The 72,089-nt window shown below is 45.9% G+C and overlaps 2 protein-coding genes across 2 annotated transcripts; both read left to right on the top strand.

Annotated features, from left to right (window-relative positions):
- Positions 1-23,083: 23,083 nt before the first annotated feature.
- Positions 23,084-24,385, top strand: LOC123153925 (SPX domain-containing protein 3). The gene is made up of 3 exons (XM_044572799.1): positions 23,084-23,389; positions 23,466-23,613; positions 23,973-24,385. The coding sequence occupies exons 1-3, from the start codon at positions 23,162-23,164 to the stop codon at positions 24,383-24,385; spliced, it is 789 nt and encodes a 262-aa protein (XP_044428734.1). The 5' UTR covers positions 23,084-23,161.
- A 17,900-nt stretch (positions 24,386-42,285) lies between these two features.
- On the top strand, positions 42,286-44,083 carry LOC123153923 (uncharacterized). Its single transcript, XM_044572798.1, has 5 exons — positions 42,286-42,532; positions 42,856-42,901; positions 43,149-43,329; positions 43,429-43,623; positions 43,832-44,083. Exons 1-5 carry the CDS (start codon positions 42,286-42,288, stop codon positions 44,081-44,083), a joined length of 921 nt encoding a protein of 306 aa, XP_044428733.1.
- Positions 44,084-72,089: the final 28,006 nt, after the last annotated feature.

Below are 72,089 nucleotides of genomic sequence, written 5' to 3'. Positions count from 1 at the left end.
CGTATGATGTATTCGCTTCCTTATCTTTTCTTTTTCTCAGTTTGGTAGACATGTCCTTCACATAGATAACCTGTGCCACATCATTGGCTAGGACGAACGGTTCGTCAGTGTACCCAAGATTTTTCAGATCCACTGTTGTCATTCCGTACTGTGGGTCTACCTGTACCCCGCCGCCTATCAGATTGACCCATTTGCACTTAAACAAAGGGACCTTAAAATTAGGTCCATAGTCAAGTTCCCATATGTCCACTATATAACCATAATATGTATCCTTTCCGCTCTCGGTTGCTGCATCAAAGCGGATACCGCTGTTTTGGTTGGTGCTCTTTTGATCTTGGGCGATCGTGTAAAATGTATTCCCATTTATCTCGTATCCTTTGTAAGTCAATACAGTCAAAGATGGTCCCCTGGACAACAAGTACAACTCATCACAAACAGTGTTGTCACCTCTGAGACGTGTTTCCAACCAACTGCTGAAAGTCCTGATGTGTTCACATGTAATCCAGTCGTCGCACTGCTCCGGGTGTTTGGAGCGCAGACTGTTCTTGTGTTCATCGACATACGGGGTCACCAAGGTAGAGTTCTGTAGAACTGTGTAGTGTGCTTGAGACCAAGAATATTCGTCCCTGCATATTATTGAGTCTCTTACAAGAGTGCCTTTTCCAGTCAGTCTCCCCTCATACCGCGATTTAGGGAGACCTATCTTGTTAAGGCCAGGAATGAAGTCAACACAAAACCCGATAACATCCTCTATTTGATGGCCCATGGAGATGCTTCCTTCTGGCCTAGCGTGATTACGGACATATTTCTTTAGGACTCCCATGAACCTCTCAAAAGGGAACATATTGTGTAGAAATACGGGCCCCAGGATGACAATCTCGTCGACTAGATGAACTATGACGTGCGTCATGATATTGAAGAAGGATGGTGGGAACACCAGCTCGAAACTGACAAGACATTGCACCACATCACACCTTAGCCTTGGTACGATTTCTGGATCGATCACCTTCTGAGAGATTGCATTGAGGAATGCACATAGCTTCACAATGGCTAATCGGACGTTTTCCGATAGAAGCCCCCTCAATGCAATCGGAAGCAGTTGCGTCATAATCACATGGCAGTCATGAGACTTTAGGTTCTGAAACTTTTTCTCTGGCATATTTATTATTCCCTTTATATTCGATGAGAAGCCAGTTGTGACCTTCATACTGAGCAGGCATTCAAAGAAGATTTCTTTCTCTTCTTTCGTAAGAGCGTAGCTGGCAGGACCTTTATACTGCTTCAGAGGCATGCCGTCTTTTTCGTGCAAACGTTGCAGGTCCTCCCGTGCCTCAGGTGTATCTTTTGTCTTCCCATACACGCCCAAGAAGCCTAGCAGGTTCACGCAAAGGTTCTTCGTCACGTGCATCACGTCGATTGAGGAGCGGACCTCTAGGTCTTTCCAGTAGGGTAGGTAACAAAATATAGATTTCTTCTTCCACATGGGTGCGTGTCCCTCAGCGTCATTCGGAATAGCTAGTCCACCGGGACCCTTTCCAAAGATTACGTAGTGTAAATCATTGACCACGTGATCACCGGTGCGCATGGCGGGCTTCTTCCGGTGATCTGCCTCGCCTTTGAAATGCTTGCCTTTCTTTCGACATTGATGGTTGGTCAGAAGAAATCGACGATGGCCCAGGTACACATTCTTCCTGCATTTGTCCAGGTATATACTTTCAGTGTCATCTAAACAGTGCGTGCATGCGTGGTATCCTTTGTTTGTCTGTCCTGAAAGGTTACTGAGAGCGGGCCAATCGTTGATGGTCACGAACAGCAACGCCTTAAGGTTAAATTCCTCCTGTCTGTGCTCATCCCACGTACGTACGTCGTTTCCATTCCAAAGCTGTAGAAGTTCTTCAACTAATGGCCTTAGGTACACATCAATGTCGTTGCCGGGTTGCTTAGGGCCTTGGATGAGAACTGGCATCATAATGAACTTCCGCTTCATGCACATCCAAGGAGGAAGGTTATACATACATAGAGTCACGGGCCAGGTGCTGTGATTGCTGCTCTGCTCCCCAAAGGATTAATGCCATCCGCGCTTAAAGCAAACCATACATTCCTTGGGTCCTTTGCAAACTCATCCCAGTACTTTCTCTCGATTTTTCTCCACTGCGACCCGTCAGTGGGTGCTCTCAACTTCCCATCTTTCTTTCGGTTCTCACTGTGCCATCGCATCAACTTGGCATGTTCTTCATTTCTGAACAGACGTTTCAACCGTGGTATAAGAGGAGCATACCACATCACCTTCGCAGGAACCCTCTTCCTGGGGGGCTCGCCGTCAACATCACCAGGGTCATCTCGTCTGATCTTATACCGCAATGCACCGCATACCGGGCATGCGTTCAGATCCTTGTATGCACCGCGGTAGAGGATGCAGTCATTAGGGCATGCATGTATCTTCTCCACCTCCAATCCTAGAGGGCATACGAACTTCTTTGCTGCGTATATACTGTCGGGCAATTCGTTATCCTTTGGAAGCTTCTTCTTCAATATTCTCAGTAGCTTCTCAAATCCTTTGTCAGCCACAGCATTCTCTGCCTTCCACTGCAGCAATTCCAGTACGGCACCGAGCTTTGTGTTGCCATCTTCGCAATTGGGGTATAACCCTTTTTGTGATCCTCTAACATGCGATCGAACTTCAGCTTCTCCTTTTGACTAATGCATTGCGTCCTTGCATCGACAATGACCCGACGGAGATCATCATCATCGGGCACATCGTCTGGTTCCTCATGATCTTCAGCAGCTTCACCCATGGCAGCATCATTGGGCACATCGTCTGGTTCCTCTTGATCTTCACCAGCTCCCCCCGTTGCAGCATCACCGTATTCAGGGGGCACATAGTTGTCATCGTACTCTTCTTCTTCGCCGTCTTCCATCATAACCCCTATTTCTCCGTGCCTCGTCCAAACATTATAGTGTGGCATGAAACCCTTGTAAAGCAGGTGGGAGTGAAGGATTTTCCGGTTAGAGTAAGACCTCGTATTCCCACATTCAGTGCATGGACAACACATAAAACCATTCTGCCTGTTTGCCTCAGCCGCATCGAGAAACTCATGCACGCCCTTAATGTACTCACGGATGTGTCTGTCACCGTACATCCATTGCCGGTTCATCTGCGTGCATTATATATAATTAAGTGTCCAAATTAATAGAAGTTCATCACCACATTAAAACCAAAGTGCATACATAGTTCTCATCTAACAATATATAGCTCTCCAGAGCATCTAATTAATTAAACCATACATTGAAACTATGTAAAACATTTCAATGCTAAAACAAATGCGATCATAATCGCAACCAAGGTAACAATTGATCCAACGGCATAATGATACCAAGCCTTGGTATGAATGGCATATTTTCTAATCTTTCTAATCTTCAAGCGCATTGCATCCATCTTGATCTTGTGATCATCGACGACATCCGCAACATGCAACTCCAATATCATCTTCTCCTCCTCAATTTTTTTTTATTTTTTCCTTCAACAAATTGTTTTCTTCTTCAACTAAAACAGAGCCGGACCGGCGCGGCGGCTCACAGAGCCGGACCGCCGCCGCGCCCTAGCCCCTTCACATATATATAATGTATATTTGTATGTATGTGGCTATATGTAAGTTCAGAGCATGTTTTTTATTAGATTAATTTCTTATTAGATTTATTACATTAATGTTTTTGTTCACAGCATGTTTTTGTTCATATATGTATTTTTTTTGTTCATATGTGTATTAATGTTTTTGTTGCATATATGTAATTTTTTTCAATGTATATATGTATGTGGTAGCTATATATGCATGATGAGGGGGGTGGGGTTCGATATACCCCTCCCCGATAATTTCAACATGAGCGGAGGTCGATATACCCCCTCCCCGACAACATGAGAGAGGGACGAGGGGTCGAGAGAACTAAATAAGAAGAAGAAGAGGAGAGGAAGAAGAGGAGAAATAAATAAGAAGAAGAAAAAAGAAGAAAAAGAAGAGGAGAAGAAGAAAGGAATAGTGGAGAAGAAGAGAAAATAGAATATATTCTATTTTTTCTTCTTCTCCACTATTCCTTTCTTCTTCTCCTCTTTTTTTCTTCTTTTTTCTTCGATCTTCTCCTCTAGCTATTCCTTTCTTCTTCTCCTCTTTCTTCTTCTTCTTCTTCTTCTTCTTCTTCTTCTTCTTCTTCTTCTTCTTCTTCTTCTTCTTCTTCTTCTTCTTCTTCTTCTTCTTCTTCTTTTGCTTCTTCTTCTTCTTCTTCTTCTTCTTCTTCTTCTTCTTCTTCTTCTTCTTCTTCTTCTTCTTCTTCTTCTTCTTCTTCTTCTTCTTCTTCTTCTTCTTCTTCTTCTTCTTCTTCTTAATTTTTATCGGGAACGAGGGTGTCGAGGATCGCCGAGGGGTCGAGGGTCGGGAACTAGGGTAGAGGGTCGAGGGTCGTTAAGGGGTCAAGGGTCGAGGGTTTTAGGGTCGAGGGTTCTATAGGGTCGAGGGTCGAGGGTTCCAGGGTCGTCTAGGGGTCGAGGGTTCCAGGGTCGTCGAGGGTTCGAGGGGTCAAGGATCGCCGAGGGGTCGAGAGAGGTTTCCTACTGTCAAAGTATTAAAGAAATCCATGCCTTCATCATTAGCCGGAAGTAACCAGGGCATGTTGGTACGAAGTTCTGCAAAGTTGTTCTGGAATGGAGTCCCGGATAGGATAATCCGCCTTTTGGTACGAATTCAGCAAAGGCCTTCCAAATAGCGATATTCGGAAGGCTCTTGCTGAACTTTGTACCAAAAAGCGAATTATCCTATCTGGGACTCCGTTCCAGAACAACTTTGAAGAGCTTCGTACCATCATGCACATGTTACTTTCGCCTAATGATGAAGACATGGTTTTGTTGAATCCTTTGACACTAGGCAACCTCCCGACCCCTCGGCGATCCTCTCGAACATGAGAGGAAGAAGAGGATAAAAAAAGAAGAGGAAGAAAAAAAAAGAGGAGAAGAAAGAATAGAGGAGAAGAGGGTCGTCGAGGGACATAGATGTAGTGTCGTCGTTGTCGATATATACCCCCTCCCGATAGCTTACTATGATTAGGTAGCTAGTTCTACATTTGGCACTAATATATCCATCTGTCATGTTTGAATAATAATTGCCATGTTGTAAATATTTGTAGAAACTATGGACACCGCCCTAGACGAAGCAAAAGAAGCGTTGTTGATGGACATAATCGCAGAAGGAAGTGATGCCGTCTCGTTGTTTCTCAATGAAACCGATGGTCTGGAAGGAGAGGGTGAACAAGCTGGCTACGGTGACCTAATGCCGGTGCAAGAAGAAGAACATGAGGACGGCTCCGGTGACCCAATGCCGGTGCAAGAAGGAGACCGTGATGACGGCTCCGGTGACCGAACCGACTCCGGCCAGGTATATATATTAGTTAAGCCTGTGCTGACTAGCTGATTGATGCATTCATTGTTTTGGTATGTACACATATTAATTAAGTCTTTGTTCTTTTTTCTAGCCCTCCGGATCGAGCACAACTTCGGTAAAGAGACGAGGCCCGAAGAAAAAGTTGAGCTCGGATGAAAAGTTTGAGATCATAGCAATCGCGCCCGACGGCCAACCGATTGAACCCATCCGAACAAAGAACGCGTTTGTTGCTCAGTGCGGGGTTCTAGTTAGGGACAAGATCCCGATAAGCATCCAGCAATGGTTTAAGCCGGCTACAGAAGACCCTGAGGTGTCTTATGTCAATGATATGCAGAAAAATGATCTTTGGACTGAGCTCAAGTCAAATTTCATCCTACCGCCAGAGGATGATCCAGAGAACCCAGTTAAAGAGAAATTAATCAAGTCTTTTGCTCTTAAGAGGATGGCAGAACTATTCAGGAGGTGGAAGAAAGAGCTGAATAAGTTTGTCAAAAATAATGAGACACCAGAATTCAAGGGCAGATATGAGAAGATCAAAGATCACTGGCCCGCATTTGTGGCCCACAAGACATCGGAAAAGAGTAAGAAGATGTCGGCGACAAATAAGCAAAATTCTGCGAAGAAGAAGCTTCACCATCGCACGGGGTCAGGTGGCTACCTCGTAGCCTGGCCTAAGTGGTCCAAGACTGACAATGATCTGGTTGATAAAGGGATCGAACCAGAGATAATTAACTGGCCAGACCGTTGCCGGACTTAGTTCTTCAAGGCTGGCGGAACCTTGGACCCTGTAACAGGGAAGTGTATTTGGACGAACGATCAAATGGACATACCAGTCAGGAAGTTTAAGCAGTATATCGAAGCAGCGCAGGAAGGGACGTTCTTTCCAGACAGAGAGAACGACGAGCTCACAATGGCCCTCGGGAATCCTAAGCACCCTGGACGGACACGAGGCACGCCAGGCTCCATTCCGTGGAAGGTTGGGTTTCCGGACACAGGCGGTTACAAATCCCATGAGAGGAGGAAAAAAGTGCAGCAGACCCAAATGCAGGCGCTGCAAGCAAGGGTAGACGCGATAGAGGAACGAGAAGCAAATCGCAGCAAACGTACTGCCGAAGCCTCCCCCGAAGCTACCCCGCCATCTCAGCGCAGAAGCAGCGTGGCTTCCACCGAGCTGCTTTAGCTGGAGCATGCCTTGACGGCTCCTGCCAACTATCCTGTGGATGCTATCACGGAGTCTCAAAATTGCCACCTTATGACGCAATGGATGAATTTGAAGGTCAAGGCGGCTGTTGGCTCTGTTTATCCTACTGAACCCGGCGCAACTTTTCACTGCCGGCCAATTCCAGAAGGATATGCTAGGGTGATGGTGGATGAAATAACGGAGGGATTTGAGGACCTCCAGCTTGACCACCCTACCGGTAAAGGGGAGACTCGGCTGGGGTCTGCTCTGAAGACTCCATGCCTATGGCGGAAGGAGCTCATCAACCTTCCAAACTGGACGCCTCCGCCTCCTCGTCCTCCTCCGGCGAGTCAGGGCACTCCGCCTCCTCCACCGCCTCCTCCTCCGACGAGTGACGATCAGGGCCCTCGGCCGGCTCCTTCTCCGGCGTGTGGCGGCACTCCACCTCCTTCTCCGCCTGCGCCGACGCGCCCGAGCAGCCAGCCTCCTCCCTCTCCGCCTCGTCAGCAAGGGCGGAAGAGACCTGCCGCCGCTCCAGCTGCTGTGGCGCGTCGTAGTCCTTCTCCTCCGCCTCGTAAGCAAGTAAAGAATACAACCGCTCCGTCTGCTCGGTCGGCGTCTAGCAGTACAACCAGAGGCGGGAGGACATACAGATTCGGTCCTTCTCTGAAGACTCCAGAGAAGTTACCATACGAGAGGACCCCGGAGGAGAATGCGAAGATCGCGCGAACCGAAGTGGATGACTGGTTTCAAGGGTTGAAAGCAAAGAGACATCCACCTCCGGAGGAGAAGGTAGATCCGGTGAAAGTGAAGCGCACTCTGGCTGCCCTGGCAAAACCATCCAAGTCTCCGCCGAAAGGCAACTATGAGCGCATTATTGCAAAGACATGGGCCGAAGCGGAGCGGTCGGGAAGTACAGTCAGTGATCAAAGGCTGAAAGAACGACGAGCAGCTGGGAAACAAATTTCCCAGCTCGGCGAACAAGCAAAGCAATCGTGCCCCCCCCCCCTCAAGGTGCCTAGCGACATCGTCGATCCGAGGATGGTGCCCGGTTATGGCAATGTTGATGAGTACCTGCCCGACGATGTTCATTATGATCCCATGGAGGTGCAGATACACAAATACGAGTACGGGAAGCCTCTCGTCAAAGATGAAAAATCTTTAACAACGATGATGCGAAGATTACATGATTGGTACTTGAAAAATCTGTGGATACTACGTCTGCGAGTCTATCCGCCACACGACCTGTGAGCGGGGCGGGTACTCTGACGAACAATATGAAGTACGTAAATAACAACATTCACAATTTTATTTTATTACCATCATTTGTATTGAGTTTCATTCATTCATATATATATGTATTGACCCCCTTCTTCAAATTAGATGTTTCGGAAGCGGGATGAACTCCTAGCACCAGCTCGCATGCGAGCAATTTAAGAGGAATTGGCGGCATTCTTTCTTGACCAAGTGATCGCTGAAGACGGAGAATACTATGTGGACCATGAGTCCGTATGATTATATTTGTAAGAGATAATTATTGTATATATGTAGCCGGTAGTGTCGGATAGATATACGAGAACTTGTTGTTCGACCAATCTCTCGGAGAAGGAGAGGTGGTCGATATCACTTCTCTCTGTATGCATATATGTTCATGACGATCTTCTGTTTCCTTCATTTGCGTACTTGCTAATTAGCGTGTCTAGTCCTCTCTATATGTATGTATAGTATGTAGCGTCGACCAAGCACGGACGTAAGAGAGGACACTTCTCTCTATTAATTATAGCTAGCTAACACAATATATGAAACACCTAAATTAACCCCCCAAAACCCCCAACCCCCCCCCCCCCCCCCCATTTCAAAACAAAAAACAAAAACCCCAGACACAGAAATGCTGACACGTGGATGCCTATTGGTTCCGGTTGGTGCCACCAACCGGGACCAAAGGGTCTCCTACCTGGGCTCTGCGCACTGCCCACGTGGAGGCCCATCAGTCCCGGTTCTGGATTGAACCGGGACTAAAGGGTCGGGGTATTAGTACCGATACTTTAGTCCCGGTTCAGGAACCGGGAATAAAGGCCCTTACGAACCGGGACTACAGGCCCTTTTTCTACCAGTGGTGGTGAGCAGTTCCTGGTCAACCACACCTCCAATCTGTCGAGCGGTGATTTTCTTTGGCTGCAGCAGGTGGAGCTCGCAGCATGCAGCGATGAGATGGGCTTTTTCTGATGTGACCACGTGCATGTGCATGCGCCTGCTCATGGGCTCTCTCGATTGATCTGGACACCGGTTCATGCAGCGGTTTCCAGAATTTTGTCTGTAGCAGTTTCCAGGTTTCTCTTCATTCTTTCTTTATCTTAAAAGATCACAACCGACGTTCGTGCCTATAAAAACCTCCTCATCACGTGAGTCCCTTCAATCACGGCTGCGGGCAAGTCAGTATGTTCTCCCCGTTCTCCTTTAACCCATCTCTTGTTTCGGTGGCGCGCTCCATCGAATATACTGCGCGTGATGGGTCGCCGTTTCGACCTTCTGCGGCCGCATGCGGTGGCCTTCGCGTGGTCCAAGCCAGCACGCCCACAGCCGGCCGTGGGTAGCTCACGACCCTGCCGTTCTTCGTCCCGCCGGTGTTCTCGCTATCGGCATGGGTACATGCCGCGGTGTTCTTGACCTCGAGCTGGCCGGCGCCTTGAACTCATCCACCTTTCTGGGTGTTCTAGCTTGCGTCTGCTGAGTCGACCTCATGCCAGCCAGGCCGCCGGGGCCCCTTCGAAGATGACGCGAGGAGGCACTCCGGTTATCTGTTGCCCCATCTCCATGTTGAGGCACGGCGGCGCTCACAACGCCACCGTGGCTAGCTATCTCGCCTTCGCTGCTGCTCCTGATGGGGCCGGCGTCATCCGAGAGGGCAATTTTCTAGTGCCTCCCGTAGAGGGATTCGGTATCGCTGGACACGGCCGGTGGTGCTCGGCCAGTGGGGCTGCAGCTGCGAGGTGCAGCTCCGGGAGCTCCAACGGTAGCATGTGTGGTGCACGATGAGCATGGCCGCACCGGACCACACCTCTTCCCGCTGCTCCTCGACTACTCACTAGCGTTGAGGTGGCGGCTGTGAGGGAATTCTGCGAGCCTCCTTCCACTGGTTCATGAAGCAGTCGTCGTCGGATTTCGCTCCTTGGTCGTATGATGCCCGCCTCCTTCTCGCTTTCTTTGTTGTGCACCCTGCAACCCCTTGTGGCTTCCCGCGGACATGTTTGCGGCTGGCGTGATGCTGCTGCGTTGGTGTAGTGTGTGTGTCTGTGTGTGCTGGTTTGTGTGTGTCAGTTTACATAGTTGCGTTGCATGCGTGCGTGCTCCATGTGGTGCGTGATTTGGATGCGAGTTGGTGTGCGTGCTCAGGACGGTAGATCCGGCGCAACCTGCTTGCTCTACGGTCACGGTCGGGTTTAACTATGGTGGCCACGAGCCTACGACATTGTCCTTATGTTTCATTTGCGACTCAACTCCGCCCTGCTCTCATAGCCCAGGTGATCAAATTCTACATTGGACATAATTAATTTCCTAACACAAGTTTCCATTCACTGTATACTACATAAACAAATCTCTACACTGCTACACCTACTGTATACAACATGAACATATCTCTATTCTGCTACACCTCGCTACAGCTATGGTGACTACTCCTCCCACTTGAATGGCACTCCTCCCACTTGAATGGCACGAGCAACGAATCTTCTAACATATTTTCCCTAATCTACATAACATCCACTCGCCATCCTTTGCTGTGTATATGATGTGACTACTATATGATGTGACTACGTGACTACATAAAATCAGATCTATTACTACTATATGATGTGACTACGTGCATGCACTGCATGCATGGAAGAAAAGGCGTAACAATCCGTACAAATATTACACTATTCATGCTGAATTTATCTTTTTTGTTTCTCATTACACAATTTGAATTGAGATCTGATTTTCTTAGGGCATGTAGACACATATGGTAAGAACATCCATGATTGTTTTTCGGAATTTTTTGACAAGCTTAAATTTGAATTTTTCAAATCGGTATCATGGGATCATATAAGTGTTGGTATCATATGATATTCTCCCCCCACCCCACATCTGCATTACCCAGACACAGATTTCAAAGCAATAGAAGTATGACCATGAACTACATGCATAAATATGGCAGTAGCGATTTACAAAGCAACTAAGTTCCTTCTGATCAAAAAGCTACCTGTTGACTACACGCGGTGACTACACGTAGTTTTGAAAAGAACGTGGTTACACGCATGAAGTTTCAAGATACAATCACGTACATGGAGAAAAAAAGACCCGACCCATATCCAATTGACAACTTCCTTTTATGCACTTACTTCAGCCATAATAAAAAAGGAAAACATAATTTCCTAATTTAGCACGTAACAAAAACTCATTAATGTACTTTATTTTAATTTCCCTTTCATACAAACCCACCGTCACCTAGACAATAGATTTTAGAGAATGCTAACTATGTGTCACACGTTAACTAGGCAACCCATATGCATACTTCCGAACCACTTTGCAAGCCCAGGAAGATACAAGCATGACCCATCCATCCTCACACCCATCTACCCTCGGACTACCATATATTCATCAACGTCTCGCTCAGGCGGGCCGCATCCAAATAATGCGAGCCACATGGCAAGATCAAAATAAGATAGCAGTGACACATCCACCCTATCTTCTACTAAATATCCACCTAGAAGTCTACAAGGAGAAGCACACGAACAAGCGTCCAACCTTAAGTGCACAGGCAAACGAAAGAGCACGGATAATCCACGCACCACAAAAACTTCCCAAAAGGGAAGCAATTTAGTAACAAAAGAAAGAGCCCGACTTTGGCACGTCTCAAGACCATGTCCACTCTGACAACAACATTGTGAATGACACAATGAGCACTAATTCATATTCACCGCTATAAACTCCCTTTTCCTTTTCATTCAAGGCAAGAACTAACTACAATACATTTATGCACAACGGGATGAGTTGGTACTCTACGTACCAAGACGCATACTTCTTAAAGTAGTCAGTCTGACTGCGAAACTAGAAAAATACAACACCATGCCCACTGGAGCCGAACCTGGAGTCATAATAGAAGCATGCGTCCTCATTTGTCCTAATGACATTAACAGAAGAGCAGGCCTAGACATAAGATGAAGTTGAAGAAAAGGCTGCTCAAGTGGCCGTGGAGTGCATTTGTGTGGTAGCCACAATATCACCATCAACGAGCAGAACTAAGATGCACTTGAAGTGACAAAAGAGGAACTGCTTACAACACGGGAGAAAGCACGAACAATGCAATGGCAGTTTAACACGGCCCACTAACCACCCAACAGAAAGAATTTGCAAGACAAACAAGAATTCTAGCAAAATACGCAACAACTTATTCGATGTGATACTGCCCACATCGTGAAGATCCTATCATTACATACACAGTGTCGGACGCCTATGGGCCGGAGGCAACAGTTTGCAAAAGTTTTTTATCACTTCAACACGTGCACTAATCCTACAGGAGGCCACACCAGGATGATTGAATCTAGCAATAATTATCTACATTTCTTTCATCTTACTGCAGTAGAGTCGTGCTACAGCTAGAATTAATGATCCCTATCGGAGATGTATGAAGATGTGTTTCCGTGTTTAGCAACATGGAACATGCATGATAAATTAGCTTCTTTCCTACTTATTTTTCTACATCCACAATTTTACGTACAATAATCTGTTATATGAGATAGATAACACTAATTGGAAATAGTAAACACAGTTCATATGAACACAATGTATCGACGAGCGTGGCGTGCCGCCGCGCGGGCTATGCTAGTAGCCCACTATTATACTTGCTCTGAACCAATACTTCAAGCCTCCACGTGAGTGGTTTGATTGCTTTGCTTCGTATGATCTTTGGGTGAAGTAGCAGCAACACATCGAGACTTGCTTACGACACGACTGATTGCTTTGGTCTTCCTGAATTGCAGATTCGGTATACAGCGACTAGCAGAAATTCCGCTTGATTTCGGGGATGTCGTTTTGGAGAGATCCCAATCGCCTGTGCTGGTGCCTTACAGAGAATCGTCACCTCGGTCTAGTACTCAAAACTAAATTTATGAATTTGGCTATAATACAACTTGTTAGATAAAACAAGATTAAATTAGAGATAAGGACACATACTTTTATGTGACAAGTCCTTATGGAGAAAATATTACGTACTAGCCAACTTCACTGTAAAGGACTATTACAAACACAACACAATATGTCATCTTTAAAGGCAACTACATATGGTATCTACCATTCTTAAGAAGTTGCTCCCCACTACAAGGTATTCTCTTAACATGCAAATGGTCCAACTCAGCATGCCATGTCATCACAGATACCAACCAATCACAAATCATGTGATGCAATATATTCCTTTCTTTCGCATGTAGTCGTCGCCTGGTCACGGAAGCGATCGCTTTCGCCTTGCGTAACTGACGAGGGAGCCTATTGTCTTTTCTATTCCATGGATCACGGTTACTCCAGATTCCAAAACAATAAAAATCCACTAACAGGTAACAGCCACATCCCGCTCCTCTCTCGATCCCTTCATCTTCATCTCTCCACGCCTTTATGTATTCTCGCAGGCGAGTGCTTTGCTGCGCAACCACCCCATCCGCACCAATCAATGGTAGCAGCGGCCGATAACAGCCACAGGGCAGCCGCTCGCTCGCCTGGTAGCCAATGGATAGGTCTTCTCGCTTGGCTGGACAGCCCCCCGGAGTTCTTAGATAGGTAAGTTTCAATGGTGCTCCCGCTTCCTACGCACACGATTCTCTAATGAGTTCTTCTTGCCGTATTTTTTCTTTCTATTTTCAATCTGATTTTCTTCATGGGACACGGCTGATGGATGAACAGGAATACAAGATTGCTCCGGCCGTGGCTTTAGTCTGGCGTGGGATCGCGCTGTATGGGCTTGGGCAGACGACATGTTCACTCCCAGCTGGATTACAAAGGCTGATGGAGGAACAGGATTTTCAATCTGTCAGGTTGCGTGGATATATGTTCGTCAGGTCATATATCCACAAAAGAAGATTCATCTATAGGTCCCCATATGAACAGTCAACGCCCGTCAGGTATTCAACATGCCAATTCGTCTCAAACTATACTGCAGTTTTTGTTTTAATTCTACCGTGTTCTCTTAGATTGATTACTAATCTTAACCTTTATTCTTCTTTCATATTCTTTAACTATGCACGTGCAATTGGTACCCTTTTGTTTTACTTCAAACTGAATCTTTGTGCAGATTAATGAGGTCGTGCTGCCAGCAATCGAATATTTGTGGTCTATTGACAGAGATAATAGAGATTAGATACTGCATCCCAGTTTTGTTATGCAAATGGTTGTACCGTGTCCTTTTAGAAAATGCTACTGACAATAGCACTCAGAGAATGATGTCATCCACAACCTCTACACCGAATGTATTTTTTGGTCAACAAATTTTGGGTATAAAAGTTCAGTAGAGTTCAGAATATTACTTATATCGTTAGTTTCTCATATGTTTTCCTGGTATTTGACTACAGCAGGATAATTAATGTTTATTGGATATTGTGTTTGAACCCACAAAAGGCAGTTCACAGTCATAGTATTTTCCGTACTTTCTCACTGAATTGCCTTGATCATTGAAAGCGGATGTAAAGTAGAATGTGCCAGTGCAACTCTGAAATAATCCCATGTAGAAGCTGAAGATGCGGTTTTTCATGAAATTTTGTTCTCATAAATACTGACTTTTCGTAACCTTTTTTAATTTACAAAGGAAAAAACAATTTGAAATATTTTGTACTATAAGTCATGGTGCAAGATGAAGGTGTATGTTCTTCCGACCTTTACATTATTTTCTTATGTAGTTTCCGTAGCTCTTCATGCATGAGGCTTATTGATATTATGTCTTTCCCACATATTGGTAGGATAGAAATTAAAGCATTCTGTCCATTCATTTATTTGAATTGTTATTTCAGATCAAGGGGACATTTCTTACTTTTTGTTCAATATACAGTGTACTCCAGTTCCACTTTCTGGTATGCCAATTCTTAAGCCTCTCCTCAGACCCTTCTTCCTTAGATTGCTCATTGTCATACTGAGGTCTCATAAACTGGATTTGAAGCATGGATGTATATTTAGTTTTGGTACTATGACACTCTAAACCCTAATTGTGCTTTAACATGATTTATATATCAAACTAAGTTATTTAATTTTCAAGTTGTTTGCTATTCTCTTAAGTTTGCCAATTTTGCGTTCTTCATGATTTACTTCACAAGACTAAGAACTCTATCTCCTCCCTTTTTAGGTAAACAACTCTTATGTTATGTTTGGCAACATTTTTTAGACGAGGCCAGAAGTGACCATCAAAATTGCAAACTTGCTCAAGCATTTTCACCAAAAAAAACATCCTTAGCTATAGTAGTCCTTTTCTTGTAATTTAATTAATTACATTTGTTGCACAATAAGGATTGTTGCTCTTTCATAAGAAACTATATATTCAGTTTGGTTCTGTATAGCACGTGATTAACTTTTTTTCTTTTGCATGGAGTAACCCAAGATTATCTTGATTGAAAATATGTATTTGTATTTGCACGATGCTCATCTATTCATTTTTGAGAGAGAAAAATCCTATATCCACGCCAAATTGCTTACTGATATTTCCGCAGCAACGCGCGGGGTATCATCTAGTATTTATAGATAAAGAAATAAAAGTACAAGTAAATGAGTTGGAGCCTTATACAAGGTACCAACGCAATGCCTCACAAGGCTCGTACTAGCATGAGGCTGTGTCATATTCAACAACACACTAGAATTTGAATCACAATTTAAGATGTACACTCACCCCTAAGAACGCACACATGCACATCTTATCCATGTGTGCACATATATAGGAGAGATTGATCCTGAGACTGACGAAAACATTATGAGCATCTTGCTATTGACGAGTAGTTTATCTTTTAGTCAAGGAATATTTCGCCTTTTGTTTTGTGGGGGAAATATTTCGCCTTTATAAGACACATGTGTGTTAAACTGATATTTAATCCTTTATGGGCAAGAGATGCATCATTGGTTCTCAATAAGAGCTAGTGTTTAGGGCAGTGAGGTAGCGTGAACAATGAGAAGATTACATCACACACAGGGTACCTTCCGAGTTCCGGTTGTTTATGTGCATTCACATCCTCATTATCTCGTGTCACATCCGTAGAGCATTTCTCAAAGGAGGAAAAAGAAAACTAATCTTAGAGCACAATGCGTAGCTAGCTAGTGCGGTGGAATATATCGTTGTAAAATTAGAAAATAGATGATCCGGAGCTATGGTGGTTGTCTTGCTGCCGAATTCTTAGTGCGCTTTTGGAAGTAGGCATGTACGCTTTGCGGTGGTTGGGCACGGGCTGAAACCCAACATCACACTAACCGTATAGCAGCAAGAAGGTACGTTGGATATTCGCGTCTGGTAAAGCATAAACCCGCGTCAGATCTTTTTTCCACGTTCCGTCCATGTTTGCAGCTTCCTCATTCTTCAGGGCAAACATTGTTTAGATCACATCACATGCTTTTGCTTTAGTGGTCCCGCATAAAGCGCACATTCCTGGCCTACATCATCACATGCCTTTTCTCTACCTACATCTTTTCCCTCTTTTCCTTCAAGTCCTCAAAACAACCTCTTACAAAAAAGACGTCATGTATCATATCGTATCGAAAAGTACATCATACCTCTCACAAGGACCAAAGTCCTAGCATGTGCTCTTGAGAGGACATAGTCAGTTCCCAGCTCCCCTCCGTGCCAACCATGACATCATATGCTTCAAATATTCCATGTTCACTGGTTACAGCACGCGTTGGTCCCAGCAAAATGGCTCGCCAGTCGCAACATCCTCGGCGCATGCTCGCACGACTAAACGCCGGTCGCAGCTCCCTTCGTGATCGATTGCCGCAAGCCATGCCGATGGTCCCATCGACAGTTGCAGCATGGCCCCGCCAACGGTCACAGCTCCTTCATCAATGTTTACATCGACACGACTAGGCTGTCGCCCAGCTACCGGACGATGTCGAACCTCCTCGGCTTGTAGCATCCCTCGTGGCCACCGCCACAACTCATCGTTCCGTTGACCAAAGAAAGCGCGACACGCGGAACCCTGCCGTCCCAGCACCCATGGCCTCAGGTTGCTGCGACAGTCGTTGCCAGCTCGCAGCACCACGACTCATCGCACAAGCTATCTTCGGCCGAAGTTTCCCTCGCCTCAGCTTGGAATCCCCGCTTCTGCCAATTGCACTGCCACCCTCCCATGATTCGTAGCACCGTGGGGTCCGGGGGAGAAAAGGCAGAGATGTGGATTAATGGAGTTTACAGCTGAGGCGCTCCTCAGCCGTGCATGTAGAAGGAGACATTTTTTCGAGAGGAGAAAATATGACAAGGATGGGCTTGTGCGATGTACACACAGACACGTGGGCTTGCACATGGATGTAACCGACTCTATTGTGGCCTTCACATTTGCCCAAACAGTGGATAGCGAGAAGTCGTGGCGACCGTCGGAAGCGCTTGGCCGGTTGGGCGTCCCTATATCTCGTGTTCAGCAAGAGGGGAGGAACCATCGCTGAAGGAGAGACCAAGAAGTGCCGACCCAGGAGCGCGGGACCACACATCCTCCTTTTTCTGTCTTTTTCGGTTTCTGTTGTGTGTTTTGGTTTATTTTTGTACTTATATATACATATATATATATATACATATTTGAAAAATGTCGAACAAGTATTTCAAAAAGGGATAAGTATATTTTTCGTCCTCGAACTCTGACGATAGTATAGAAATCGTCCCTCAACTTCGAAACCACTAAAACTCAGTCCCTCAACTATTTAAGCCGGATACTTTTCGTCCCTCGCGACGCTTAAAGTGGTTTTGGTATGACGTCAACCTGGTTTTGACTAAAACCGTCCATGTGGCCTGGTTTTGACCACCATGTAATCTGACCAATGTTATTTATGAAAAATTGGGTTTGCTTAGAGCATCCCAGTCGCATGTTTGTCTAGATTGGTAACAACAAATTGTATGCTAACTAGATGGTTTCAGTTTCAGACCATTGTATAAACTGAATGGGATTCATAGCACATTGTTCACATGATTTTAGACCATTGTGTAAACTAAAGACATAGCAGATTGTTCTCTTGTTCATAGTCTGACATAACCACAAACATAGTACTGATTAGTCTTACAAGCAAACCACAACGGAATTCTCAAAGTCAGACGAAGTAAATGAGAAATAGTGCTGATTAGTCTTAGAAGCAACCACAGACATGAATTCTGTTTTTTTAACGAGCGGATCGTTGGGTTCGGCGTCTGGAGATCTACAAGGAGTTCTTCTCGATCCTCCATTATGCTGGGTTGAACCCCATGGCTCTTTCATCTTCGCGGGTTTCGGATCGTGGCTTGCCGGATCCAGAGTACACGGAGGTTTGGTGGCATAGGATGGGGACCAGAGGAAACTTTGGTCGGCATGTTCGGCCCGGCATCGGTGACGTCACTTGACGTCGTTGCCCTTCCTGGAGGCGAACCCGAGGTCCCTCCTATCCACCCCCGAACCCCTCCTGGACGAAAGTCCAAAATTCAGACTGGATTGGGCGGCGGCGACGTCCTGCGCGTCGTATCCTCCATGGAGGCGCCGTCTTGGGAGGAACTGTTGTTCGGGGGAGAGATGTTGTGGATGGTGGGCTCCGAGTAGCTCCAGCAGCGGCGATGGTGTGGAGGTTGCCAGGTGGTGCGCCGTTGTATCTACCGCATCATTGACGACGAGTGGTGGCGGCATGGTGCAGCTGCATATCAACGACGGATGCGGCTGGATGGACGAGTGCAGGGTGGTCGAGCTGTCTGGCGCCATGGTGGCGTCGACGGCAGGCCTGGCAAGGTCTGTGCGTCAGTACCTGCTCTGTAGATGGATTGGTGGAAGAAGGCGGCGGCAGCCTCGGTGAGTGTGCCGGACCGGCGTGTGACCCAGTCCCAGTATGTGGCTAGGATGGGGCATCCGGCATTAGATGTTAGGATTTGGTGCGATGTCTGTTTGATATTAGGTTCGGACATTCGGCACCATTGCATCAAGGGGGTAGGAGTAGCGACAGATGTTGCCTAGATGGTGACTTCAGGCTTACTGATGTACTACTTTGTAAGGTCTTTTGTGCTTAATAATTTATAAAATGGCCGTATGCAGAGGCGGGGGTGCATCCTCCTTTTCTAAAAAAACAGACATGAATTCTGACATAACCACAAGGGATAACCACAAACATGAATACAGATATACTGGTCCAGTAGTTTTGCTGGGACTTTTTTTGCTCTTTTATTTCCTCCAACTTGAGAACTTGCAGCACCAGATGTAACATTGACTGTAAATGATAAACTAGACTGCACATTTACTGTCACATTTGAACTTGAAGCAGACATCCAGAATATTACTGCACATTTATTGTCGCATTTATTGTAAATGATGAAGTAGACTGCACATTTACTGTCACATTTTCACATTTTCAGTCAAAACCAGGCCACGTGAACGATTTTAGTCAAAATCGGGTCCACGTCATAGCAAAACCACTTTAAGCGTCGCGAGGGACGAAAAATATTCGGTTTAAATAGTTGAGGGACCGAGTTTTAGTGGTTTCGGAGTTGAGGGACGATTTTTATACTATCGCCAGAGCTCGAGGACGAAAAATATACTTATCCCTTTCAAAAAAATTGAACAAGTATTTGAAAAATATTACCAAGGTATGATCTGAACAACATTATGGCTCTATTACCACACTAATAGGGCCTCTTTGGTTCATGGCTAACTTTGCCACAACTAATCTTAGGCAAAGTGTGGCTGCCACAAAAAGTGTGGCTAACAAAACGGCCACCACAAATGTGGCAAGATTTGGCAAAAAGCTAAACATGTGACATGTGGACCATATAAATAGAAAAATGTGGCAAGCCATAAGTGTGGCAATGAACCAAACATATGTCTAAGTTGTTGTGACATGACTAAAGTTAGGCGTGACAACCTTAGGCTGAGTACCAAACAAGCCCAGTATCCTGAAGCCCAACCTAAAGGATGCCGCTATGCCTTGGCGGCAATACATTTCCTCGCACACTAGCACTCTTGTAACAACTCGCCTTGATGGCCTTTGAGTAATGCATTCGGGTGAGGATCCTCTCCACAACTAATCTTAGGCAAAGTGTGGCTGCCACAAAAAGTGTGGCTAACAAAACGGCCACCACAAATGTGGCAAGATTTGGCAAAAAGCTAAACATGTGACATGTGGACCATATAAATAAAAAAATGTGGCAAGCCATAAGTGTGGCAATGAACCAAACATATGTCTAAGTTGTTGTGACATGACTAAAATTAGGCGTGACAACCTTAGGCTGAGTACCAAACAAGCCCAGTATCCTGAAGCCCAACCTAAAGGATGCTGCTATGCCTTGGCGGCAATACATTTCCTCGCACACTAGCACTCTTGTAACAACTCGCCTTGATGGCCTTTGAGTAATGCATTCGGGTGAGGATCCTCTCCACAATTAATCTTAGGCAAAGTGTGGCTGCCACAAAAAGTGTGGCTAACAAAACGGCCACCACAAATGTGGCAAGATTTGGCAAAAAGCTAAACATGTGACATGTGGACCATATAAATAGAAAAATGTGGCAAGCCATAAGTGTGGCAATGAACCAAACATATGTCTAAGTTGTTGTGACACGACTAAAATTAGGCGTGACAACCTTAGGCTGAGTACCAAACAAGCCCAGTATCCTGAAGCCCAACCTAAAGGATGCCGCTATGCCTTGGCGGCAATACATTTCCTCGCACACTAGCACTCTTGTAACAACTCGCCTTGATGGCCTTTGAGTAATGCATTCTGGTGAGGATCCTCTCCACAACTAATCTTAGGCAAAGTGTGGCTGCCACAAAAAGTGTGGCTAACAAAACGGCCACCACAAATGTGGCAAGATTTGGCAAAAAGCTAAACATGTGACATGTGGACCATATAAATAGAAAAATGTGGCAAGCCATAAGTGTGGCAATGAACCAAACATATGTCTAAGTTGTTGTGACATGACTAAAGTTAGGCGTGACAACCTTAGGCTGAGTACCAAACAAGCCCAGTATCCTGAAGCCCAACCTAAAGGATGCCGCTATGCCTTGGCGGCAATACATTTCCTCGCACACTAGCACTCTTGTAACAACTCGCCTTGATGGCCTTTGAGTAATGCATTCGGGTGAGGATCCTCTCCACAACTAATCTTAGGCAAAGTGTGGCTGCCACAAAAAGTGTGGCTAACAAAACGGCCACCACAAATGTGGCAAGATTTGGCAAAAAGCTAAACATGTGACATGTGGACCATATAAATAGAAAAATGTGGCAAGCCATAAGTGTGGCAATGAACCAAACATATGTCTAAGTTGTTGTGACATGACTAAAATTAGGCGTGACAACCTTAGGCTGAGTACCAAACAAGCCCAGTATCCTGAAGCCCAACCTAAAGGATGCCGCTATGCCTTGGCGGCAATACATTTCCTCGCACACTAGCACTCTTGTAACAACTCGCCTTGATGGCCTTTGAGTAATGCATTCGGGTGAGGATCCTCTCCACAACTAATCTTAGGCAAAGTGTGGCTGCCACAAAAAGTGTGGCTAACAAAACGGCCACCACAAATGTGGCAAGATTTGGCAAAAAGCTAAACATGTGACATGTGGACCATATAAATAAAAAAATGTGGCAAGCCATAAGTGTGGCAATGAACCAAACATATGTCTAAGTTGTTGTGACATGACTAAAATTAGGCGTGACAACCTTAGGCTGAGTACCAAACAAGCCCAGTATCCTGAAGCCCAACCTAAAGGATGCCGCTATGCCTTGGCGGCAATACATTTCCTCGCACACTAGCACTCTTGTAACAACTCGCCTTGATGGCCTTTGAGTAATGCATTCGGGTGAGGATCCTCTCCACAATTAATCTTAGGCAAAGTGTGGCTGCCACAAAAAGTGTGGCTAACAAAACGGCCACCACAAATGTGGCAAGATTTGGCAAAAAGCTAAACATGTGACATGTGGACCATATAAATAGAAAAATGTGGCAAGCCATAAGTGTGGCAATGAACCAAACATATGTCTAAGTTGTTGTGACACGACTAAAATTAGGCGTGACAACCTTAGGCTGAGTACCAAACAAGCCCAATATCCTGAAGCCCAACCTAAAGGATGCCGCTATGCCTTGGCGGCAATACATTTCCTCGCACACTAGCACTCTTGTAACAACTCGCCTTGATGGCCTTTGAGTAATGCATTCTGGTGAGGATCCTCTCCACAACTAATCTTAGGCAAAGTGTGGCTGCCACAAAAAGTGTGGCTAACAAAACGGCCACCACAAATGTGGCAAGATTTGGCAAAAAGCTAAACATGTGACATGTGGACCATATAAATAGAAAAATGTGGCAAGCCATAAGTGTGGCAATGAACCAAACATATGTCTAAGTTGTTGTGACATGACTAAAATTAGGCGTGACAACCTTAGGCTGAGTACCAAACAAGCCCAGTATCCTGAAGCCCAACCTAAAGGATGCCGCTATGCCTTGGCGGCAATACATTTCCTCGCACACTAGCACTCTTGTAACAACTCGCCTTGATGGCCTTTGAGTCATGCATTCGGGTGAGGATCTTCTCTCCCAGAGGTGATTTTTTTAATTTTATTATATGAAGAAAGACAACCAGATTTATGCATGGGAAAGACGACGGTCTGAAAATTTGATGCAAAAGCCAGAAATATGACATCCCAAAGCTGCTATATACTTCCTCCGTTCCCAAATACTTGTCTTTCTAGGCATTTTAAATGGACTCAACATACGAATGTATATAGACATATTTTAAAGTATAGATTCACTCATTTTGCGCCGTATGTAGTCACTTGTTGAAATCTCTAGAAAGACAAGTATTTAGGAACAGAGGGAGTATATGCGGCCCTGTCAAGAGTAGAGTATTACAAAGCCAGATTAATTGCGAAGATCCCATATTCCAATGGAATAATACCATTTTTTGCGGGGAACCATGGAATAATACCTTCCTTGAACAGAGCTCAAAGAGGAAGGAGAAAACTCGATCGAGAGGCTTAAATTTCCATGTCTGTCCCGAGTCTTCCTGAAATGGAATATGCTCCGCATATCTTCTTCTTACCTATAGCTGCATCCTCTTTTTGACTGAGCTTTACTCCTTCCCCAAAGAATTCTCTCCTTGGTTGCTTTGACCCAAAGTCCACGCTACCTCTCACAAGGACAAATCCTAGTACTGTATATGGATAATGTAGTCAGTTCCCAGCTTCCCTCCATGCCGACCAGGGCAGGCAGCATATGCTTCAAATATTCCAAACTTACCAACCCCTTCCCGCGATCCATAATAACGCGGCGCCTCCCCACAGCTCGATCGTATCTCCATTAAAGTAGCTGAGAGCTTGCATTTTTGCGAGCCAAGCCAGGAGTCGAGGTTGCGAGATGAAGTTTGGGAAGAGGCTCAAGAAGCAGGTGGAGGAGAGCCTCCCGGGGTGGAGGGACAAGTTCCTGGCGTACAAGCGCCTCAAGGTGCTCGTCCGACTCGTCTCCGGCACCTCGCCGCACCGTGCCGCGGCGGAGGCCGCTTTCATGCGGCTCCTCAATGACGAGGTGGACAGGTTCAACGCCTTCTTCCTGGAGCAGGAGGAAGAGTTCATCATCCGCCATAAGGTACCTACTGTTGATTGAGAAAATATACTGAAATAGTGCAGTAACCTGTAACGGATGTAATTAAAACAATGTGCAGGAAGTAAGGGAGACGGTGAAGGCGGTGGCCGGCGAGGAGCCGTCGGAGGCGGAGCGTGCGGCGCAGATGAGGAAGGTGAGGAGGGAGATCGTGGATTTGCACGGGGAGATGGTGCTGCTCCTCAACTACAGCGCCGTCAACTACACAGGTTTGTTTCATCTCCTCTGGCTTAACAATGACAATGTTATACTATGGGACCGAGGGAGCAGTACGAAGTAACATTTTTTGGGCACGCTTTGAGAAAAAGGAAATTTGGAAGGTTCTTGAAATTGTAAGTTCGTGGTAGTATCGGAAGAAATTCAGAGCTTTACACAAACAGAAAACAGAGTACACGACAAGCTCTGCTCTAATTTTCTCATAAAAAAGAAAGCAACTATCGTGAATTGTACGCTTCGACCTGCAGAGACTGTCTCTACTCAGACCAGTCGTAGCTTTTCTCCACACGACCAACTGGTCTTATGACTTGGCCAAGATCATTGAACATCTAGTGCTACACGTACATTGCAGGGCTGGCCAAGATCCTGAAGAAGCACGACAAGCGTACGGGGCGGCTGCTCCGGCTGCCCTTCATCGAGGAGGTTCTTAAGCAGCCATTCTACACGACAGAGCTCATGTCGAGGATCGTCCGCGAGTGTGAGGAGACCACGGAGGCTGTGTTCGCCTCCGACAACAGTGGTGATCCGTGGACGAGGAAGCGCTGCACCGACACTGAGATGACTCCCATGGCAATGGAGCAGGGCATCCTTAGGAACACCATCGCGGCGCTGGTGGCCATGAGGGAGCTTCGCAGCGGGAGCTCCACGTACGGGCACTTCTCGCTGCCACCCTTGGCAAAGGAGACGGAGCATGGCCTGCTGCTATCCATCCAGGTTGCCGATCTCGTTCAATCTGAGGCACTTGGTATTGTCCGGGTGGTTTGACAGATATACTTCAGTTTAATTGTAGTTATATGTTTTGATGGCTACTTACCGGCGCCAGATTATATGATACGTGTAACGAACATTATAGACTTCTTATAGCAAACATACCCGTGCGTTGCAACGCGAGAAGAAAAATCACCTCTCACACACACACACTCGATGATATCAGCAAATCCCTTGAACTCTTTCACGATGTGGTATGAGAAACAACAAGGTACGTTGTGTTGCCCAAAAACATAATTGTGGGGCGATTTTGAAAGTGTACGAAAGCAGTATGTAGTTTACATAAAACTCGTATCAGCAGTTTAGTGTACATCATCATATATGAGTTGGTTATTGTGCGCTGGATGAAATGAAGAGGACGATTATGTGCCTGTTGTAATCTTTAGCATATGTTAGCTGGTAGGAATGAACATACCCTATGATGCCAATAATAGTTTTTGTGCGAGCATCAGACTATCGTATCTAGTAAATTTAAATGGATGGGAAACCTATACAATAGGCATTTTCAAAATACCCATATAAAGAAAAGTATCAATTAAGGATGCATCCTAAACATAATTTTGAAAATAATTAACATGCAAGATAATAAAATATTTGAAATCTACAGATTCTTCTAAGCGCTCACATGTGACATGTTACATTTAGAGTTAAGGTTTAGAAGATATGAATTTTAAAAAGTAGTTGTATCTGTGAAAAACAGAGAATGTTAAATATAGAGTAGATGGGCTTAAATTACAATAGTATGCAGTTTATGTGCTAAGACACGCTTGGGAGATGGCGGCTCTATCCTACGCCAACGAAAATGCCAAAAATCAGAGGGAAAAGTGAGAAAAAATGCGGGAGAAGTAGGGATCAAACTCAGCTCTTCGCAGTGGAAGACTCGAGCTCTAGCCACGGGATAGAAGTGCATGTTACTTCTAAGGGGATGTATTTATATGAAACATCGTGACGGCCGGCGACTTAAGAAAAAAAAAGGTTTTTCACTTAGTGTTGGCACTCGATGTAATTTGTGTAAACCATATAGGCAATTCTACGACGGGCCGCCATAAGCAATAGCCCATTTATTTTTAGGTATAGATATATTTAGAAATGACACTAATATATTTGACAATTTTAAAGAGAAACAGTGGCATGTATAAAGGAACGACAACAAGACACAAAACAACCAACCAAGAATAAAATTACATAGAAAACGATCACCTTTTGCCTTCAACTGTATGCTGCCCACCAAAGCTTAAAAATTTCACTAAAACAGTGCTAAGCGGAAGGGGCACATGCAAGCGCCCTCATGATATCAGGACTTGAAGACCGTGATAGCCACTCGCCACTACAAATGATATCAGGACTTGAAGACCTTGAAAAAGTTTGAAGTTGAAATAATGTAGAAAATTCGAGTTGTGTGTGAAAAGCGGCAGTTTTCCATTCGAAACCCTAATACTTCGCCGGCAGAGTGTTATGATACTTTGCTGCAGCGTGTTCCATTCAAAAAATTGAGTTGTGTCTGAAGTGCATCAAGTTTTCGCTCTCACATTTTTACCACACCCTATATGGGTCCTATGAAAGCCATCATGCGAAGTTTCATCAAATTCGAAGCTCGTTTGCACGTTATCTGGAACAGGGCCGGCCCTGACGTATGGCTGCTGGGGCGACGCCCTAGGGCCCAGGCGGGGGAGGGGCCCATGATGTAGTACATATATAATAGCCCAGCAAAATATAGGTAAAAAATACAAAAGAAAAGAAACGAGATGGGCTAGGCCCATCAGATAGCTAGCGAAGAGCATCTCCAGCCGCGCCCTCAACAAGGCTCCCCAGGCGGTTTTTCGGCCGCCGGCGCCGAAAAATCGGCCCAGTCGCGTCCCCAAGGGTCCATTTTTCGCCGGCTCAAGCCGAAATTGGCGCCGGCGGACCTAGCCCGAACTCGGCGCGCTGGGGGCGCTCGGGGGCGCCGGGCGAATTGTTTTTGGCGCGAAAGAGCCACGGGCCCTCCTTGCCAGCGGCTTGTCTCTCTTCTCGCCGCTTCGTCGTCCTCATCGCCTCGTTTCCCACGGCGAATCAATGCCAAAGCTGCCGTGCGCTGCCGCGCCGGTCAACCTCCTCCATTGATGCCTCACGGGCGACGCAATGAAGACCGGACGACGCGCGTCCCTCGCCCGCCACGCGTACACGCGGTGGCCACGCGTACGTGCGGCGCCTCCGCCTATATAAGCCGACCCCCGGCGCGCCGGTGACACACACAGAGTCTCCACCGCCGACGCGTCATTTCTCCCCCTTTCCTCCCTCTCCTATCGCCATCTCTAGTTGAAAGCATGCCCGAGCGCTTCCCAGGCGACGGCACAGCGGCAAACGGCTTCGGCAGCCGCCACCTCCCGGTCCCGCCGAGTACCCGGTCCCACCGGACATGCGGGTGCCTGGGTCATGGAGAATCAGCGCCGACGGGTCCCGGTGCCACTACCGGCCACCAGGGCGGCGCGGCGTGCGGAGATCGCGCGTATCCGTGCCTCCCTACCGCGGGCGGCGAGGGAAGGTGCACGATACGTCCCCAACAGCCCGCTCTGGGAGCCCTACTTCCGTCGCCGCCACGCCGAGCAACTCGAGGCCACCAACGGCGTCGTGCCCTCCGGAAGGCTCAACTCCGAAGGGCGGCGCCGATGGTGGGGCGTGCCCGGCCGCACTCTGGAGGCCGTCCTCGAGTAAATCGAGGGCGGTAACACGCCGAGGCTGGAGTACCCCGCTCCCTCGTCCTTCTCTCGCCGGCGTGGGAGCTCGTGGACACTGAGGCGCATGGACCCCGGGGCGTCCTCCTCCTCGTCCGGCTCCCCCTGCCTCCGCCCCGTCAAGCCGGAGCCCCAGGACACGCCTGTCAGAGCGTGCACCCGCAGCTCCGGCGTCCGCATCGACGACTCCACCCCCGCCTCTGGCCGGCGCGGCTTCTTCGACGAGTGTGCCCTACAGTGGGCGCGGGATGACTACCTCCGCGACGAGAAGGTCCGGCAGCGCCGGGCCCTGGAGGAGATAGCCGCCCGCAAGCGTGGGCGCGAGGACGAGAATGGCGTGGTGATCCTCGACAGCGACGACGACGAGGACGCCCCCGGACCGTCCAACCCGCCGCGCCAACCTGGGGATGGTTGCAGCAGGGACGGCGGCCGTCGGAGGAGGCGACGATGATGACGGCGGCGGCGGCGGCGGCGGCAGCGGTGACGACACGCGGTTCTACAGCCTCCTCGGCATGTAGAACTGCAAGGGCGGCGGGCGGCGAGGAGCGGCGAGGGAGACGGCGGGCCTAGTAGCATTTTTTTTCTTTTTTCATAAAATATTTTAAATATGTATGAACTCGCCGAAGTTTAATTGAATTTGCGACGTATTTGTGCCAAAATTTAATTTTAAAAATAACGTGGGCGCCGCGACTAGGAGACATCACGCTCCCAGCATACGGTTTGTGCCTGTGCGTCTTCAGGGGGCGATTTTTAGCTCCTCCCGAAAGGCCAACGGCTGGAAATGCTCTAATAGCGATCGATTAGATGCGAAGCGTCACGCGCATGACTCACTCCAGATGCCCCGCACGGCTGCTCCTTTTCGTTCGTCTCGTCGGTTCGTCGACCGTGAACCGTCGGCCTACTCGCCCGGCGCCTCGCTGCCTCGCCCTCGCCTGAGTCGCCTTGGCCGCCGCTGGTTGTCACCGCTGCGCGCGCCGCACCCGTACAGCAGTCCGGCAGCCCCGCCACCAGGCATCCGGCAAGGCAGTCCGCAGCAATACATATACATCCGGATTCCGACAAGTCCGTGTCCGCTAGACCGCTACTTGGACAACTGCAAGTCTGCGACGAAGCTCTCCCGTGATCCCGTCGCGGACCGTGAGGGCACCATGGTAGTCCGTACGTTTGAACTGTCCATCCATGTGGCCTGATTCATCCCCCCCAAACCCTAATTTACAATTTCAGTAGTTTATTTTATTATTCATGTAGTATGTACGTATTCAACTATCCAGTCATGATCCAACCTCCAATTTCAGTATGCACCAAGTTTTGAAGTTTTAATTTTTTTTATGTATAATTTCTAATTCAATCTTTCAATTTTTTGTCATTCTATGTACATGTCTAGGGTTCCAATCATTCGATGTATACATTCCTAATTCTTTGTATCCTCTTTTTTCTTCATGATTTTAGGACATTAGGGGTCTGTTTGGTTTTTGCCCAGGTTGGCCCTGCCAACGCACGGGCGAGCCAAAAAATTGGCGTTGCTTTTCTGCGCCCGCGTTCTGCCGTCGCGTTGGCAAGAAATTGAACTAGAGAGCCGAGGGCAGCGTTGGCATGCCAAAATATGGGATTCGATCCAAACACCGCTGGAGCACTTGGTCAACGCCAATTATTTGGCTTGGCACGCTGGGGCTTCGAACCAAACAGACTCTAGATTGCCATGCTGCCTAAGAAGAAGCAATTATCGGGTGCTGAAAAAAGGAGAAAAAAGAAAGAAAGAAATCTGAAAATTCAACCACCGAATGGTTCTTTGAATAAGTATTTTACATCGTCAAGTAATGTTCATCTCAGTGAAAAACGAGCATGAAAATTGATATGTTGAGGTCAATGAAGATGTTGCAAGTACAGGGGAGCAAATAAATTTTGGTTCTTATTTGAGGTAATCATGTCATGTTAGTTTCATTTGCTATCTTTTTAGTATGATTGTTGTCAATCGAGTCAATTTGAATTTGGTTGTTATTGTTGCCGATGAAGTCAGTCGAATTATTATAGTTAAATTTTAAATTAAAGATGTGTGGTTCAAATTTACTCTTAATAAGCTATATATATGGTATTAGGATACAGTGGCCCATGTCGTCGAGTTCGCCTAGGGCCTCCCCAAACACAGGGCCGGCCCTGATCTGGAAGTAAAGAGCGTTCGCCGTAACGCTCTCACATTTTTACCACACTGTACATGGGTCCTATGAAAGACTTCTTTATTGTTGCTTGGATTATGACTCCGTTGGGAAATGATAGAAGAACATGAAAACGGGGAAATAATAGCAAACATGTCAAAAGTTGATCATTTAATTGGAGAATGACCACGATAAAAATATTCATGAATCTTTGAGATGTGAATTGGTGAATTTGAGCAACAATACTTGCACAAAGTTCTTCCTGGTATATTCTCTTGTAACTTAAACAAAACTAACGGACAACGGAACCACACCGAGAGCGCCAACTTAGTTTTTTTAGGCGAATATAAAATTAAAACCTCTCAAACAAAAGAATAAATAAGTTTATACATTCTCCGCATGTCACTGTACTCTCCAACTGCCCTATAAAATATTCTACTACACTCTTCTGGATGGTTCTAGATGATATCTCCACCATCTTTTGTAAAATGCCGATCTGGTGGTGCGTCAAAAGCCTACCCAGGCAGCAACCGGCAGCACAAGCTAACATAGTACGGGCTCTTCGGCTGATCCAGCTTCTGCTTCAGATTGTCTGTGTCGTCAAGCTGGACTGTCATCGCTGCAAGGGTGGGCTCAGGAGTTCGACCTCGTCATGGCAAGTGAGCTTGCAGGCCTTTCTAGGGGAACAACCTCATTGCTGAGCCTAGTTTCCTATTTTATGAGTTGCATTCAAACTATTCGTTCGGAAACATGACACCACAGAAAAAATAATAACATCAAAGGAATATATGCGGAAAGTTAATCTGCTGAAAAATATACCCATAAATCATTGGGAAGGGAATTAGTGTAATTTCTTCAGCAACAATATGGAACAATGGGTCCGTAGAAATTGTTTTTGTAGTTTTTTCATTTTACAAAAAATAGTACCAAATATATTAACAAAAAATGTTCCAATAGTTTTTTCTTTGTGATTTGTGAGTTCATGAGTCGGTGTTGCATCGCTAACTGTACTGGTTTGGTTCAGTGCAGACTACATAACAATATCCCTTGTATCGTGATTTTGGCTCTCTAATCAATTTGTACTCACAGTTTCTTTGCAGGTCGACATCTTGCTATTCCAGGTCATAAGTACTATCTCTGTAAAGAAATATAAGAGCGTTTAGATCACTAAAGTGGTGATCTAAACACTCTTATATTTCTTTAAGGAGGGAGTAAGTATCTTTCCATAGTATTATAATGATTCTTATCAAAAGAACTTGTTGGCACAGTACCTCTACTTTCGACTGAGAAGTGTTTTGCGCTATACATACAGCGGATGGATTTATTTGGTGATGAGTTCTAGCAACTGAATGGGCAACAGACTGAAGAAAGTTGTGTGCTTGCAATATAGATGTAACTCAATGAACATTCCTAAATGATTGTTTGAGTTTTCCTTGCGTTCCTTCGTATATGATTTTTTAATACATGACCGGTCATCCAAACTTTAATCAAGGCGTTGTGTCATAAACTATATCAATAAAAAAAAGTGATATGAGATTTTCAGAATTATATTGCACCATATAAGATAGGCTATGAAAACAAAAATCATTCTAGACACAAAAACTATGGACTCACGTGTAATTTTTTCTGTATAACTTGTTTTGAAATGTCTTAGTTACAGTATCCGGACATATTTAGAATGATAAAGTAGTATATATACTATCACATGGTAGTATATGTGACATGTGGGGTAACTACCCCTGGGTGCTAGGATGTATTTTCCCTATATATACTAGTAAATTGCATCGGCACTAACAAAGTTGAGAAATATGTAAATGAAAAAAATGATGAATTTTGAAGTCTAGTAGATCTTATTATATTGAATGAAATAGAATTTAGATTAAGTTTCTTTATGTATTGAAAGGTTGACCTCATCTTTACTTCATTTCATCACTTAGACTATTTTTTTAGCTCATAATGTTTTTCTTAGTCAACTTCGTTTTGATCATTCCTAAAAAAAATTAAATGTGCTCTAGTGATTTGGGTTAATTTCTTTATTGTTGCTTGGATTAAGACTCCGTTGGGAAATGATAGAAGAACATGAAAATAGGGGATAATAATAGAAAAAAGTGTGAACAGTTGATCATCTAAGTGAATTTGTTGCCTAATTAGATGGTATCACTAATAAACATACTAAGTCATCTCATATGGAGACATCTTCTGGGTTGCCGAATTTCTCATGTGCACTCGCTTTTGTGCCCTGTTGATCCTGCCGCTGCGCCGTGTTGCCAACTCTATGCAAACTCTAATACTTACCTCACTACTAATGCAATCCAACCACAACGATGACATGCAATTTAAAATAAACATGACCTAGACCTATACAACAAGGTTAACTCTTAACAGAAACGAGGGATCATTTAGTAACAATCAAACTCACTAGTAATGCATTCAAATAACAATAAAATTTACATTTTATGATATAAGAAAAACATGATAGGTCAAAGAAAACCATCCACAGTTCAGCACCAAAAGACATAAATCGACTATAACAAGAAGCTAGAAGATAGTCCACAACACTAATCAACTATACTGCTAGACTTGCATGTGTCACATGATAACAAACTGTACTATAAGATGGATAGAAAACAATTCTCAGAACATACTTATGCCAGTTGTGTAGTACCTGCCACCTGGCTTCCATAGTGTTGAGGTTGTTTTCGAATGAGCCGGTGAGGACCCGAATCTGGGACAGATTGAACTCGTTGAAGAAAATTGCACCGGCCACATATTTAGGCCCGCCTTCGCGCCGTAGAATTAGCCGCCGGTCATCCATCGACAGTGACAGTGGCAGAAAATCAAGTTAGCTATGGACCAGATGGCAAGGACACAAAATCTAAAGCCTAAACATTTATACAATATTGGACCACTATGGATAGGAGAATGTATCTATAACTTTGTCAACAAATTGAAGATAATGCTCAGTTTTTTAAGGAAAGGTCCAACCAACAGTGTTCCTCACCCGCAAGGAACATACCAGACTTACCCAGACAACAACGCTATAAACTTTGTGTTGACGATATGTTGTCTGGGTAAGTCTGGTATAATCCTTTCGTCAACAAATTGAAGATATGGCAAGGTAGACAGAGGAATAAAGCATTCCATGTGTTGATGAAAGGAACATACCAGACTTACCCAGACAACAGTATAAACTTTGTGGTTGCAAATTAGAGTCCATGCCCCTGTAACTTCAAACATCAAGGCTGCTGCATCTACTCGGTGCATTCCCCACAACCGTACAGGACATATGTCATGGTACATATCAAGACTCCATCACATAAATCTGCAGAAATACAAAACCAACGTAAGGAGTAAAAAAAGAGTTTGTTCAAAGAATTGGCACACAACAATTATTATCTACCCCCTTAGAACTAAAAATACATGGCTCATCTTAGTTCTTCCTATTTAATTAGTACAGAACATGATGAAAAATTCAGATTTCGTATACTACAAACTCATGCTAAAACCAGTTTAATCACTTGTGATATATATAGATCAATGACCTAAGCCGGTGTCGAGGACGAGGGGACGCTAGTGATGTAGTCAGAACCCCATGATTATTAACAAGTAAGCACTACAGCTTGCAGAGCTATGGCGATGGGTTATATTACTCACATATTCAATAAGAGAACCACCAAATAGCCGGTTGTCACCCATTGAGCGAGCAACTGAAGGAAAAAAAACAGTGGTCAGTTTAGGCAGTGTGGAATCAGTAAGACTTGGATTCAAAAGATGTAACAATATATAGCATAGCGTGTAAAATGATTGCTCTAAAAAACAACATCAGGAGTGTCAAGAACAGGAACCTTCTAATAAGTATTAGTCCTTTGCTCGCCGACTCACAGTATGGTGAACTAATCTGTGAGTGTAATTCGTGTATCAGGCCACCTTACCTTGATGAGATTGGTGTAGGAATCAAACCCCTTGTCGTCGTCCTGGACGATCTCAGCCAGCACCCAGGTTGTGCCCGTGGTAGTGGAAGAATAGGGGATGAAGACTTGCCGGGCGAGGGCTGAAGAGCATGGACGCTTTCTACGGCGGCGCCACCAGTCGATTTCGCGGCCATCCAGCACCAGCCGCCGCAGCTCCACTGGTGCCGCAGCCGCTCTTTGCCGTGTGCGCGCTAGCTTGGCCCACATCGCCGAGGCTGTGGCTGGTGGCGTGTGGGGGAGAGAGGTGGAGAGGAAGACTTGTGCGTGCGACCCAATGCGGAGCTGCCTTTGCTGGGAAGAAAACAATCCAATCGCTGCTACTCGTGTTTGTTTCCTTCTATACAGTAAAATCGGCACAGTAAAAGCCTACGAGGCATAGCCCAATGCGGTTCGCAAATGGAGAGTGTAATAATTGTTGCAAGCGAGCTTCACCCACTGCCATTCCTATGGCACACTGCCCGCCGCCCTCCTCGTGATGCCTGCGCAGCTGGCTCGTATTCCAGTTTCAGATCTAAGCATACAAAGAAAAAATAATGGCTCAACACTCCAGGCACAGCTGAACAAGAATCTTTTGTGGTACTTATGGTTAGTACATTGCTTTGTTACTGTTGCAGCTGTCACCCGCGTCCATCGAGGTCAGATCGAGCCGACATGGCCGGCAATGCAGCTACCTCTCATCCTCGATAAAATTGAGCAACCGTTTTAATTAGGCTTCACCTGCAAGTTAAATTAAATTATGCCTGGTGGAGGATCAAACTCGCCATCTTGTCTTATTACGAAGCTCACCACCCCCACCGTCCATCACATGAGCTTAATTTCTGAGTCGATTAGCTCCACAACACCTGTATCATGCCGCATTGCCTAAAAAAACATGTGTCATGCCGCAGCAATGTTATACTGTGCAGCCTCCTTAATCACTTTCCTAGCGACGTACGTACTCACCCATGCCCAGATCAGTGTAATACCAGAATTACAATTTTAAAGGTGTCTGAGGGACGAGTTACTTATGATTTTGATGTCTTATATATGTTTCTGTAAAATTTGTTCATCTACTTCTCCATTTACCAGGCCATCTTGGACTAGCACCCCTTGCACCTTTAATTACCGTTGGAGTGATACATGGTTTGTAGTATTTGTCGGTGAGTGGTTACATGCTTTTTTGTTACATTACAGGTAGGGTAATTTAGCAAGAGCGATCTCCCAAGTAGGCACGTGAGGAAGCAAAGCAAATGAAGTATATGCTTGATACAGCACTGGGTTAGTTAGGCAAAACTATCTGATAGAAATCCCGATCTTGTAAAGATACCTTGCATCAATTGAATAGATGCTCCGCGTAGATCGAAGCAAAATTATCTAGCTTATGCACGTCTCTAGGTAGCTTAATTACATATGGAATCAAACACATGACTCATAGTGGGCAGGTCCAACAAAGTTGTTGGAGCTCCCGATTTCGTGACTAGGCCTTGCACCGAATGGAGATGCTTCACATATGTCAATGCCGCACACATCTCTATGCTATAATTTAAATATTTCCAGTTGTTTAGCTACGTAGGCACAGCTTGTCAACGTCCAAGTAGCTGAGGGATGCCCGGTGTCATTCTGCAAACGCAAGTAGAAAATATTAAGGGTTTAGCTAGGACTCAGCATTGTACGTATAGGCTTGCCCCCGGTCGATTGATTTTCCAGCTTCGTGCATGTGGGCTGTGTGTACAACTCTTTTCTTAAGTGGGCTGCTTTTCTTTTGTTTTGTCCTCCCAAAAGTTTGCCTCGTGCTGGGCTGTCTTCTTTTCCGGTACCTATTTTTCTAAAGTGTGCTGGGCTGTCTAGTCTCCTACTTGATTGCTTACTTTTTTTTGTATTTGGCCTGACAAATATATCAGTGTCTGTGTCAACGCTGCCAGGCGTGGAGTGTCTCCATGAAACATAACATAATGCATAAAAAAAATAGTGTGTTTGTATTACTTGAGCACATAATTTTGACAGAAATAGAAAAATAAATTAGAGAACATCTTTTTTTAGGATCATTAGAGAACATCTTTGGTTGAACTAAAAATGAGCTTCCTGGTGCATATCGTAAAAACTGCTAAAAAGGGGGAAGCGGATAGTAGAAAACTAAAGGTCACTCTCTGATCAACAAAAATGTAATTTGAAACAAGGCAAATGTTGCATATGCCTAGTCTGGGACCATCTACTTCTTTCTTAGTGTATATCACTAGTTTTTAGGTGATCTGTGGGAAAATAAAATATATTTTAAATAAAATAATAAGTTACACACTGATGACGGACATGCAATTGCGTGTGATCAACGTATGAGCGATCAGGTGACAATATTTTGAGAAAAAGGGTTGCATAGAAATGACGAGCATGCAATTGCGCGTGGACGATTGACATGCGGGTGACACGTGCATAACTAGTGGCACTATCTTATAAAAATAAAAATATATTAAGTTGTACATGGATGGGTAAGGCCAGAGTACAGGTGACTGTTCGGCCCATGGGTGTGCAAGGCGAGTGGCGTTATTTAAAATAAAAATCCTAGACATCACTAATAAGAAAAGGAAAAAACACAAAATCCAAAACACAAAAACACACAAAAAAGTAGAAAACGAAAAAGTTAAAAATAAACCCATCATATCGGTCTGCCCAAGCAACCAACCGCCCGCCCCGTACACACCCTAGTTTTGCTCGGGTGGTGTCACTCGCAATTGCATGCAGACTAGTACATATGTGGTTGCGCATGGGAGGACGTGCAACTAGTGTCAGACATGCAACTGGCCCGCCCCTCTCCCGCCGCCCCCTCCGGCAAACCAAAGGTCCAGTTGCAACTATGTTGGGGGACATGCAGTTGCGGCCAGGTGCGGCCCTTGCAATTGCATGCCTAGTGTCGGACATACAACTGGCCCGCCCCCTCTCCCGCCACCCCCTCCGACAAAACAAAGGTCCAGTTGCAACCACGTTGGGGGACATGCAGTTGTGGTCAGGTGCGGCGCTTGCAGTTGCGGGGCTGTTGTCGTGCTTGCAGCTGGCCCGCCCCCACTAGCGGCGCCCCTCCGACAGAACAAAAAAGTCTAATTGCAGTCGGGTTACAAGACATGCAGTTGCGGTCGGGTGCGACACTTGCAGTTGCATTCCTAGTGTTGGACATGCAACTAGCCCGCCCCCTCTCCCGCCTCCCCCACCGACAAAACAAAGGTCTAGCTGCGACCATGTTGGGGGACATGCAAATTTGGTCGGGTGCAGAGCTTGCAGTTGCAAGGGATGTTGTCGGGCTTGCAACTGGTTCGCCCCTTCTACCGGTGCCCCCTCCGACAGAACAAAAAAGTGTAGTTGCGGTCGGGATAGAAGACATGCGGTTGCGGTCGGGTGCTACACTTGCAGTTGCATGCCTAGTGTCGGACATGCAACTAGCCCGCTCCCTTCGTCAAAACAAAGGTCCAGTTGCAACTATGTTGGGGGACATGCAGTTGCGGTCGGGTGCGGCGCTTGCAGTTGTGGGGCTGTTGTCGGGCTTGCAACTGGCCCGCCTCCTCCGACAGAACAAAAAAGTCCACTTGCGGCCGAGTTACAAGACATGCAGTTGCGGATGGGGCACAACAATCAGAGTTGCACCCCCCCCCCCCACACACACACACACAAACACAAAACAACACATAGTTGCATTATGAAGCAATACTTACAGTTGCATGGTTAGTATCAGACATGCAATTTTCCCTCCCCGACAAAACAATGCAGAGTTGCAATTGCGTTGAAGACTTTGTAGTTGCAGTTGGGACGAGACACTTGCAATTGCATGGTACACATGCAATTGTCCTCTCGACAAAACATCATAGAGTTGCATTCGTGTTTGAATACATGTAGTTGCAGCCGGGGCATGCCCCCCCCCCCCCCCGACAAAACAACACATAGTTGCATTATAGGGCGATACTTGCAGTTGCATGGCTAATATCAGATATGCAATTGTCTCTTGCCGACAAAACAATACAGAGTTGTAATTGCATTGAAGACTTGCAGTTGCAGCCAGGACAAGACACTTGCAATTGCATGGTAGTTCCAAGCATGCAACTGTCCTCCCGATGGAAAATCATAGAGTTGTAGTTGGCGGGCACTTGGAGTTGTGTGCCTAGTGATAAACATGCAACTACCACATATTCCGATAAAACACCAAAGAGTTGCAGTCGCGTTTAAGATGTGCAGTTGTACTTAGGGGCGACCCCTGCTAGCTACTCCCTCCCCAACAAAAACACCACTGAGTTACGATCATGTTGAAGACATGTAGTTGCAGTCGGGGCCGATTGTGCAACTAGATGGCAACATTTCCAATTTTCAAAAGTGAAACGGTTATTTAATAAAAAATGAAAAATAAAAAAGGTAGCAAGAGAAGGTTTGAAAAGAGCAATAAAAAGAAAGAAAGAAACACCTCATCGACGGGGCAAATTGCATGAAAAACAAAAGAAAATTGAATATCCCATTGGATGTCGACTTCCATGTAGATGGGAAAAAGAAAGTACAAAAACTATAAAATAAAATAAAGTTAAATAATAAAATTCCCCATATTGTGCGTGTTTCGATCTCATCGCCACACAAGTCTCGTCACAGTTGCGGACGCATTTTATCCATTGAGTTGCATGTAGTTTTGGATGCATGCAATTGCATACGTGTTAGCACCCTCGTAGTTGCATGGATTCTGATAATTCTAGTTGTACATAAGGGGAACAAGAGTTTTTGTGACAAAAATAAAAAAGAAAAGGCAACCGTTTTTCTGTCAACCTGATGTAGGAAAAATAGGGCATATCAACATTACAAAAAATATATTCCTGAGTAATACATGAATGAAACAAAAAAATTACAGAAAAGAACGAGCAACATACAAATAAACAAAAAATCTATATACAAAAAAATAACAAGCGACATACAACTAAACAAAAATCCATGTACAAAAGACATCAACAGGTGAGCGTAAAATCCTTCATGCTGTAAAAAAAAGTCGGTTCTACAAAATTTACATGTTCCGTATTGCCTAAATATAAAAAGAAATTACAAATAAACCATTTTAATAAAAATAAATTGATGATTATATACACTAAAATAGAAAAGGGAAATAAAAAGAAAAAAGAAAGTACAGGTATACACGAGAGTGGGCTGCGCCAGCAAGTTTCCTGCTTGTTGTAGACAAAAGCAAAACAACGGAAAAGGCCATCCAGCCACTGGCCATCCGCGCGTAGCCTTTCGCGGCAAAAAAATAAAAAGAAATGGGTTGGTCGCGTCTTAACAGGCCGAATTGATACAAGACATTATATTACGTGAATCTTGAAGCGACAATCATCGAACGGCCAGATTGTCGACTGAGACTTCACGAAGTCTTAGTCGACTGATTTTTAGCACCGAGTTGCGCCACATGCAATTGCAGGTTGCAATATAAACATTCACACAACTCACATTAAATAAAAAAGAATATCAAAACCTAAAAAATACGTAAAAAAGAGACAAAAAATACAGGAAGAAAAGAAAAAATAAAAAATAAAATCAGACATATACATATACTGTACAAAAGAGTAAATGAAAAATGAAAAACAACCAAAAAATGGCAGTGCAACAAAAAACGAAAGAGAGCCAACTGACAACGAAAAAGGATCCAACCCCTCGCTAGCCCATCACGCAAGCAAACCCAAGCCCCATAGGAAAAAGCAAAAGCAAAGACAAACAGCAGCCCATCTCTCTGTACCTGTCTACACGGGCCAGTTTTAAGCAAAAACCAGCAACGCACTAATCTTCAAGCAGACAAACAATCCAATGGACAATACGTTGACTAAGACTTCACTAAATCTCAATCGACTGAGATTTAGCGGTTCCCAAATATTAATAACTTGATCGGATAGTAATCCAAAAGCCGGTTTCAGGCCACACATGACACCAGCCGATGGACACATCGCTCAGGTGATGGAGCCGGCACTTCCCAACACCATGACGTTTACATGGCCACCACTTCAGATTCCACACACCAGCACCAAGTATGCGTACCAGCCAAGCCGATGCTGTGTCTCCGGATCGACCGGAGCCCACATTGTATGATACGATGATAGTTTCAAACCTCCGGAACATCACACTGGCTTTGAGGCCTAGACGGGCGGCTCTGCCGCTCAATCAACCAGAGGCATGCGTGAACTACCGAGCTCGAGATAAGTGTTGCCATATTGATTCCACGGAAAAGAACAAAAAATTGGTCCAACTCTACCAAGGAGAGTCCGAGTCATTATTAAAAGCAATCCTAAATAAAAGTTTTCCAAATTAGCCAATGGATAATATTAGCCGTCTATGTACTGTAGTTAAGACTAAGGGGGTGTTTGGTTCAGGGACTTTTTAGTCCCAGAGACTAAAAAAAGTCCCTAAAAAGTCACTAGGAACCAAACGGGAGAGACTTTTTCTACAGGGACTAGAAAAAGACTCTACTAGAGAGTCTTTTTTGATTAGTCCCTGGGACTAGAAAAAGTCCTAGGACTTCTAAACCAAACACCCCCTAAATTTGTTTATACGTCCTCCATAAGAAATAAATAAATTGATCTCCAAATAAGTTCCGAAGTATTAAAATGCATTAGGATAGGCATATGTCTATTTTGGATACAACCATTAGAGAAACAAATTCCTATGGCAATCTAAACTATGAATTTGGAAAAGCTATAGGACCTTCAAAACGAATCACAACCTTGACAGAACGCTACAAATAAATATAACGTCACATTAAATGATTCAAAAACCTACAATGAATTATAGCGCAAATAGAATTAACCATCAATTCATATAAATTGAATAAGCCGTAAATAAAATAATGAGTACAATTTTTTTCTTGTTTCCACGGGCCGTGAACGGCGCGACTGTTACATGCATGCCTTATAATATATTTTTCTACCCCGCAGAAACATTGCTGAAGCCGTATATTTTCCATCCATAAAAAGTTCTAATTGTCACCCTGTGTTGCTGTCATACGACATTGATTTTTTTTGAAAAGGGGGACTTCCCGGCCTCTGCATCAGAACGATGCATACGGCCACATCATACGACATTGATGGCTCGCTACACTAACTGAGTTCATTGTAAGGCAACATAAAAAAGCTAGATATCTTCATCATACTAATCTCCTTGCCTTAGCGATCGAAGCAGAGTCAAACATCTGAAACACTAGCCGCCACCTTATTTCCTCCCCTTCTCGCCACCACCAGAGAACATCGTCATGCAATGCCCGTGTGTTGCAGTTGGTGAGCTGTTTTGGTGTCGACATCGGGGATGAGTGGTCGAGTTACGCTGGTCTTCAGCCGGCATGCTTGCCGGCGCTGCTAAGGTGCCCCCAGCGCAATGGAGAACTATGGTGGTGTGCAGGCCTACCTAGGTCACAAGAGAAGAGGGTGCCAGAGCATGGTCCTGTAGGAGGCAAGTTCGACCTCAGACCCAGATCTGACATGCAACGGAGTAGGCGTCTTGGTTCACGTTTTCTTTAGCGAGTCTATTTGTTTGGCTTTCGGCGGAGAGACGACAATGCTGTCGCTGTGTAGGAATAATGTACTCCCCGCCCTACCCTTGTTCCATTGGTGTGTTTATTGTTGTCAGAGGACGTGTAGAGATGTGTCTCCGGGATGTCTTTCGGGATCCGGTAGGTTTTGGTCTCTAGTCGATTCATCTGTATTTTACCTTCACTAATGGTCTTCAATGTTTTTGGTACCCTTCCCTGACGGAGCTCCAAAGACGGCAACGAGCTATGCTCATAATGCGCCGCCGTCAGACGCAAGAGGAGAAGACTTCGACACTCCAAGAATTTCTATAATTGTTTTTTTGGTATGGGTGGATTTATAAGGATATGTGATACTTAATATATGGTCTTAGGTCTTTCAGGAAAAAATTGAGCTCCGTTTCCTTTCGCAGCCTAGTTTTGGCTTCTATTTACAAGTTACGTCCCAAAACATAAATAGTACATCATTGCGACCAGTGGTCTTTAAATGGAATTAGTAGGAGAGATCACCTACGGTCTGCATGCGTCCTAAAGGAACTTCCGAGGTTTTTTGGAGACAAGGCTCCAGACGAACTTGAGAAAAAGGTTTGATCCTCGTGTGACTTTGAATTAGCAAAGAGATCAACCGGTCACCATTACAACCAAACAGAACATACAACCAAAGAAGGAAAATATAACGCGGATGCAACCCCATAGTGGTTGATACAAGGCGCTAAAGCTTGAAGGCAAGCTAAAATGCTACAAACAGGGAAGAAAAGCCTACAGCTGGGGGACCTAGCAGGGAGTTGATGGGGGTCACGCCACCTGAAATGAACTCGCCTGTGACGCACCTTTCACAGAAGGGAGCTTCTCCCCCGAGTGAAAGCTAGAACACAGTAAGGCACTCATGAAAGCAGCAATGACGCGACCAACACATCAAGCAAACCACTTAGAACACAGGCTGCCGCCCTTAACATTAAACAAGCCAAAGACACTAGCTACCGAACAAGAGTGCCCCAAGAAGACACAGGGAGGACTTGAGCAACGTTCGAGTTTTTTCACTAGCTTTTATATCGTCTTTGCTTGGAAAAATTGCAAACTTGAAATAATTTTGCTCACAGTGGCGAAAAAAACTGCATGTCCGATAATCACTCGTCTTGTGTGTGACTGCTGTAGATCTCTCTCAGCAGATGTTATGCCGTTTAATCAATGAAATCTCAGCTTCCCCTAAAAGAAAGAAGTACATCACATTAGCAATGTGGTGAGAACCATTAATTAGCCATGTGCCTCTCCTAGGTGGCAAAACAGCTCGTCGTGCACATGGCGGTATAAATTATTCTTGAGTACAAAAGCATCTTATGTTGAAATACACTCACTGCACAAGACGATGCCCAAGAATAAATAGAATATGGTCTGCGTACGTCTATATCTACTCGGTCAATGTGCTTCAGCTGGCCTATAAATACCCACACTCGCCAGCTTCTGTTTTCCACAGCACACATATTCAGTCTGGCTCTACTGAAATAATCTCACTGATGTACTCCACTTAGCATTGCTCCCATTCCCACGAGTTGAGTCGACCATGGCCACTCACCCAAATTTCGATGCTACTCCATTTGGTGGGTCCGTGGAGAACACCGAATTTAAGTTCAGTAGGTTGTACTGGCACCACATTTATTCGGGACCGAGCCCAAACCAATTAGACATTACAAGTGCAGATGCAAAGACTGGGTGGGGCCAGACAACCGTTCACAACTGGACAATATATGATGGGGTTGGCCCCAACGAGAAGCTAGTGGCCCGCGCACAAGGGCTGCATCTCTACACTGGTACTCCCTCCGTCCGGGTTTATTGGGCCTCTGAGCCACGGAGTACAATTCCAATTTATAAGGCCCCTCGTCTAAAAATCAGCTCAACAACGCCTATTAAGCAAGAACTTTAATGCCGCGCTAATTAAATTGGGCATGCATGCATGCGTGCATGGACTGGGATTGGACAGTGCTCGGTGCATGCAGGCGTGGGAAAGAGAGCAGGCGTGAGAAACGGAGCCGGCCGCTGTGTTTCGAGGAACCGCTGCAGTTACTATGAAATAAATCAAACGACATCTTGGTTCCGCCGCTTTGGCTCAGAGGCCCAATAAACCCGGACGGAGGTAGTACCTGGCACAATACCTTCAACATTCTGTTCGAGATTGAGGGGTATGTGTACATGTTACAATCTTTTGTTTCGTACTATGTACTTATGCCGCACAATATATTGTGTCATTTTTTGTCACTTGCTAGGGTTTTGTGTGTGTGAGGAACACAGCCTAGAGTTTACTGGATATTCAGATTTATTTTCATGAGAATTATAATTAAGCACCTAAAAGGCTTGACATGTCAGCTAGCTTCTCATACTGTCAGATTAGTGCGCATATTTTATATTTAACTGCTAGCTTTTACACAGGTTTAAGAAAAGCACGCTTCAGGTAATGGGAGTATCTGTTGATGAAGAAGGTGAGTGGTCTATTGTCGGTGGGACATGTGAATTCGCTATGGCACGTGGTGTTGTAACCAAAAGACTGCATCAGAAAATAGATGGTGGAGACATAATCGAGCTGACCATTCATGGTTTTTGCCGCAAGCAGGTGAGCAGGGAAGGGTGTTCAGATTTCTGGTGTTTTTAGTTATTTCTTTGAATATTTACTCATCAATCTTTTCTTGCTCCGTTATTTGTGCACATGCAGATCACCCTCACAAAGAGTAGCCCATGGGGTGGCAATGGGGGTTCCGTTGTTGATTCAGACAACCCCTTGAAGATAGAAAGTATCACCATCCTACATGAAGGAGTAATTGGTTCAATTCAATATTCTTACATCAACCAAAATGGCAAGAGGTGCACCGCAGGTCCTTGGGGTAGTGAAAATCCAAGCCGCGCAGAGGTGTGATTATTTGCTTACCCAGTCGGGTTTAATTTACATTCATTCACGTGCAAATTATAAAAGAACACTTTAATTGCATGTGTGCACTAGCTGTTTGTGTAGAGTAATGTAGTTGTTTAGGATCTTGGAAAAGTTGTACATGTCATTATTGTTTCACTGGAAAAAATATACATATTAGTCTGTGAGAATTTTTTGTATTCATGTGCAGATCGTGCTGGGCCCTGGGGAGATTATTACGCAAGTGTCCGGAACAGTTACCGTACATAGTAATGTCCAATGTGTCCAAACACTCAAGTTTGTCACCAACAAGCAGAAAACATACGGACCTTATGGAAATAGTGCAAACAAAAAACTTGGTACCCCTTTCAGCATCATGGCGCCAAATGGCAAAGCAATTGTTGGCTTCTTTGGGCGTACAGATAAAACGTTCCTGAATGCACTTGGTGTTTACATCGCCTAGTTGGCAAGAAAGAGGTTTCGTTTTAGTCATATGTCGTTTAATTTGGTTATGTTTCCAACATGAAAAATAAGATGGTTAGCGGATAGGGATCTCCTGTTATCAGTGGTCTTGGATCCGCTTGTAATGTATGTGCGGGTGCTTTGTCGTCACCTATTATGTTTCTTTGAATAATAAAGTTCCCTCAGGAATCACTTTTATTAAGCTTCAATTAGCTAAGTGCGTAATTGTTGTAAGGAGCTCTTTTTCCTTTCTTTTGTGAAACGGGTATATTCAAACGACTATCAAACTATGGAGCTTATCCTCTTCTTTTGTGCAGAGCAGTAGAAATTTCTTCACACAGAGTGTATTTATAGAATTGTTGCTTCAGAAATGTTTACAAAAATGGCAAAGCAAGTGTTGGCTTCAATGGTGGAAAGCTGGGACCTGCCATTGTAGTCTATGTACGTGAAGAACCAGCACGCCACGCCGCCGCACACCACCGCCACCGCGTCTGAGCAGTGCTGCCAGCCGATCCCAAAGTCTCCGGTGAAGCACTCGGTGTACGTCGTCCAGCTCGGCTCGTAGGATGTAAGCATGCGCATGTCGCAATGCAGCTTGCTCCGGTGGTAGACATTGATGCTCATGGCTAGAACCATGAAGAGGCTGCTCGAGGAGCCGTAGTCCTCGCTGGTCACGACGGCGTAGTTCATGCTGGCCGACGACATGTTCTCCAGCAGGGGGAGAACGTCGCACGTGCCATAGTGCAGGTTGCACACGGCCAGGCAGATGTTGTCGGCACGGCCGTACGTGACCAGGCCCAGGCGCAAGAGGAGGAAGCACCCACGGGCTGCGAGCGGCTTCGCGCCGTCCAAAAGGCCGACCGCGGCACCACGGACCAAGGACGTGAGGAACCGGCGGCTGGGGCCGAGCACGGACCACGGGACGGGGACGAACACCTGTGGCACGCACGGTCGGCCAAGTCCTCGTACCTAGAGTCCCGATTTCCTTGAGCGCACCGTTGCTGGGTAAAGAAGCCGATGAGGGCAGACGAGTGGGTCGCGTCCTTTGGCCAGTGGCGGCGGAGGAAGGAGCGGTGGATGACAGGGCCGCACCACCGCTTGCATGCCGCGGCGCACCGGAATAGCGCGGCGACGTCCGCCATGGCACGTCGTTCGGGAGCAATGTGGGATCCCGGCAGGGGTAATGCGATTGATCGATTGATGGACAGGTAAGGTAGTAGGAGTACGTGGGTATATAGTAGGCGGCTGCTACAAATCTGGGAAATCAGTCGGGTCCCCGGCCGTTCGATCAAAGCCTGACAAACATTGGATTAAGTCAACTTAGTCATGTCTTTCTCACGAAATACAACTCTTTGTCATGGGTCGTGGCACTCTTCCAATTTCCTAGGTGTGGCTCGCCATGACTCCTCTCCTCTGGCGATGAGATATAAGGGAAAGAAGAAGAAAGAAAATGTGTGGTGGAGAAGCTTCGTAGAGATAGGATTAGGTTGGGGGAAGGGGGGAAACGGTGGACAGCCTGAGCGGGCACGTGGCGCTAGGAGAAGGAGGCTTGCGAGAGAGAAAGATCAGCCATATGGTTTTAAATGTTTTCCGTGTATATATGTACACACATCATCAATCTTTTCGTGTCAGTTCTCTACTCTAACATAAGTACACTAAGTACAAGGCTACCTCGACGTTTTCCGTTTCCTTTTCTTCTATCCAAAAAACGCTTCGCTCCCATGGCGCTCCCCTGGTGGCACCGGGGCGTCAAACCCTAGCCGCCAAAGGAGGGCGTGATTCGTGCCTGCCCAGCCGCCGCTGCCGCCGACGTTGGCCACGGTGGCGGCGGGCCCTGCCTCAAAGGGGGAGGGGCACCCGTGCGTCGTCCTGGTGGTGGTGGTGGGACTCGGGGCGGCGGCCTCGGACACGGTCATGAAGGCGCTCTTGCCAGCATGACTGTGAGCGGCGGCGCTCCACTTCGGCTGTGTGGGCAGCGACGGGGACGCCGACTGATGGTTGTCCTGCTGGCTTGCGGTGGCTTCAGTTGCATCTTGGCGTTGAGCCTTGACGAGATCTGGCAGCCTCGAATCCGACATGGACGACCTGACAGAGGGCACAACAGCAGGCTTTTCTGTCCGTGTGCGATGGTGGGAGCGCCCTAAACTAGGCACCTTGCGGCTGCTAGTCTAATGGCCTCCTTTCGATGGGCCCGGCCCTAGAGTGGGGTTGCGGCACATGCATCGGCGTTCGGGCGTGTGACGTGCGACGGCTGTGATGAGGTGCTTTTGCGGATTGTCTCGAGGCTTTGTGCTGGATCGAGTGTTGCTCGACTTTCTAGATCTAGGGGATTCACATGGTGCGGCCTTGCAAGCGGTTGTGCAATCCTGATCTGGCGGTGATTGGGCTCGGCGAGTGCGCCTCGGCGAAGGTGATCTGTCTTTTGTGCTCTAGCTCTGGAAATGTCGGCTCAGGGCTGTGCAAGCTTGAGGGATGACGAGCCTGAGTAGAGCTCTCTCCGGCGAGCTGGTAGTCGGTGGCGGTGTGTTCCATCATCAGTGTTGGTTCTTATTAACCAACCCGCCAGCGGGGCGGCCTTGCTGCGGATTGCAGTGGCCATCGGAAGGTTTTGGTGAGGGTTTCTCTCTCCAAGATCCGTTCGTTGACTTCGATAGTCAGATGCAATCTATGGATGGCGGCTTGATGCAGAGGAATGGTTGTGCAGCGGCAGCGGTGCATGTAGCTGCTGGGATCATGAAAAAGTGGTGGAGACAACACACATGTTACTTTGATTGTGTTGCTATTTGAGCAACCGGTCTCGAGCTCCGTGGTGAAAGCCTAGGTCTGCCCAAGTTGGCTATACCTGGCAATGGCGATGTTTCTATGTCGTTACCTTGTTGAAGGCATTGCTCGGATATGCTCAGACTTTTCTTCAGGGTGAAAACTTAGATTCTAACCGTGGATGGTGGATCCGGTGACCACGACGCTTAAGCGTCACTCCCTTCCTGAAGGTGTTGCTGTTGAAGAACATCGTCGTCTGTGTGATGTCAAAAAACAATTGGTGTGGATATGGTCATTGTTGTAGCTTGCCAATTGCAGATCAGATCGCTTTGGGTTTTTCTTTTTTCCTTGCCTGTGCATAGCTTTGGTCTTAAATGACTTTCCTATTGCCGGCGTGTTCTTATGTGCGTATGTTGGTGCTGGCTGTGTGCATCCTAGATATGCAGAAGCCGGGTGTGTGCTTATTGTATTTGTATCCCCTTAATGCTTCATTTTGACACAATAAAATTCACCCTTTGTCGAAAAACGCAAGTACAAGACAACCTCGACGAGGATTGTTCTTTCACGGTTAAAACTTTTGAATATGGTAACGTGCGTATATCTACACAGCATGTGTCAGAGAAGATAACGATGGGCTCCATATCACATGCGTTTCTCCCTAACAATCCTATCTCTTCACTGTTAGAACTTTGTATAGTAGATTCTGTAGCTTGTTTAAACCGTGATCGGATCTAAAGATTAGTTGAGATGTACTCCCTCGGTAACATGATAGTATAAGACGTTTTTTATTATTTTTGTCATGAATACCAGCAATATACAACAAATTGTAGCTACAGTGTACACACACATGCATCAACAGATCTTTGGTATTCATCTGGATACCAAGGACCCGCCCCTGCCTCTCTGTCATGGCGTTCCAGCCAGCTCGACTGCATGGCTGACGCGCTGCAGCGACCAAGAGATGCTCCTCGCCTTTATCAATGGGTTGAACGATGAGTTCGACAATTGCTTCGCCGCTCCCACCATTAATCCGGCCGGCCTCACCTTCGCACGCACTCGCTCGGCTCTTCTCCAAGGGGACCGCCGCCTCTCTAAATGTTTTTCTCCAACCGTCCGCGATGGGTTTCTCGCCGGTGCCCCCTGCTCCCCTTGCCCCATGCTTGGTCCCTTAGCCCGCACAGCGCCCTGCTGCTCCTGCACCAGCCGACACTCGCAACAATAGGAACCAGAAGAAGAACATCTCACTCCTCCGGCGCCTTTCATCAACCCTGGCGCTTACACCCTATTTAAACCTATTTAAAACCGGTTCGCTACAGTGAAGCGGGCGTAACAGTTTTCGGTTTGATACAGTACCATGCCGCTACAGTGCACGTCTCTCGACAGTGTTTCACTAAATGGGCCTGCCGAGTCGGATCGCGCACGTGCAAAGGTGCAGCTGTTTGACGCACGCAGGCGTCATATACAGGACCACACGTGTTAAACGGAACACATCACGGCGACATCACACTGCCCTTTAATAGTAGTAATGAAATAGAACAGATAGAAGATCCTCTACCAGCAGTAACATAATGCCAGACCGTATACAATCAGCTACACGTCCAAACTAAACAGCTGGAAGCACCTTTCAAAAGAAAAGAAAAAACTGGAAGCATGTCACGATATGGAGGTGCCACTGGCAGGTATGACTTGGGCGTAGCGAGCTAGGCGAGAGATGAGCAATGCCGGCCAGTCTATCTCCATGGGCACGTCATCGATAGCCATGGGCGATAACGGGCCTGCCGCTTCTTCCCCCGGCCCAGTCAGTTTCATTGCTCTAGAGCAGGGCCAGTCTCCTCCAATGTCGTCGCCTTGTTTCCAGGTTTCTTGGCAGAAGTGTTTTTCTCCGTGTTTAATGTAGTAGCAGAGTAACGAGACAGTCCCACCGACAGCGGCTAGACGATAACAGCCGGTTATAGGTAGAATCATCGGCGGTGGGAACAAGAGCTTTGTCAAGGTGAGGCGCCCGTTCTTGGCACTCACGTCAACGGTGGAAAACTGGAGATGACCAATGTTGTCATTGTAGGACATGGACGCATAGAGCCAGCTCACCACGCCGTCGCACACTACCGCGTCTTTCCAGTGCCGCCAGCAAAGATCGATGGCTCCCATGAAGCACTCCGTGTGCGTCGTCCAGCTCGGCTCGTCGGATGTGAGCGTGTGGAGATCGCACTGCAGATTCTCCTGGTCGTTGACGTTGCTGACAAGGCCCATGGCTAGCACCTTGAAGAAGCGGGTCGAGTGGTTCGAGGCGCCACAATCGTTGGCGGTCAGGATGGCGTAGCCGTAGCGGATGCGGCGGGCTGAAGACCTATTCTCCAGGGGTGGGAGCACGTCGCACGTGCCAGCGAGCACGTTGCACGCGGCTAGGAGGATGATGTCACTGCCGCAGGTGACCGGGGCCAGCCGCACCAGGAGGAAGCCCTCGCGGGTGGCGAGCGGCTTGGCGCCGTCTAAGAGGCCGGCCGCGCTGCCGCGGATGAATGAGGTGAGGGACCGGCGGCCCAAGCCAAACGCGGATCGTGCCGTGGGGATGAACACCGGCGGCTCGCACGGGTCGGCCCCGTCCCGGTCATCATTCTGATCCCCTGATTGGCACCGTTGCTGGGTGAAAAAGCCGATGAGGACGGACGGGTGGCTCGCGCCCTCTGCCCAGCGGAGGCAGAGGAACGAGGGGTCGGTGATGAGGTAGCACCACCGCTTGCACGCCGCGGCGCACCGGAACAGGGCGGCGATGTCCGTCATGGCCACGCGCGCCAGGACTTCGAGGAGCACGTCGTCCGGGAAAATATTAGGAGGCGCCGGCGTGTCTTCCATCTTAGTTGTGTGTATGTATACGATCCAGATCAGGTTGGTCAGCGGGAAACGACTACACGAGCACGACGATCGATCGATCGATGGAGAGGTAGCACGTGCGTATATATGTACGCAGCATCCATATATATCTTCTCGTCTCAGACTCGTTTTCTTCTCCTTCTCCGGCTCGGACTCGACCATCTTAGTTGTTTTTTTTGAAGGGGGGAGGGGGGTTGGGGGTTTTGGGGGTTAATTTAGGTGTTTCATATATTGTGTTAGCTAGCTATAATTAATAGAGAGAAGTGTCATCTCTTATGTTCATGCTTGGTCGACGCTACGTACTATACATACGTATAGAGAGGACTAGACACGCTAGCTAGCTAGTAAGCAATCGAAGGAAACATAAGATCGTCATGCATGAACATATATGCATATAGAGAGAAGTGATATCGACCACCTCTCCTTCTTCGAGAGATTGGTCGAACAACAAGTTCTCGTATATCTATCCGACACTACCGGCTACATATATACAATAATTATCTCTTACAAATATAATCATACGGACGCATGGTCCACATAGTATTCTCCGTCTTCAGTGATCACGTGGCCAAGAAAGATTGCCGCCAATTCCTCTTGAATTGCTCGCATGCGAGCTGGTGCTAGGAGTTCATCCCGCTTCCGAAACATCTAATTTGAAGAAGGGGGTCAATACATACATATATATATATATATATATATATATATATATATATATATATATATATATATATATATATATATATATATATAGATAGATATATATGAATGAATGAAACTCAACACAAATGATGGTAATAAAATAAAATTGTGAATATTGTTATTTACGCACTTCATATTGTTCGTCGGAGTACCCGTCCCGCTCACAGGTCGTGTGGCGGATGGACTCGCAGACGTAGTATCGACAGAAATCATTCCTTGTTCCTGCCACAACCACTTTACAAGAAATAGAGGTCAATCAAACTGATAAGCAAGAATGCTAAATGGTATCGATGAAACTAGCGCTTGAACATGCTACTATAGTACTTACTTTCGGGTGTCCAACTTCCAGCTCTTTCGGCAGTCCCGGAACTTTTCAGGTGAATTTTCTCCAAACCCTGCCGGACAAAGAAAACAACTACTTGATATCAGGAAATGAACAAAGTTGCTGATATGGTGGATAATGATCGATTTAACTTACTTCTTGAGGATTTCAGTCATGTCCGCATACTCCTGGGGATCTTTTCGTTTAGAGTCCAAGACAGTTACTACTCCCTGCTCAAGCCTAATCTCTAGGAGAATATAGTGGTACCTGCGCACGCATGCATAACTCATCAATTACATTACTATAACCTAGACTAATATATAAGGGAAACCGAATATGCACAAGACAGTAACACTCACTTGAAGTTGTAAGGAAAGAGTATTATATCTTTGTTTTCATTTTTTTTAATGATCGTAGCAAGTTGGCCTCAGTATCTTCGGGACGATGTTCAACCTCAGTTGCATCTATGAGATATGTGTTAACGAACCCAATATCACCGATTTGTCTTTTCTTCAATTCAGCAATCTTCAATCTGCATAATATAGTGAGGATAATTATAAATACATGCAATGAAAAAGATGAGCTATATAGAGAGACTTAATGACAGAAGTAGTAGTACTTACAGACAGTAGCAGGTGACCGTTGTTTTATCGAGGGCCAATTGATTGAAAAACTGATAGAACTCCTCAAATGGAATAGGCAACAGTTGAATTCCAACGAGGTCATGCTCCGGTTTAACTCTCGCATACAAAGTACTCCTCCCCCCAGACTCTCTGCAGATTTTCAAGTACCAATCATGTAATCTTCGCATCATCGTTGTTAAAGATTTTTCATCTTTGACAAGAGGCTTCCCGTACTCGTATCTGTGTATCTGCACCTCCATGGGATCATAAAGTACATCGTCGGGCAGGTAATCGTCAACATTGCCATAACCGGGCACCATCCTCGGATCGACGATGTCGCTAGGCACCTTGAGGGGGGGGGCACGATTGCTTTGCTTGTTCGCCGAGCTGGGGAATTTGTTTCCCAGCTGCTCGTCGTTCTTTCATACTTTGATCACTGACTGTACTTCCTGACCGCTCCGCTTCGGCCCATGTCTTTGCAATAATGCGCTCATAGTTGCCTTTCGGCGGAGACTTGGGTGGTTTTGCCAGGGCAGCCAGAGTGCGCTTCACTTTCACCGGATCTACCTTCTCCTCCGGAGGTGGATGTCTCTTTGCTTTCAACCCTTGAAACCAGTCATCCACTTCGGTTCGCGCGATCTTCGCGTTCTCCTCCGGGGTCCGCTTGTATGGTAACTTCTCTGGAGTCTTCAGAGAAGGACCGAATCTGTATGTCCTCCCGCCTCTGCTGTACTGCTAGACACCGGCCGAACAGACGGAGCGGCTGTCTTCTTTACTTGCTTACGAGGCGGAGGAGAAGGACTACGACGCGCCGGAGCAGCTGCAGGAGCAGCGGCGGGTCTCTTCCGCCCTTGCTGACGAGGCGGAGAAGGAGGAGGCTGGCTGCTCGGGCGCGCCGGCGCAGGCAGAGAAGGAGGCGGAGTGCCGCCACGTGGCGGAGAAGGAGCCGGCCGAGGGCCCTGATCGTCACTCGCCGGAGAAGGAGGCGGTGGAGGAGGCAGAGTGCCCTGACTCGTCGTCGTCGTCGTCGGAGGAGGCGGAGGCGTCCAGTTCGGAAGGTTGATGAGCTCCTTCCGCCATAGGCATGGAGTCTTCAGAGAAGAACCCAGCCGAGTCTCCCCTTCTCCGGTAGGGTGGTCAAGCGGGAGGTCCTCAAATCCCTCCGTTATTTCATCCACCATCACCTTAGCATATCCTTCTGGAATCGGCCGGCAGTGAAAAGTTGCGCCGGGTTCATTAGGAAAAACAGTGCCAACAGCCGCCTTGACCTTCATATTAATCCATTGCGTCATAAGGTGGCAATTTTGAGCCTTCATGATAGCATCCACGTGATAGCTGGCAGGAGCCGTCAAGACAAGCTCCGGCTGAAGCAGCTCGGTGGAAGCCACGCTGCTTCTCCGCTGAGATGGCGGGGTAGCTACAGGGGAAGCTTCGGCAAGTCGTTCGCTGCGATTTGCTTCTCGTTCCTCTATCGCTTGTACCCTTGCATGCAGCGCCTGCAGTCCGGCCTGCTGCAATTTTTTCCTCCTCTCGTGGCTTTTGTAACCGCCTGCGTCCGGAAACCCATCCTTCCACGGAATGGAGCCTGGCGTGCCTCGTGTTCGTCCAGGGTGCTCAGGATTTCCGAGGGCCTTTGTGAGCTCGTCGTTTTCTCTGTCTGGAAGGAACGTCCCTTTCTGCGCTGCAGCGATATAGCACCGAAGCTTCTTCAAGGGTATGTCAAGTTGCTTGTCCGTCCAAATGCACTTCCCTGTTACAGGGTCCAAGGTTCCGCCAGCCCCGAAGAACCAAGTCCGGCAACGGTCTGGCCAGTTCATTGTCTCTGGTTCGATCCCTTTTTCAACCAGATCATTCTCAAGCTTGGCCCACTTAGGCCGAGCTACGAGGTAGCCACCTGACCCCGTGCGATGGTGAAGCTTCTTCTTCGCAGCATTTATCTTTTTTGTCGCCGACATCTTCTTACTCTTTTCCGATGTCTTGTTGGCTACAAATGCGGGCCAGTGATCTCTGATCTTCTCATATCTGCCCTTGAATTCTGGTGTCTCTTTTTTATCGACAAACATATTCAGCTCTTTCTTCCACCTCCTGAATAGGTCTGCCATCCTCTTAAGAGCAAAAGACTTGATTAATTGCTCTTTAACTGGCTTCTCTGGATCATCCTCTGGCGGTAGGGTGAAATTTGACTTCAGCTCAGTCCAAAGATCATTTTTCTGCATATTATTGACGTAAGACACCTCAGGGTCTTCTGTAGCCGGCTTTAACCATTGCTGGATGATGATCGGGATCTTGTCCCAAACCAGAACCCCGCACTGAGCAACAAATGTGTTCTTTGTTCGGATGGGTTCAATCGGTTGGCCGTCGGGCGCGATTGCTATGATCTCAAACCTTTCATCCGAGCTCAACTTTTTCTTCGGGCCTCGTCTCTTTACCTCAGTTGTGCTCGATCCGAAGGGCTAGAAAAAAGAACAAAGACTTAATTAATATGTGTACATACCAAAACAATGAATGCATCAATTAGCTAGTCAGCACAGGCTTAACTAATATATATACCTGGCCGGACTCGGTTCGGTCACTGGAGCCGTCATCACGGTCTCCTTCTTGCACCGGCATTGGGTCACCGGAGCCGTCCTCATGTTCTTCTTCTTGCACCGGCATTATGTCACCAGAGCCAGCTTCTTCACCCTCTCCTTCCAGACCATCGGTGTCGTTGAGAAAGAACGAGACGGTATCACTTCCTTCTGCGATTATGTCCCTCAACAACGCTTCTTTTGCTTCGTCTCGGGCGGTGTCCATAGTTTCTACAAATATTTACAACATGGCAATTATTATTCAAACATGACAGATGGATATATTAGTGGCAAACGTAGAACTAGCTAGCTAATCATAGTAAGGAATCATATATATTAATTAGTGGCCTCGACGCTGCTTCTCTAGGGTTTGGGGTGGCCTCGACAACGCTTTAAGGGTTTGGGGTGGCCTCGAGAACGCTTCAAGGAGGGGGTAATATCGACCCCCCCCCCCACATGTTGAAGCTATCGGGAGGGGGTATATCGACAACGACGACACTACATCTATGTCCCTCGACGACCCTCGTTCCCGATAAAAAAAAGAGGAAGACCTCTTTTTTTTCTTCTTCCTCTTCTTTTTTTTATCCTCTTCTTCCTCTCATGTTCGAGAGGATCGCCGAGGGGTCGGGAGGTTGCCTAGTGTCAAAGGATTCAAGAAAACCATGTCTTTATCATTAGGCGAAAGTAACAGGTGCATGATGGTACGAAGCTCTCCAAAGTTATTTTGAAACGGAGTCCCAGATAGGATAATTCGCTTTTTGGTACAAGGTTCAGCAAGAACCTTCCAAATATAGTTATTTGGAAGGCCTTTGCTGAAATTCATAATAAGAGGCAAATTATCCTATCCGGGACACCATTCCAAAATAACTTTGGAGGACTTCGTCATGCCCTGGTTACTTCCGGCTAATGATGAAGCCATAGATTTCTTCAATACTTTGACACTAGGAAACCGCTCTCGACCCCTCGGTGATCCTCGACCCCTCGAACCCTCGACGACCCTGGAACCCTCGACCCCTAGACGACCCTGGAACCCTCGACCCTCGATCCCTAGACCCTATAGAACCCTCGAACCCTCGGCCCTGAAACCCTTGACCCTGAAACCCTCGACCCTTGACCCCTTAAAGACCCTCGACCCTCTACCCTAGTTCCCTACCCTCGCCCCCTCGGTGATCCTCGACACCCTCGTTCCCGATAAAAATTAAGAAGAAGAAGAAGAAGAAGAAGAAGAAGAAGAAGAAGAAGAAGAAGAAGAAGAAGAAGAAGAAGAAGAAGAAGAAGAAGAAGAAGAAGAAGAAAGAGGAGAAGAATAAGAAGAAGAAAGAGGAGAAGAAGAAAGGAATAGTGGAGAAGAAGAGAAAATAGAATATTCTATTTTCTCTTCCTCTCCACTATTCCTTTCTTCTTCTCCTCTTCTTTTTCTTCTTTTTTCTTCTTCTTATTTATTTCTCCTCTTCTTTTCCTCTCCTCTTCTTCTTTCTTTCCTCTTCTTATTTTCTTCTTTCCTATCCTTCTTTTTCTAAAATTGTAACTTTTGCATATATAAAACTTTTCTAAAATTGTAACGTTCTATATAAAACTTTCCAATTGGGAGGGGGTTATATCGACCCCCCCCCTCGTGTTGAAGAAAACGAAGAAGAAATAAAAAGAGGAGAAGAAGAAAGGAATAGAGGAGAAGATCGAAGAAAAAAAAGAACAAAAAAAACAGGAGAAGAAGAAAGGAATAGAGGAGAAGAAGAAAAAATAAATTTTTTTTCTATTTTTTCTTCTTCTCCTCTATTCCTTTCTTCTTCTCCTCTTCCTTTTCTTCCTCTCCTCTTCTTCTCCTTTTTCCTCTTCTTATTTTCCTTTTTCCTCTCCTAAATATATAAAACTTTTCTAAAAATGAAAGTAACCTAAAATGTACTACATCAGAGAACATATATAGATAATCCTTTTCTAAATATTTAAATCTAACTTTTGCATATATGAACATATATACACAGAGAACATAAAAAGATATATATATATTTTTCTAAAAAAGCAAAATAAAAAATACAAACATATATATGAAAAAAAATATGAAAAGAAGCAATATACACAATACATATACTGACATATATACATAATATACACAAAGAGGCAATATACACAAGCATATATAATATAAAAAAAGGGGAGGGGCACCGGCCGGACCAACGGGCAGGGCAACGTCGACGGGCGGGCCCGGGCGACGGCAACGGGCGGGGCGGGGCGACGGCGACGGGCGGGGCAGGGGCGACGGCGACGGGCGGGGCAGGGCGGCATCGACGGGCGGGCCGGGGCGCGCGACGCGCGTCGGGGCAGGGCGGCGATCGGCGACGGCGTCGGGCGAGGGCACGGGCGATGGCGAGCGGGTGGCGACGGCGACCTCGGGCGGCTAGGGGAGGCGACGGCGACGTCGGGGTAGCCGGCGTCGAGGAGCAGCGCAGCAGCCTGGCGGTGTTTGGAGAGAAGAATGGCGGGTGGGGGAAATTTCCTAAGTGTTTGGTTATATAGGAAGGGTATTGGTCCCGGTTCATGGCTCAACCCGGGACCAATGCCCCCCTTTAGTCCCGGTTGGTGCCACCAACCGGGACCAAAGGCCTCTTTTCAGCAGCCCAAAGGGCGGGAAGCGGCGGCCTTTGGTCCCGGTTGGTGAGGCGAACCGAAACTAAAGGGGTCCATTGGTCCCGGTTGGTGCGACGAACCGGGACCAATGCCCCCCTTTGGTCCCGGTTCTTCCCACCAACCGGGACCAATGGCCTTGTGTTGTCCCGAGCCCAAAAGTTTAGTCCCACCTCGCTAGTTGAGAGGGCTCGGGAGTGGTTTATAAGCGTTGTTGCGCCCACCCTCTCGAGCTCCTCTCAATTGCAGGTTTTCGGGCCTAATCTGTCACTGCAATGCCTGTGGGCCTAATGGGCCTACTGCAGGCCTGAATCCTGGCCCATGGTTGGGTTTCTAGTCGTATTCAGGCCGTGGTGGCCCAGTAGGTGGCATTTTTTTCTTTGCTATTTTTTTTTATTTTTACTTAGAACTAAATACTTATAGTTTTGTAGTGATTTTTTTATTTTAGGTCACAAAAATTATAAACTTTCTGTTAGTGCCATTAATTTTAAAATTGGAATAGTTTAAATTTGAATTTTTTAAAATTTGTGTGAATCCCTAGTTTATGAATAACTTTACTATAAAAATTGATTTTTGAGTCATTATTTTTCCTGCTATTTAATATTACTGCTATTTTTTCCAGTTTTTTTGTTTTGTTTTCTGCATTATTTATTTCCTTTTGTTTTTTGCTTTATTTATTTAATTCTTTTTCCTTTTAGTTTTAGAAAAATTATAAACTTTCTGTTAGTGCCATTAGTTTTCAAATTTGAAAACACTTTTTTAGTTTTTTTTGTTTTCTTTGTTGCTTTATTTATTTTATTTTGTTTCTACTTACAACAAAATACTTATTGTTGCTATTTTTTTTCAATTTTTTTGTTTTGTTTTCTGTATTATTTATTTTCTTTTGTTTCTTGCTTTATTTTTTAATTCTTTTTGCTTTTAGGTCAGCAAAATTATAAACTTTCTGTTAGTGCCATTAGTTTTAGAAAAATTATAAACTTTCTGTTAGTGCCATTAGTTTTCAAATTTGAATAGTTAAAATTTGAATTCTTTGAAATTTGTGTGAATCACAAGTTTGTGATTAACTTTACTAAAAAATGAACATAGATGCACCTATAGAGAAAATTCGACCTAAATTCATAGTTTTCAAATGAACTCTGGAAAAGTTGGCATAGCATACTCGTCTGTTACAAATTTGGCATGGTATCATCATAAGAGTTGCGGGAGAAATTCTTCACTTTTTCTTCACTTGTGTCATTTGCTTATTGCGCCGTAACCATGGATAATCTTCATCGTTTATCAGGATGCTTGGGTCAGCCTTGACATTGAAGGGAGGAATTTCATGAAACTTTTCATAATCTTTAGACATGTCTGTCTTGCCCTCCACTCTCAGGATGTCCCTTTTTCCTAAAAGAACTATGTGGCGCTTTGGCTCATCGTATGATGTATTCGTTTCCTTATCTTTTCTTTTTCTCAGTCTGGTAGACATGTCCTTCACATAGATAACCTGTGCCACATCATTGGCTAGGACGAACGGTTCGTCAGTGTACCCAAGATTTTTCAGATCGACTGTTGTCATTCCGTACTGTGGGTCTACATGTACCCCGCCTCCTGACAGCTTGACCCATTTGCACTTAAACAAAGGGACCTTAAAATCTTGTCCGTAGTCAAGTTCCCATATATCCACTATGTAACCATAATATGTGTCCTTTCCCTTCTCGGTTGTTGCATCAAAGCGGACACCGCTGTTTTGGTTGGTGCTCTTTTGATCTTGGTCAATCGTGTAAAATGTATTCCCATTTATCTTGTGTCCTTTGTAAATCAATACAGTCATAGATGGTCACCTGGACAACAAGTACAACTCATCACAAACAGTGTTGTCACCTCTGAGACGTGCTTCCAACCAACTGCTGAAAGTCCTAATGTGTTCATATGTAATCCAGTCGTCGCACTGCTCCGGGTGTTTGGAGCGCAGACTGTTCTTGTGCTCATCGACATACGGGGTCACCAAGGTAGAGTTCTGTAGAACTGTGTAGTGTGCTTGAGACCAAGAATGCCCGTCCCTGCATATTATTGAGTCCGCTCCTAGCATGCCTTTTTCAGTCAGTCTCCCCTCATACCGCGATTTAGGAAGACCTAACTTCTTAAGGCCAGGAATGAAGTCAACACAAAACCCGATGACATCCTCTATTTGATGGCCCATGGAGATGCTTCCTTCTGGCCTAGCGCGGTTACGGACATATTTCTTTAGGACTCCCATGACCCTCTCAAAGGGGAACATATTGTGTAGAAATACGGGCCCCAGAATGACAATCTCGTCGACTAGATGAACTAGGACATGTGTCATGATATTGAAGAAGGATGGTGGGAACACCAGCTCGAAACTGACAAGACATTGCGCCACATCACTCCTTAGCCATGGTATGATTTCTCGATCGATCACCTTCTGAGAGATTGCATTGAGGAATGCACATAGCTTCACAATGGCTAATCGGACATTTTCTGGTAGAAGCCCCCTCAATGCAACCGAAAGCAGTTGCGTCATAATCACGTGGCAGTCATGAGACTTTAGGTTCTGGAACTTTTTCTCTGGCATATTTATTATTCCCTTTATATTCGACGAGAAGCCAGTCGGGACCTTCATACTGAGCAGGCATTCAAAGAAGATTTATTTCTCTTCTTTCATAAGAGTGTTCCCTTTATATTCGACGAGAAGCCAGTCGGGACCTTCATACTGAGCAGGCATTCAAAGAAGATTTATTTCTCTTCTTTCATAAGAGCGTAGCTGGCAGGACCTTCATACTGCTTTGGAGGCATGCCGTCTTTTTCGTGCAAACGTTGCAGGTCCTCCCGTGCCTCAGGTGTATCTTTTGTCTTTCCATACACGCCCAAGAAGCCTAGCAGGTTCACGCAAAGGTTCTTCGTCACGTGCATCACGTCGATTGAAGAGCGGACCTCTAGGTCTTTTCAGTAGGGTAGGTCCCAAAATATAGATTTCTTCTTCCACATGGGTGCGTGTCCCTCAGTGTCATTCGGAACAGCTAGTGCACCGGGACCCTTTCCAAAGATTACGTGTAAATCATTGACCATAGAAAGTACGTGATCACTGGTACGCATGGCGGGCTTCTTCCGGTGATCTGCCTCGCCTTTGAAATGCTTGCCTTTCTTTCGACATTGATGGTTTGGTTGAAGAAATCGACGATGGCCCAGGTACACATTCTTCCTGCATTTGTCCAGTTATATACTTTCAGTGTAATCTAAACAGTGTGTGCATGCGTGGTATCCTTTGTTTGTCTGTCCTGAAAGGTTACTAAGAGCGGGCCAATCGTTGATGGTCACGAACAGCAACGCCGTGAGGTTAAATTCCTCTTGTCTGTGCTCATCTCGTGTACGTACACCGTGTCCATTCCACAGCTGTAAAAGTTCTTCAACTAATGGCCTTAGGTACACATCAATGTCGTTGCTGGGTTGCTTAGGGCCTTGGATGAGAACTGGCATCATAATGAACTTCCGCTTCATGCACATCCAAGGAGGAAGGTTATACATACATAGAGTCATTGGCCAGGTGCTGTGATTGCTGCTCTGCTCCCCGAAAGGATTAATGCCATCCGCGCTTAAAGCAAACCATACGTTCCTTGGGTCCTTTCCAAACTCATGCCAGTACTTTCTCATGATTTTTCTCCACTGCGACCCGTCAGCGGGTGCTCTCAACTTCCCGTCTTTCTTACGGTCCTCACTGTGCCATCGCATCGACTTGGCATGCTTTCCGTTTCTGAACAGACATTTCAACCGTGGTATTATAGGAGCATACCACATCACCTTCGCAGGAACCCTCTTCCCGTGGGGCTCGCCGTGAACATCACCAGGATCATCTCGTCTGATCTTATACCGCAATGCACCGCATACCGGGCATGCGGTCAGATCCTTGTATGCACCGCGGTATAGGATGCAGTCATTAGGGCATGCATGTAACTTCTCCACCTCCAATCCTAGAGGGCATACGACCTTCTTTGCTACGTATGTACTGTTGGGCAATTCGTTATCCTTTGGAAGCTTCTTCTTCAATATTTTTAGTAGCTTCTCAAATCCTTTGTCAGGCACAGCATTCTCTGCCTTCCACTGCAGCAATTCCAATACGGTACCGAGCTTTGTGTTGCCATCTTCGCAATTGGGGTACAACCCTTTTTTGTGATCCTCTAACATGCGATCGAACTTCAGCTTCTCCTTTTGACTTTCGCATTGCGTCCTTGCATCGACAATGACCCGGCGGAGATCATCATCATCGGGCACATCGTCTGGTTCCTCTTGATCTTCAGCAGCTTCACCCGTTGCAGCATCATAGGGCACATCGTCTGGTTCCTCTTGATCTTCACCAGCTCCCCCCGTTGCAGCATCACGGTATTCAGGGGGCACATAGTTGTCATCGTACTCTTCTTCTTCGTCGTCTTCCTATTTCTCCGTGCCTCGTCCAAACATTATAGTGTGGCATGAAACCTTTGTAAAGTAGGTGGGTGTGAAGGATTTTCCGGTTAGAGTAAGACACCGTATTCCCACATTTAGTGCATGGACAATACATAAAACCATTCTGCTTGTTTGCCTCAGCCGCATCGAGAAACTCATGCACACCCTTAATGTACTTGGAGGTGTGTCTGTCACCGTACATCCATTGCCGGTTCATCTGCGTGCATTATATATAATTAAGTGTCCAAATTAATACATAGTTCTCATCTAACAACATATAGCTCTCCAGAGCATCTAATTAATTAAACCATACATTGAAACTATGTAAAACATTTAAATGCGAAAACAAAGGCGATCATAATCGCAACCAAGGTAACAATTGATCCAACGGCATAATGATACCAAGCCTCGGTATGAATGGCATATTTTCTAATCTTCAAGCGCATTGCATCCATCTTTATCTTGTGATCATCGACGACATCCGCAACATGCAACTCCATTATCATCTTCTCCTTCTCAATTTTTTTTTATTTTTTCCTTCAACAAATTGTTTTCTTCTTCAACTAAATTTAACCTCTCGACAATAGGGTCGGTTGGAATTTCCAGTTCACATACATCCTAGATAAATAAAATATATGTCACGTTGGTCCGCATAATTTTCATAAACAATAAATGAACCAATAGTTATAAAGATAGTATATATACCACATCCGAATCATAGACAGGACGAGAGCCGACGGGGGCGGATACCAAAACCATCGCACTATATAAGATGCAATAATAAAAGTAATAAAATGATACAAGTATCTATCTAAACATACAAGTAAGAATATTTTTCCTTTCAGAAAGAAGATAAGAACAAGAGGCTCACCACGGTGGTGTCGGTGATGAGATCGGCGCGGGTGATCGACGACGGTGAAGACAGGGTGGGGCGTGACAGACCGCTAAATCTAGACAAATCTCAAGAAAAATGTAGCTTTAAGGTCGAGCTTCGAGAGGAGAAAGCTTAACTACTGTGGCTCGGGTATTTCTTCAAACACCTCATGTGCATAGGAGGTGAGCTAGAGCATCACACAAACGCCTCCTCTCGCCAGCCAGAGCAAAACAGAGCACTGGAGTGCTCTGCTCGCGGGCGAGGGCATATATATAGGCACCTCATTGGCAGGCTCGTCCAAGGCCATGTGCAGGCTGTGCGACCGCACAGGGCCCCCAAATTCTAGGGGCCCCTGGCTCTCCAAACTGGGCCTATTCATCAACTCCGAGATCGAGCCTTTCGCGAGTCCTGATCGATACAGCCTGGCGAACGATCTATCCCCGCACGGTGTCCTCGCAAAGGGATAAAACTCCTCATGGAGATGAACCGATGGAAGCGGCGCCGCCACACCAAGACAGAGGCTAGCGGCCTTGTCTCATTATCGGTTTGTTTTCTGTCCGCAGACATAGCCCGCATGCAGAATTGAATCCAATTTGGTTGGCCACTTGGCGCTCAGCAGGTTGCCAATCGAAACGCACAAGGTGAAGGTGCTCTCAAACTGAATCCCTTTTTGATTTAGACTATTTTTGTTCCGTTGAATACTTGTACTAGTGAGTATATACTGTCTGCATATGCATCAGTCAATCAGTCAAATTATTTAGGAAAGATATTAGTAGGCTAGTTGATCAAGGTGTCACACACCAAGATTTTCAACATAGTTGTTCGTTAAAAATTCAGAGTTTAGCCCTGTTCCTTATATCATTATCTTGATATAAGCCTATAATTTATGCAAGTTTGATTATAAAAAAACTTGCACATTTTAGAAATTTTAGGGCCCCATTTTTCATTTCGCACCGGGGCCCCGAATTTCTGGAGACGGCCCTGCTCATTGGTCCCGGTTCGTGGCATGAACCGGGACTAAAGGGCAGCCTTTGGTCCCGGTTCAGGCCACCAACCGGGACCAATGGTGGTGGGCCAGGAGTCAGACCCATTGGTCCCGGTTTGTCCCACCAACAGGGACCAAAACATCCAGAAGAATCGGGACCAATGGCCCACGTGGCCCGGCCGGCCCTCTGGGCTCACGAACCGGATCCAATGCCTCCATTGATCCCGGTTCTGGACTGAACCAGGACTAATGGGCTGACCCGGCCTGAACCATTGCCCCATTTTCTATTAGTGTGGATCGAGAACGGCAATAGTGTGGACGAGCTAGCTTGCTCCCGCTACGTGGACCAGTGGAACACTCTGGTGGTGCATGCATTTAGTGTGGGACCCAGCCCATGGTACATCACGTGTGAAGTCTAACGGCGCTCTGCTGTTAAGTAGTAATTACTACTTGTGGTGTCTTCTGTTTGTCTAACTTAAAACACCTGCCTTATTTGTGTGTGGTGTTATTTCTCGTAATTACTACCTGTGAAATTTGTCTGCAACAATTAACTTCCACGAAAAAAAGATTGTTGCTGGAGATTTAGGACTAGTTAGTTGCAAGACGATTTGATCTACTAGCTTTTCCAACCAAGTTTGGGTTGATTAAAGAAAATCATACTTTCCGTCTCTTAACTTTTGGTGGAGTCTAGACTTGGTCCCTCAACTTCAAAACCGGATAACATGCACCCTCAACTACTGAAATCAGACAAGGTTCGTCCTTGGACTCGGCTCTAACCAGTTTCGGTCCTAGCTCACCATGGTTTTGACCGTGTTGACTCAAATTCGCATAATTATTTCAAATCCAGGAATGTGTTTGAAATTCATGTACTTTGTTTCAAATCCACTTACTTTTTCCTAGTTCATGAATGTGTTTTAAAATTCACGTACTTTTCTCAAATCCGTCTTAAAAAAATTGTTTACTTTTTTCAAAGCCGCGTACTTTTCCAAGTTCACGTATTTTTTTCTAGTTCACATAATTTTTTTAAATTCATGAACTATTTAAAGATTCAGGCAATTTTTCAAAATTCGCATACTTTTTCCAAATCCATGATTATGTTTTTTAATTCATGTAATTTTTTCAAATTCTCATACTTGTTTCAATTCACATACCTTTTTCAAATTCATGAAAATTTTAAAGTTTCATGTGCTTTTTTCAAATCCGCATACATTTTCCATGTTTGTGTAATTTTTTTGAATTCATGTAATTTTTTAGTATTCACGTACTTTATTTCGAAAAAGTTCATGAATTCAAAAAAAGTTACGAACTTAGTAAAAGTAGGCGGATTCAGAAAAAAGTGAATACGAAAAAATTACGTGGATTTAGAAAAATGTACGTGGATTTGAAATAAGTGTGTGAGTTGAAAGAATGCCGCCAAGTTGAGAAAAGTATTCAAATTTGAAAAAATTACACGAACTTGAAAAAACTATGCAAATAAAGTTAATGGATTTGAAACAAATACATGGATTTAAAAATATTCGTGAATTTCAAATAAGTTCATGGATTTGAAAAAAAATACGGATTTGAGTCAACACCAGTCAAAACCGTGGTCAGTCAGCACTAAAACTGGTCAAAACCGAGACCGTGGACGAACCTTGTCCGGTTTTAATAGTTGAGGGTACAAGTTGTCCGGTTACGGAGTTGAGGTACCAAATGTAGATTACACATAAAATTAAGTGACGAACTGATTCTTTAGGCGCCACTTTACAGTAATTGTTTCGATGAGCGTCTATCTACAGGTGAACCGTGATGGAAGTCCATCAACCTGGCTATGTGCTAAATGGTGTCGCCAAAATCCTGCTATAGTCTTTTTTTTTTGCAATTATCCTGCTATAGTCCATGGGCGGATAACATGATTAGCCGTGAGTTTATAGGCGGGAGGTTGGTCGGCGCGTAATAAATGGATTTCGTAGACCGAGTCAACCAGACTCTCATCCAAGACGCCGTCAGGGGACAGACGTCCGTTAGCTCCATTGAGTACAAACGTCACCCCGTCGGACAGATTTAAACTAGCATGTACGCCGCGAGTACAGCTTGCTGACCACATCCCAACACGAGGCAACGGTTGTCGATTCCGTGACCAAGCGAGCCCGTCCGCGCCTACGAATATTCGCCCATGAATCTGCCTTCTCTGTCTCTTGCAGCAACGTCACCCCTATTCTCAGCGGCGGAGCCAGCGTGTAGGTGTTGGGTTCACATGAACCCAACAGAGTTTTCACGCCATGTACATGTGTATAGTGTTGGCACTTGCATGAACCCAATAGAAAATCACGGCTGAACCCATCAAGCTAGCACGCACCCGCCAGAAGCCTCTCAGCCCATAATAATAAATTCTTTATAACATCAGTAGTCCAACCAAAAGCCCACAGAATGATACAGATATTTCACAAAAAACAGAAGAAGCCAAGAGGTAAATGTAATGCCATACGATGAGATCCACGCAGTCCTCGACCGCTCGATTCCATACTCTAGGTACGCACGCCGCACGCCTCTCGTTTTCCCCAATTTATTTCCCAACCCGGTAACTCTTTCGATCTCGTCTCTCCATTGCGGCGGCCAGCGGCAAGCGCCAAGCCGGCAACATCAGATCGGCCGTCGGCAGCGGCTGGAAATTGAAGTTCAAATTGATGGCGACGAGGTCGGATCATCACCCTTGTACATGTGTTGGAGCCTAGTACACTGGATGATGGTATTACTCTTTGCCCTAAAAGTTTTAGTTTCTTTTCCCTGAACTTCAATTGGTGTAGCTTAGAGCGATGTTTTCCGGTAATAAATTGATCATCAGATTCAGATAATGCTGCAGGCACTTTAAAGCCACTCAATGTAAGCAAAGTACATCAAATCTCACTGTTGCAAATAACCTCCCAAGGCTTTCTATGCATAGAGAAATTAGTTTAGATGATCTGCCATACGATCTGCCTGATCGGATTTAGTGATTACAATGAGAGACAAGCTGTGAGGGATGCACTTGCAACTAAAGGTTGGAGCAATTGGAACAAAAAAGGCGACAAAATACCCATGTGGGTAAAGGTAATGTTAATAGCTTTCATAATATAACGGTAAAAAATGTGATGCTTTGATGAGCTGCACTTGAAGCGATGAAGTTATTTTGGTGCTGCTCTGTTTATAATATGTCAACAAGGGATTTTATAATTTCACACAATCGGTATGTCTTGCACTCTCCACTTTTATGTGTAACCACCATATGTGATAATGGATATCATATTTCTACTCGCCACATGTCTTTTAAGTGACGTGCCCCTATTGTAAGTTAGTATGAAATTGAATGTTACACTTAATTAACCCATATTAAATCCTTACAATGAGGTACTGAGTGAACCCATCAGCCAAATTTTCTGGCTCCGCCCCTGCCTATTCTGGTTCTTCCCAAACGTTGCATTAACCTTGAGGACGGCGGAGGTATCTGGCTACTTACACATGCACCAGTTGTACTTGATACGTTCCGTTTCTTGATCATCTCGGCGCTTTCCAGTTGCCCTATAAAGTTTTCGAACAAATACATGAACAGAAAGTGGTGACGGGTAAATCTCATCATGGATGTATGTCCTTCTTGCATGCCACAACACCCATAGAGTAATCACTTCTGCTTCGGTACACTCTCCTTAAACACATCAAGGGCTGAGATTCCCCCATACCCCTTCGCTGCCAGGGGCACGATCGTCTTATTTTAAAAAAATACCCCCCGCGCGTCTACACCGATACTCCGTGCGCCTGTGTGGACGTGGCTGCGGGACGAGCCGAGCCGCTTGGCAGCCGTGAGCACGCGAGCCGAGCCGAGCAGTTAGCATCCACGGGCCCAGTATGTCAGATGCAGGGCGTGTTTTATTAAAAAAAGTCGGCGTTGACCGGTGGGGCGTACGTGTGGATGTGGCGCGGACGGCCGTATCGCCGTGCAATTAACTGCTTTGCAGTAATGGCGGCATGCATGCAGGCGCCGACTGCTCGCGGTTGATCTTCTACCGCCCGCATGCTACCCTCGTAGTCCGCACCGTCCATTGCCGCGCGTGCGGCGACCGGGCGCTTGCCACCAGCCTTCCGCCTCGGGCCGGCAGTTGACGCGACCAGTCGGCTGCCGTCGCTGCGGCGACCGCCTGCCCGCCTTCACCCGCCACCGACGCATCGCCTGCCGCGCCTGCCGTCTTCGCGCCTTCCCACGCCACCGCTGTCGCGCCTAGACGCTAGGGATGCCTCGGCTGCCGCGCCGCGCCTTCACACGCCGCCGCCGCCTCGCTTTCACACGCCACTGCGCGTGCCGCCAGCCGCCCGCCTCTCCCTCGGGGCGTGCGCCACCGATGGCTCGCCCGCCCACCTCCCTCCCCCGCCGTCTATAAAAGGCCGCGCCAGCCCCTCACCACGCCGTGCCATCTCCCTCGCCCCGCCCATCTCTCTTCCTCTCCTCGCCCGCCCATCTCCCCTTCCTCGCCGGCAATGTCTTCCAGCGACTCCGACGAGGGCGCGTGGCCGAGCGGCGTCTGGCCGCTGAGCCTGACCATAGGCGACACAGAGGATCTGGCCCGGTACGGCCTGATGGTGCCGCCGGCAGCCAAGTTGTCGAGGCCATGGCGGATCGGGGCGGACGGCATCCCAACCATGGGACCGCCGGCACAGGCTGCCCTCGCGCAAGACGGAGACCCCGACGACACGCCGGGGCTACTTGCGGTGCTGGCCCGGTCGGCAGAGGAGGAGGCGGCGGCGGCCAGTCGTGAGGAACGAGAGCGGCTGGTGGCCATAGCGGCAGTGCAGGAGCAGCAGGCGCGGGAAGACAACTGGTGGGATTTCAGCGACGACGATGACGACGACAGTGGCGACGATGGCGGCGACGATGGCGAAGGAGAGGACGACGGTATGGCCCCGATCGTCGACCTCACTGGCGCCAGCGACGACGAGTAGTCTAGTGTTAGGGTTTTTATTTAAATTTCGATCTAAGTTATGTAAGAGTAGTGCTCGGTTATGTTTAGGGTTATGTAAAATATTTTGAATTATGAATGAACTCGGAATCGCTTATCTGGAAAAAAATCCGTTTGTTTAATTTGATGTTATTCGTGCAACTTAAAAAAATAAACGGAAAGATACATTTCAACGTTACGAGACGATAATCGACACAGAAATTGTAGAAAAATCAGTCGCAAAACGCATGCATGGGGCCTTCTCTTATACCCGAACGGTCGCCGGAAAACTTGTCATGCATGCACACAAAAAAGATATTACATCACGTCCAGGGTGTGGTATGTGGTGTTTTCACGAAAAAATTATGAAAAAATATTAAAGCGATAAAAAATCCAGAAAACTTTTCATGCATCCTAATGATGATGGTGGAACACTATAAAAAATGTGGGTACATTTCAAGGCTGTCGAAAAAAAACTCCTTTCGTGCGGGGCCTTCGGTCCTGGCCGAACGGTGTCCGGAGAAGGAGGCCAATTTGTCGACATATTCGGAATGACCTCAATTTTTGCAAGTTAGTTGGTATGCCCACCCCACACTCAATACAAGAATTGAGCGTATTTGGACATCAAAAACATGTTGCGTCACGTCCGGGGGTGTGGTATGTGGTGTTTTCACCGACAAATTATAGAAAATGCATAAAGTAAAAAAAAGCCACAAAACTTGGCATGCATCCTAGTGATGATGGTGGAACACTATGGAAAAAATTTGAGTTCTTCTCAAGGATGTCGAAAAAAAACTCCTTTCGGACGGGTCCTTCGGTCCTGCCCGAACGGTCTCCGGAAAAGGAGGTCAATTTTTCGACATATTCGGAATGACCTCAACTTTTGCAAGTGGGTTGGTATGGTCACCCTGGCATTCAATCCAAGAATTAAACGTATTTGAACACCAAAAACATGTTGTGTCACGTCCGGGGTGTGCTATGTGCTGTTTTCACAGAAAAAATTATAGAAAATTCATAAAGCGATAAAAAAGATACAAAACTTAGCATGCATCCTAGTGATGATGAAGGAGCACTATAAAAAAAATTGAGTTCATTTCAAGGATGTCAAAAAAAAACTCCTTTCGGACGGGTCCTTCAGTCCTTGCCCGAACATTCTCCGGAGAAGGAGGTCATTTTTTCGACATATTCGGAATGACCTCAAATTTTGCAAGTGAGTTAGTATGGTCACCCTGGCATTCAATCCAAGAATTGAACGTATTTGAACACCAAAAACATGTTGTGTCACATCCGGGGTGTGCTATGTGCTGTTTTCACAAAACAATTATAGAAAATTCATAAAGAGATAAAAAAGATACAAAACTTGGCATGCATCCTAGTGATGATGGAGGAACACTATAAAAAAAATTGAATTCGATTCAAGGATGTCGAAAAAAAACTCCTTTCGGACGGGTCCTTCAGTCCTGCCCGAACGGTCTCCGGAGAAGGAGGTCAATTTTTCGACATATTCGGAATGACCTCAACTTTTGTAAGTGAGTTGGTATGGTGACCCTGACATTCAATCCAAGAATTGAACGTATTTGAACACCAAAAACATGTTGTGTCACGTCCGGGGTGTGCTATGTGCTGTTTGCACAGAAAAATTATAGAAAATTCATAAAGCGATAAAAAAGATAGAAAACTTGGCATGCATCTTAGTGATGATGGTGGAACACTATAAAAAAATTAATTTCATTTCAAGGATGTCGAAAAAAAACTCCTTTCGGACGGGTCCTTCAGTCCTGCCCGAACGGTCTCCGGAGAAGGAGGTCAATTTTTCGACATATTCGGAATGACCTCAACTTTTGCAAGTGAGTTGGTATGGTCACCCTGACATTCAATCCAAGAATTGAACGTATTTGAACACCAAAAACATGTTGTGTCACGTCCGGGGTGTGCTATGTGATGTTTTCACAGAAAAAATTATAGAAAATTCATAAAGCGATAAAAAAATATAGAAACTTGGGATGCATCCTAGTGATGATGGTGGAACACTATAAAAAAATTTGAGTTCATTTCAAGGATGTCAAAAATAAATTAATAAGTTTATTGCTCTAACTAATAATTTGGAAACGTCCGTTAATAAAAAACAGTCCTTCACATAGAATTAAAAACACTACTTAATACAGAATTTATTAAGTAATTATATTTCAAAGAGTACTTAATACAGAATTTATTTCTTATTGACATTATACATATGATGGTAGATTTTACTAATGTAATTTGGGTTCATTTGAAGGATGTCAAAAAAATATTGTAGATAGTACTTATGAAATTTGCATAGTGTGGCCAATATTAAAAATAAGACAGATAGTAATGATATGATTTGAGTTTACACTGCTAGCAGTACACGGCCGCCTGCCCGGACAGTGTAATGAGCTTACACTGACCGGGCAGTGTGGCAGTGCCGCCGCTAGCAGTGCAAAGTCAAACCAAATTATTACTAACTGTCTCATATAGCAATGTGCAGGAACGCGGGTATATAAGCCGGTCGTGGCGTTCCTCGGCGCGAGGTGGGACAAAAAAAGCGCCCCTTCCACCTCCCCCGCGCCGTGACTCATAGAAGGCAATAAAATTGTAATGCAAGAAAAAAAGCCCACCTGTGCTTGCATGCCGCAACTGCGCTTAATCGGTCCGGCCCGATCAAGCCGGGTGGCGAAAGGGCCGGCCTTTCGGCCCAGCTACGGCCTGCAGCACAGGCCAACGGGGCAGTGGCGGGACTGGCCGGGAATGAGTGGAGTTCGAAACAGTAGTGGGAGGTTGGTATATAAGTCGGCCGCGGCGTCGTTCAGCGGGCGAGGTGGGACTAAACTTTAGTCGTCACCCCCGCCGACCCTGCCCCCGCACCGCGCGCACACTCAATGGGCCGGCCCACACGCGCCGTCGCGCACAGTCACTGGGCCGTCCAACCCCCGGTGTCATTGTTTTTTTTGTTATGTGTTTATTGTTTCAAAAATAATAGTAAACTTTTTAATAAATGTTGTATTGTACAAATAATAATGAAAAGTCTTACGTATTGTATAAATGTTCAATAATTTATGTAATGTTCATTATTTTTTATGTGTTTTGCATTAATGTCTAAAGTAGTTTTCGTAATAGTAAAGAGGTTTTTGTTATAATTTAGAAGTAATAATAATTTGGAAAGTACCCTTTTTAAAAAACAGTACTTGATATAGAATTTATTTAGTAGTTATGTTAAAAACAATACTTAATATATAATTTATATGTAATTATATTAAAAACACTACTTAATATAGAATTGGATTCACGGAAAAAATCATAAAAAATTCATATCCGATCAATGCCGGTTGCATGGGTAGTACGAGGTGGCATGCACGAAACGTCACCCAATTTTGGGAGGCAGTGGGCATGCCCATCTTAGGGCCCCACGCAAGATTTGAACGACGTCGGACACCAAACGCACGTTGCGTCACGCCCGGTCAGTGTTTTCATTGCGTTTCACGGAGAAAATCATAGGAAATTCATATGGTGCCGGAAAATTATGAAAACTTGCACGCATGATGGACCTGTCGATGAGTGCAAGTGTAAAAAGTTTGGGGTCCACCGGCTGAGTCCTAAAAGAGAACGCAGTACGGGGCTGACATCGTTCATATCCGATCAGTGCCGGTTGCATTGGTGGTACGAGGTGGCATGCACGAAACGTCACCCAATTTTGGGAGGCCGTGGGCATGCCCATCTTAGGGCCCCACGCAAGATTTGAACGACGTCGGACACCAAACGCACCTTGCGTCACGCCCGGTCATTGTTTTCGGTGCGTTTGACGGAGAAAACCATAGGAAATTCATACGGTGCCGGAAAATTATGAAAACTTGCACGCATGATGGACCTGTCGATGAGTGCGTGTGCAAAAAGTTTGGGGTCCACCGGCTGAGTCCGAAAAGAGAACGCATGATGGCCCTGGTGATGAGTGCGTGTGCAAAAAAATTGAATGATTGCATTAAAAAAATGCATTAATATTTTCTGACGTTAAAAAAACATCAGGGATAATGGCTCTCTTTTTGAAGAATATGCATGATCCATGTGAACCTTCACAAGCTCAGAGCAGGTGAAGACTCACATCCATCCTGCATATCCTCCAAATAGAGTCCCACAAACTGAGATGTTTGTGCATTGAACAAAAGAAAATTATATAAAGGAGTCAACGGAGCGCCGGCTTAGCGATGTGGTATTAAACTGAAATGTTAACGTACAATGCATGTTTTCAATAAATGCATCGTGGGCCAGCCGGCGGTAGTTTTACG

The sequence above is a fragment of the Triticum aestivum genome, chromosome 7A, assembly GCF_018294505.1.
Source record: "Triticum aestivum cultivar Chinese Spring chromosome 7A, IWGSC CS RefSeq v2.1, whole genome shotgun sequence".
Classification (NCBI taxonomy): domain Eukaryota; kingdom Viridiplantae; phylum Streptophyta; class Magnoliopsida; order Poales; family Poaceae; genus Triticum; species Triticum aestivum.
Note: the sequence above shows the minus strand (reverse complement) of the source record. Positions and strands in the feature narration are given on the sequence as shown.

Excerpts from the sequence above, each read along its gene's own strand:
- LOC123153925 (XM_044572799.1), top strand. The coding sequence starts at position 23,162 with ATGAAGTTTGGGAAGAGGCTCAAGAAGCAGGTGGAGGAGAGCCTCCCG. Across the intron at positions 23,390-23,465 it reads AGTTCATCATCCGCCATAAG|GAAGTAAGGGAGACGGTGAA; the intron begins GTACCTACTGTT and ends AACAATGTGCAG. Across the intron at positions 23,614-23,972 it reads CAGCGCCGTCAACTACACAG|GGCTGGCCAAGATCCTGAAG; the intron begins GTTTGTTTCATC and ends CGTACATTGCAG.
- LOC123153923 (XM_044572798.1), top strand. The coding sequence starts at position 42,286 with ATGGCCACTCACCCAAATTTCGATGCTACTCCATTTGGTGGGTCCGTG. Across the intron at positions 42,902-43,148 it reads ATTCTGTTCGAGATTGAGGG|GTTTAAGAAAAGCACGCTTC; the intron begins GTATGTGTACAT and ends GCTTTTACACAG. Across the intron at positions 43,624-43,831 it reads AAAATCCAAGCCGCGCAGAG|ATCGTGCTGGGCCCTGGGGA; the intron begins GTGTGATTATTT and ends ATTCATGTGCAG.